We start from the raw sequence: 72089 nt of genomic DNA on the forward strand, positions 1-72089 counted from the left end.
GAGCCCCGAGCTTTCATAAGTTAATTGAGCTCGAGCTCGAGCCTGGTCGAGCTCGAGTTCGGCTCGGCTCATTTGCACCCCTAATACTATCCAGTCACATTAAATATTTTTAGAAAATTTAGAAATCACTCATAAAAACAATTATCATCGTTATGCTTTATTTTTTAATATTTTAACCAACATAACTTTGAACTTGCTGAAACTTTTAAGTAAAAAATATATGTTTATCTAAAAAAAAATAATAACTGATTTCATATTAAATTCATTTGATTAATGATATAATAATTATCTTTAATTAAAAATACGTACCCATAATTAAGTAGGAGGGACAGACAGAAAAATGGCTTGAATAGATGACATGTATCCCTAATATTCTCTTTTATTATATAGTATATATATAGATGCTAATTGTATATAAAATTATAATAAAAATAATTAGTATATAAAAAATTATAATTATAAAAATAATAAAATGAGCCAAGCTTAAGCTTCAGAAATAGAGGTCTAAACAAGTCGAGTTCGAGCCTAGACGAGTCCAGGCTCGACTTGTTTTTTTTTTTTTTTTTTTTTTAACAATAATTTGGATCATTGACGGACCACTGAATTGTTATCATGCCGCCAACAAAGAAACGTTGTGCGGTGAAGGAGGTGTGCAAGGAAGAGTTGACGCATGCAAGGAAGATGAGGGAGAGGGTGTAATGGTGGGGCTCACTATCTTTCAACCAATCATGCCTTGTTTTAAAGGAAAATTGAAAATAAATAATCTCACCTAACTCAATTTGGCCAATAATCCCAAGTCAGTTATTGGTTGATAATAATCCGAACTGGTCAAATTTTTTTTGTAAAATACTCCCACCGACAAGAACTTATCTGCGTCCGTGCGGGCACGCGCGAGCGCAACGATCGAATCCAATCGGTCAAGCGATGAGAAGACTTACGTTGTGTATGAAAAGGGGTGTTACACATAGCGATGCGGCTTAGCACCGCATCCTATGAACATTTTCGTCACGACAAGGGATCTAGGTAACAATAACAGTTACCACATGCGGCGATGCGGCCTAGCACCGCATCCCGTACATATCTTGGCTAAAGCAAGGACGCGGAAACAATTGCAGTTACCGTAAGCAGCGATGCGGCCTGGCACTGCATCCTGCCCACAAAGCAAGTGGGACTGACACCTGAACAGCAAGTGGCGCCAATGACAGTTACCGGTCAGCCCACACGTAAGCAACAGACTGACAACAGCAGTGGGACGTGGCATCACCTCCTTGATCAACGAGCCTGACACACCTGCCAGGGGCTGCGCGCTGTCAGTCTAGCCACTCAAATACCCTCCTTCACTCCTCGGCTATAAATACCCACCCCAAATCAGGTTTGAGGTATCGCTTATCAAACTCTCTCGCTTATACTACTATCACACACTTTGCTCTCAAGCAAATTACCGATTCTCACACCAGAGAGTGGTAACAAGGAGCACCACCCACCCCATCCTCCTTGTTACGAGTCACGGTGTGTTTTCCTTGTGCAGGAGACAGATCAGCGGATGATCCAGCCACCGATCCTTGGAAAGAAGGGATTAACCCTACTTGACGAAACCAGTGAATTAACATCTCTTGGATAACCATTGTTTCATCACTTACATAAACTAGTTAAATAAGCTAACCGTACGCGCATAGGCGTTATCGGGTGATCGGATGAGCTATAAAAAAGTTCAATATGCCAAAATACTTTGATTATGATATGAAATCAATAGGTTATCAACTTTTTTGATCATATTGGTTTAAAACCAAAATATGCACCATAAGGGCATTTTAGTCCCAATGTGACATAATCTAAAAACTTGCATGAAAACCTATGTTATGAACAAGTTTCTTCTGTTAAAACAAGTTAATTATATTGCCATATCAGTAGGTAATCAATTTCATATGTTCATCATTGATTAAAACAATGTTTCGCACAAAAAGGGCATTTTGGTCATTCTTAGGCACATTATAAGAACTTGTGTAAAAACTCAGAATCTGATTATGATCAAGTAGTATAACCACATAGGGTTATTCTACACTATAATATGATCATAATGCAACTACTAATCAGTAGTTAAAGTTGCTAAATCGGGCTAGAATCGAAAGTCAAAGCAGATGTCAAACTGCTTGACTTTCGGTTACGAACCGACACATAAACTAGAAATGACAGACTGAACATGTTTAGACATGTTCTAATATTAGTTACCAACTGATATGATGTTAAAAACATGAGGTATAACATTTACAAGTTCATTTTATAAAGTTTCCAAAAATCTAACCTTTGACTTTTTATTTAACTTAACTTTGACCCGTCATTTAACCAACTTAACGTGATTTCCAGGAGGTGCCCTTTTGAGGGATTAACACCTACCTTATTACGATCATGTAGCCATGTTCGATTCGAACAACGACTGGACCATAATGGTCTAAACCGAAAGTCAAGGCAAAAGTCAATTTACTTGACTTTCGGCTAGAAAAAGCCTATAAAGTGAAAGAACAAGGATGGAGCACTTACAAGTGGTCCAAGAGAACAATTAGAACTTAAAGGATGCTCCCTTAATGATCAGGAACTTCCAATATAGCAGAGAGAAGAGTATGAACAAATGGTGCAGGTTGTGAATGATCCTAAGGGTTCTATTTATAGTTGTGGAGGATGTTAAGGATCAATCCAGGTGTCTAGAACTGATGTAGGATCATTCCAAGTGTTCTTAAACGTGTAATGAACTGAGGATGTGTGACATAATTCGAGCTAAGTGGCAGCAATGCAGAATACTTGGGTGCAAACAAAGAAACTGCCAGCTCTGGTCCTTACGGACTGTATGAGCTCAAAGCTTATGGTCCGTAAGCTAGCAAAAGCGCCCATGGTTTTGAATCCTTACGGACCTTAAGGTAAAAGATCTTGCAGTCCGTATACGATGCCTAGCAACAACATTTATACATGCTTAGGGTCCGTAAGCACAAGGGCTTCCGGTCCGTAAAGGGTCACTCAGAGGCAATAATTTGGCATGTTGTCACCTTTAGTCCCTCAACATTCAAGGTTTCATAATTTGACAAAATTAGTATCTCTCGTTCAATTCCGACACGAATTTATGAGGTGTTGCAGTTATGCATGTCATAAAGTGCTTAAACGGGTTAAACATGTTTAGACACTTTTTTAATCATGACATTCGCATTTATGACTCAAGACAAACTTACCCAAACATGAGCATGTTTAACTTCGTGTTGAATTATATCTTAACTAGGTTAGAACCCCGTGTATTACACGGGTTGAATAAATGTAATGCTATATATTAAATAATAAAAAGTCTTATCTTTATAAACCCTGTATATTGTACGGGTTAAATAAATGTAATTTTATATATCAAATAATAAAAAAGTTATATCTTTAAAAACCATATGTATTACACAGATTAAATAAATGTAATTTCGTATACTAAATACTAAAAACGTCATATCTTTAAAATACCCGTGTATAATCGGGTTGAATAAATCTACCAAATAATAAAAAATTACATTCTTAAAAACCTCGTATATTACACGTGTTGAATAGATCTAAAAAAGAATTATATCTTTAAAAATCATGTGATTACACAGATTAAATAAATGTAATTTTGTATATTAAATACTAAAAACGTCGTATCTTTAAAAAACCCGTATATAGCCGGGTTGAAAAATCTACTAAATAATAAAAAAAATTATTTTCTAAATAAATGTAATTTTGTATATAAATACTAAAAACGTCGTATCTTTAAAAAAAACCCGTGTATAGTCGTGTTGAAAAATCTACCAAATAATAAAAAAATTATATCCTTAAAAACTCCGCGTTTTACATGAGTTGAATAAATATAATTTTGTATACCAAATAATAAAAAAAGTTATATTATTAATAAATTAGAATAAAATTTAGTATTAATTTATTATTTATATATTTAATATAAGATAAGTAGATAAGAGGTATATTTGTTTTAAAAATACATTAAATTAACAATTTAGATTTGAGGATAATATTTTATTAAAGTATGATAAGATTTAATATTAATTTATTATTTATTTAGTTAATATAAGATAAATATAAATTTGAGAATGTTATCAATGAATGACATGTGTCCAAAAGTTGGTTTCTTTTATTATAGTGGTTAGATATTGGGTCGGGTCATAAATTATCTACCCGAACTTACGGTTAATAAGCAAGTACATCAACATTTTTAAATACAAATATTTAACATATTAAAATAAAAAAAGATGAAGGCCAATTTTGACACCATGATAAAATAAGGTATTTCTTAGATGCCAAAGGATATGAGATAAAAAAGAACGAGAAAAGTAAAAATATAGGTAGATGGGGTCTCTTTTTCCTCCATGTAAAGAAAATTTATCTTAAAGAAAACGGTAAAAGGTTGCTTCAAAATGAAGATTGCCTCCTCATTGGCTTTTATTTTTATATTTTCTTTATTTTGCTTTTAATTTTTATTAAAAGAACTCGGGTCCTTTCTATTTTCTTATGCGTAGCGTAGATTATACCACATTATATATATAGAGAGAGAGAGAGAGACACTCTATATAAAGGTTCAATTAAGAAACAAAAATACCAAAAAGAAATTACAGAACTACGTGTTTATTCAAGTATAATTGCCTTGTTTATATATGGTATTGATGAGAAAATTTGAGAACCCAAAAGAGAAGGTTGGAAAATCATAATTTTATTTGTGAATCTACATCATACTTTACATGTAAATTAAAATACTACGTTCCAGCTTTTAAAGAATTTTTTTTTTTCATAAGGTTAACTCAAATTTGAATGTTCATACATAAAGGTATGTTTGGCAAAATTAGCTGGTGGCTGGTGGCCGAAAGCTGGTAGTTGATGGCTGTAATTTTTTAGATATATTTAAGTGTTTGACAGAGTAACTGAAGCTTTTAATAAAATGTATAAAATAACCAAAATGAACATGACTAAAAAACATAACTAAAAGGTTCATTATCTTTAGAAGTTAAAATAGACATTTTTTCCCTAAAAACTTATAGCTCTTTCTAAACGTTACTAGTAGGAGCGTTCAACCAAAAGCTTTAAGCTCCTAACCTAAAAGCCTCAAGCTTCTTTAACCAAACAAGGCTTTTTATTGAGTATGAGTTTTTTATTTTTTATTTTTTTTATTTTTTATTATTTTTTTTTATTAAAAGTTTAAAGCTAAAAGCTTCTAAAAGCTCTTAAAAGCTTCATGCCAAACATACCCAAAGTAATGCTCTCTCACTAATTTATCTAATTCACAAGTTATTTGTTTTTGTTGCTCCGTACTTAGACCGTGGGGTATGGTGAGGCTTGGGTTAGGGCATTGGTTGACACATGGATGTTGAATATTAACAAACCCATAGCCAAGTTTTAAGGGGTATGGTGGGGCTTGGGTTGGGCGTGGCTGGGCTGGTGTGGCCAAGCCACATCAACATTTTTTTTAATATATATATATATATATATATATATATATATATATATATATATATATATATATATATATATTTATATTTATAACTACATAAATAATAAACATACATAGTTTTTTTTAAAAAACTACATAAACATATATAATTATTATCAAAATAAAAAACAATCATTCTTCGTCGTCTTCGTCGGTTTCGAACCCAGGAATCGTTGAAACATGATCCACCAAATATCAAAGGTTGTGATGTATATCCCTTGACTTGATCAAAAATACCTTTGTCGCTTTATCTTGGTCTGTTACGTTACCTGGTTGGGGGTCATCGTCATCATAGTAGGTAACGACCGCTCTACCTTCATCCTCCAAAATCATGTTGTGAAGAATGATACATGTGTACATCACGTTTCCAATCTGATCCTTGTCCCATAGTTGACAAGGCATTGCCAATATTCGCCACCTTTTCTTCAAAACACCGAATGCTCGCTCGACGTCTTTACGTGCAGCCATCTGGACCCTATTAAACTTTAATCTCTTTGGATCTGTGATACCGTGTTTTGTGAACGATTTTACGAAAACCCCCAACTCTGGGTAAATCCCATCAACTAGGTAGTACCCATACACGTACTCAACCCCGTTTACAAAGAAAGTTCCTTTGGGTCCTATACCATTTATCCGATCATTGAAAAGGGGCGAGTGGTTTATGATGGTAATATCATTATGTGAACCTGGCATACCGAAGAACGCATGCCATATCCAAAGATCTTGGGACGCAACCGCTTCAAGCATGATGGCTGGCATCCCATGAAATCCACTTGTATGAGCGCCTTGCCATTGGGTAGGACAAAGTTCCCAAGCCCATTTCATACAATCTAAACTACCTAGCATCCCGGGTAGCCCATGATAATCTGCGTGATGTTCCAATAATTGTTGCATGTCACTGAGCGAGGGCTTTCTCAAATACCTTTTCCTATAAAGTTCTAGAATACACGAACAAAAGTTGTGAAGACTTTCTCTAGCTACACGTGCAGACATTTTTAAACAGTCATCCATAATGTCCGAACTATTGCCGTACGCTAACTGCCTAAGTGCGGTCGTGACCTTTTGCCACGTACTAAATCATAATTGTCCGACTACATCGGGTTTTTGTTGGAAATAAACATACTTCTCCTCAAGATCTCTAGATATCCTTAAAAATAAGTTTCTACTCATAGAAAACGACGCCTAAACATTTTTTCATCATACTTAGGTTCCGCTGAGAAGTAATCGCTTACCAACAAATCGTTAGCGGTGTACTGTTCACGAGCGATGTACCTTCTCCTGCGTTTAGGTTGTTGAGTCTCTTCCTCCTCCTTTTCGTTTTCCACGATAGCTTTCACCACCGTCGCGATCGTTTGTAGAAATATTTCCGCACAATCGTCAGATGATGATGACGATTCAGTATAACTTGAAGAACTCATGGCAAGATTGTGTTTTATGTGTTTGATATTGTCTGAGAAAAATGATAAATATGGTAAGGTATTTATAAAGGAATTTTTTTTTTTTAAATAGCCCCCAAAGGCTATGCCAACGGCTAGTTTGGTTTGGCCATTCACAGCCCACCATGTCAGCTTCCTAGACCCGCCCCACGTCCGGCTTGAAACCCAAGCCCCAAGGGCCACGCCCCAACCCAAGCCCACCCATGGTGGCTTGGGCGTTTTCCCCCAACCCACGCCTAAACCCCCACCCCATACCCCATAGTCTTAGCAAAACATTTTTATTTTGGTGTTATATTTTTTTCTTGTGTTTTTCCTTAAGGAACTTAGAGCATCCACAATAAGAGAAAATATTGATGTTTTTAGGGAGAGAGAAAGTGATGTGAAGGAGAGAGAGTGTAAGGTGGAGGAGAGAGGATGGGTGTGAAGATGTTGGTGAGGAAAGAAAAAATGGATGGGTGTAAATTATGTGAGTGTAGAGAGGAGAAAGGAGAAAGGAGAGAGAAGAGAGAGAAAAAATATGTTTATGAGAAGGGCAAGTGAGAGAAATGCTCTCATTGATTGGGCAGATGCCACATTAACACTAAAAAATACCATCTAAAAACACTTCAATTGGTGATGGTCTTACCATTCAAAATGTAGTTGATGTATACAACTATACATTATTGTAATTATTTTTTTCTTTGGTTTTTTGTTTGATAAAATGAATATGAAGCCAAATTATAGGTTTCAACTTAAAATCACATTTATTTTTTTCTTAGTTGTCTTTGACTCTTTTAAACCATTAGTTTTTGTTGCTGACTGGAATCAACTTCCTAGATCTTTGAGCGCATTCAAAGTCATTTATCTCTACAACCATACACTTAAATAAGGATCAACCTCTTTTGTATTTCTAATTTAAATATAGAAGAAAAGAAATATTTTAAAGAAATATTGGAGGGATTTAACCCATATACCGAGTGTTATTGAGAATATACAATAGAACTCCCTTTTCTATGTGGTGATGATGTGGCACAATATAACCCCTAGGGACTCCATTCCATACCTTGCAGCCTAAGACCATGTGTAGTGGAAAGTTGGTATAATGCCCCCACCATGGGGCATTATCCGACACATGGCATCCTAGTTAGTGTTGGGGCATTATAGCAAAAGTGGCGTAGTGGGGCATTATGCCAATAATGCCCATTCAATCATTTCACAATTATTTTTTTTTAATTTAAAACATAAAAAACTTCATTAATTTAAAAAAAAATTACACTACTTGAAATTAAAAAAAATTGAAAAAAAAACATAAATTAAAAAAACAGAAAAAAAACCCGAAAAAATAAAATAAAGTAAAAAAAAAAGGAACATAATCTAGAGTCCATATTTTTCTCTAATTTTTTGGCGACGCATTTGCGCAAGGATCAACGCATCGCCTTGTAGGTGGTCGATAGGTTTGGACAAAAACTCAATGTCCTTTTCCATTTGCCTCGCCTCTTACATCTCGTTAAACTTTTTGGTTTCGGCCACTCGTTCTTTCATAATCTCATAACGTTGGTGGCCGAGGTCGCGAATGTCTTGGAGACGAGGGTTCATCTACTCGAAATCTTCCTTTAACTCGAGATCGGAAGACGACTCGACCGTTTTTTTCCCGGTTCCCTTTCTTCTACCGGTGGGTCGGACCAACTCTTCTTGAATTGCCTCGTCAACGTCCACCGCCTCATTTAAATCAACATTGCGGGCATCCGATGTCGGAGTTGACGGGTCAACGGAGGATGATGTTTTTGACCTTTTAGCTCGACGTCTACTACTAGACGTCATTGGATTAACTAGCGCCCACTTTGGACTTTTTCGTAGTAGCTCCCAACACTTATAGTACGTGAAAGGGCATTTTGTCCTCTCGAACTCCTCCAAAGTCCTCGTTAAATCCCCGACGTCACTTTCACGGTTCGGACGAGTATCGTAGTTACGTTGGTAAACTTCTTGGAACGCGTGAGACTTGTTGTTAATGTCGGTCCATTTGCTAGAAATGGAATCTTTGTCCCGATGTTCGCCTTGACCCCACGTGCTAAAAAAGAGTGCACGAACCCTATCCCAAAAAACGGGGTCCGTTTGAAAGTTTGCTACAAATTAAAAAAAAATTATAAGTTGTATTAAAAAATAAAGTAATAAAATAAGTAAAATAATATATATATATATATATATATATATATATATATATGGGAGCCGCTAAAATAAGAACCACCCCCAGTTGTAAGAACCGCGAGAACCACTCTCAACCAATCAGATTATGCCACTCAAAAGGGTAGTTTAGTCATTTACCACCATATGTCAATTCACAACCTCTCTCCTCATTTATAATCACAGTGCTCTTTTGTCTCTCTCCAACTTTTCAAAATCCAGATCCATATTTGAAATCCTTTGTCTCTCTCTCCACCTTTTTAAAAACATCACAATTCTTCTATCTCTCATACAAAATCAAGATCCATAGATGGTTCAACGGTGGGTGGTGGACGGCAGTGGTTGTTTGGTGGTGCACAGTGGAGGCTGAATGGCAGTGGTGGGGTGGTCCGACGGTGGTTTTGTGACTGATTGGTAGTGGGGGTGTGGGGTAGAGGTGGGGTCGGCGGTGTTGGTGGTGGTGGCGTTGGGGTTTGGTGGTTTAAGGTTGTTGTAGTTCTTGGTGTTAGCAGCGGTGGCGGAGAAAGGTGTGATGGTTAGGGTTCTGCGCATCAGGAGGCGATGATTTTGATTGAGAGAGAAGATTGTGATGATTTTATGGTGTGTGTGGTGGGTGGTGGTTGTCGGCGGCAGAGACATTCTCCAGCCGCCGGTTAGCAGTGGATTACAGTGGTGACGAGGAAGGTGAGATGAACAGGGTTGAACTTGGAGTTATGTGGTGGTTAACAGTGGTTAAACCGAGTAACGGTGGTGTTCGGGTCCGGTCATGGCGGTAAGTGTATTTGAATACGATGAATCAGGCAGCTGAATGGGCTGCCAATCGGGTTATGAACTCCTGCAGTTGAACTTCTGATCAACCCACAACTATATATGAACTCCTGCAGTTGAATGGGCTGCCAATTGGGTTACTACCCGAAGGTGTGACCGACTTTGAATACGATGAATCGGGCCGGTTCGAGGTGCATTTGGATCAAGCTTGTGATGCTATGTTTGAAGATGAGTTGCATTATGATCAGAATGTTTCTGGGAATATGAGTTATGGGTAAATCGGTGGGTTATTGGGTATTTCGGCTCAGGATTTGTTTTTGTGGTTTCCGGTTAAGGAGATTCGGGTTGATGTACCGAGTTCTAGGTTGATTTACTTTGATGTTGTGTTGTGTCGAAGCAGTTTTCGTTGTCAAGTTTTGAAATACCCAGGGAGTGTTTGGCGTCTGAGGATCAGATTGTTGTTGAGGTAATTTTATCTTGTTTGACATTTTGTTTTGTGAGTTTGTTGTTGGTTTGACCTTTTGTTCTGCTATTGATTTTGATAGATTGACTGTTCATGTGGAACGAAACTGCCGGTCAACAGCCAGTCAACGGTCAAACTGCCGGTTTATTGATAATTGTGTGAGTGGTGGTGTCGTCGGTGTCGGAGGTGGTGGCTGTGTGAGGATAAAAAATATAAAAATTTTACGTAAAACGTAAACTTTTTAACGTAAAGTTAAAACGTAAAACGTAAACTTTTTAACGTAAAACGTAAAAGTTTACGTTTTACTTTTTAACGTAAAACGTAAACTTAAAACGTAAAACGTAAAAATTTTAACGTAATTTTTTTGAGGTTTGTACTGTACTCTTTTGGATCTGTCAATGTAGCTGTGGGGTTTTTTCGTTAGATTTTTTTGAGGTTTCCACTGTACTCTTTTTTATTCCTGCTTTTTCAATCAACATAATTGCAATCTTCAGTTTAGATTTATGTGGATTTGATGTTCTCGTGTTGTGATTGACGGAGATTGAAATCATCGATGAACGAATTAGTTTGATATTTTTTTTTCCAAACACACTATGTTTTGATGTTGCTAATTTTTTATTTTCCCCCATAGTCGAGTCGATGATGATGTCAATATATCTGAGACACCTCCCGAGTTTGCGATTTCTGGTTGCATTCGTTTTTGCGTAAAAATATTTTTGTAAAAAAAAAGCTAAACCGTAAACTTTTTAATGTAAAACGTAAAAAGTTTTACGTAAAACGTAAAACCTAAAAATTTTAACGTAAAACGTAAAAGGTTTTACGTAAAACGTAAAACGTAAAAATTTTAACGTAAAACGTAAAAAGTTTAACGTAAAACTTAAAACGTAAAAAGTTTAAATAGTTTAACGTAAAACGTAAAAAGTGTAATAAAACGGCGCGTTAAAACGATGTGTAAAAAAACGTGTAAAAAACGGCGTGTAAAAAAAACGTGTATAAAACGGCGCGTTAAAAAAAGTGTAAAAAACGACGCTTGAAACGGGACGTAAAAATGGCGTGTAAAAACGGGACGTAAATAACGGGGCAAAAAAACGGCGCGTAAAAACGGGACGTAAAACACGACGCGCTAGAGAACATTTGTGTAAAGCCGGGAATAAAAAACCGTACGTAAAAACCCGGTCGTAAAAACGACGCGTAAAATGGGCCGTATAAACGGCGTGTAAAAACGGGACATAAAGACGGGACGCTAAAACGGGACGTAAAAAATGGGGTGTAAAAACGGCTTGTAAAAACGTGACGTAAAAAACGGCACGACAAAAAACGATGCGTAAAACCGAGCATAAAAAATGGCACTTAAAAACCCGGTCGTAAAAACGACTTGTGAAAAAACGGCGCGTTAAAAAACCCGGTGTGCAAAAACCGGCGCGTAAAAGTTTTTGTCTTGTTCAAAAAATTTGAATTTAAAAATGTTTTTTATAAAAAAATTCTTTTTAAAAAATAAAAAGTAATATAATAAAACAAAAAAGTAATAAAAAAATAATAAAGATAAAAAGACAAAATAGAGTAATTTTACTATACTACCCTTTTGAATTAAAATATTAAACACATAATAAGTTTTACGTGAAACGTAAAACGTAAAAAGTTTACGTAAAACGTAAACCGTAAACTTTTTTATCGTAGAACGTAAACTTTTTTGACGTAAAACGTAAAAAAACGGCGCGTTAAAACGAAAAATTTTAACGTAAAACGTAAAAAAACGGCGCGTTAAAACGTAAAAAATTTAACGTAAAAAACGACGATTTTCTGTTGCGTTCGGTTTTGCATAAAAACGTTTTTGTAAAAAAAAAAAAATTAAACCGTAAACTTGTTAACGTAAACCGTAAACTTTTTATCGTTAAACGTAAAATCGTGAAGCGTAAAAAGTGTTACGTAAATTTTTTCGTAAGTTTTACGTGAAACGTAAAACGTAAAAAGTTTTTCGTAAGTTTTGGGTAAACTTTTTCGTAAGTTTTTCGTAAATTTTTTTCGTAAGTTTTACGTAAACTTTTTCGTAAGTTTTTCGTAAAACGTAAAAAGTTTTACGTAAAACGTAAAACGTAAATTTTTTTTCGTAAAACGTAAAAAGTTTTACGTAAAACGTAAAAAGTTTAACGTAAAACGTAAAAAATTTAAATTTTTAACGCAAAGCGTAAAAAGTGTACAAAAAGGGACGCGTTAAAAAAAGTGAAAAAACGATGCGTTTAAAACGACGTGTAAAAAACGACGCATTAAAAAACGTGTAGAAACGGCGCGTTTTAAAAAAACGACGCTTGAAAAAACGGCGTGTAAAAACGCGTAAAAAAACGGCGCGTTAAAAAACTTCGGAAAATCGGCGCGTTAAAAAACTTCAAAAAAACGGCGCATTAAAAAACTTTGGAAAACGGCGCGTTAAAACGGCGTGTAAAAAGCGTGTAAAAAATTTGGCGCGTTAAAAAACGTGGAAAACGGTGCGCTTAAAAAAACGACGCTTGAAAAAAACGGCGCGTTAAAAAACTTCAGAAAAACGGCGCGTAAAAAACTTGTAAAAAACCGCGCGTTAAAAAAACGCCGACTGAGAAAAACGACGACTTAAAAAAACGGCGCGTAAAAAACGGCGTTAAAAAACGGCGCGTTAATAAAACGCCGATTGAGAAAAACGACGCCTTTAAAAAACGGCGCGTGAAAAACGGCGTTAAGAAACGGCGCGTTAACAAATCGATGCGTTAAAAACGGCGCGTTTAAAAAAACGCCGATTGAGAACGGCGCGTTAAAAAACGGCGCGTTAAAAATGGCGCGTTAGAAACGGCGTGTTAAAAAAACGCCGATTGAGAAAAACGACGCCTTAAAAAAACGGCGCGTAAAAACGGCGCGTAAAAAACGGCGCGTGAAAAACGGCGCGTAAAAAAAACGGCGCGTTACGCTTAAATGCTTTGTGGCCCGTAAAACGGCGCGTTACGCTTAAAAAAACGGCGCGTGAAAAACGGCGCGTAAAAAAAACGGCGCGTTACGCTTAAATGCTTTGTGGCCCTAAAAACGGCGTGTTACGCTTAAAAAAAAACGGCGCGTAAAAAACGGCGCGAAAAAAAAACGGCGCGTTACGTAAAAAAACGGCGCGTAAAAGAAACAGCGCGTTAAAAAACGGCGTTAAAAACGGCGCGTCAAAAAAACGTAAAAAGTTTAACGTAAAACTTAAATTGTAAAAAGTATAAAAATCTTTTAAAAAAAATCTGAATTTAAAAATGTTTTTAATAAAGAAATTATGTTTAAAAAATAAAAGTAATAAAAAGTAATTAATGAATAGGACAAAAAAGGTAATTTAAAATTAATATATATAAAAAGACAAAACAGAGTTATTTTACTTAAATACCCTTTTGGATTATAATATTAAAGACATAATAAGACAAAAAGCTTTTAATATTAATATTAACTACTTTTAATCACATCCATCCATCTAGTTGATCTAAGGGCCATAAAGTGGTTCTCATGGTTTTTACAACTAGAGGTGGTTTTCATTTTAGCGATCCTCTATATATATATATATATAAAATAGTTACTGGTTTCTTCGTCCTCCGAAATGTCGAGCCACGCCCGAGTCAACGTGAATTCCTCTTCCTTCGTCCATTTAATGATATTTTTTGTACGCCGATATTCGTCTTTTTCTTTCTTCTTATGCGACCTTTTGCCGCGTTTCGATTTATCTTGCACCGGTTCGGGTTGCGTCTCCGGCACGACATCGATATCGGGTTCGGATTCGGGTTGTGACGGTTGAGACCCGCCCGCTTGACCATAGCCGAAAGTGGGAGGCACAAACGGAGGGGCGCCACTCAAGTAAGCCGCGTACGTTAAAAAGCTCGGGTCCATGTCTTGAAGGTTATACGGGTTTTGCGGTTGGGTTGTGTTCAGGTTCGTGGGTCTTGCGGGGACACCAAAAGGGGGTCGGTATGGATGCATGATTGTATAAATAATAGGAGGAAGTGGGGTTTTTTTTTTATAAAAATTAGAAGAAAGTGGGAGAGAAAGTGGGTTTTTTTTTATAAAAAATGTGAGAATGTGGGTTGATATATATATAGTGGGTAATATTTCAAATTAAAAAAAAATAATAAATATGACGGTTTGTCAACGGTACAAATCTCGCCCCCCCCCATAAATTTTAAGCGTTTTAATTAAAACGCTTCGAAAATAACGCCCGGTAACGCCGGGTGTAACGGCTACCGGGGCGTCATAGAGCGTTATTTTTGAAAATTAAAAAAAAAAAAAACCGCCCCACTACGGGCGGTCTAAGAGTGAAGTTTTTAGGTTTCAGATTTTTTGGAACAACAGAATTAGAAGGACAAAAAACTTTTGAAACATTCATAATGCATTGAGCATTGTTAGAAAAAAGGCACTAATATTAGAACAATGTTCACAATATGCATCAAAAGAAGGAACATTGTTAGGCCATGTGTAGTCATAAAGCCCTCAAAGGGGCGTTATGCGCCATGTGGCATGCCACGTCACCCCGGGGCTTTATGGGGCTTTATGTCACTAGAGCCCGTAGTCATAAAGCCCCTAACTCATCATAACCAAAGTATAAAATGCAGGGACCAAAGTGTAAAATGCAGGGACCAAAGTGTTTTAATATAGGGACCAAAGTGTAAAATGCAGGGACCAAAGTGGAAAATGGAGAAATCATCACCACCATCTCGCGCCGCTATACACATCGCGCCATTTGTTTTTTTTTGTTCATAGCGCCGGTGGGGGCGGTGTGGGCGGCGCCATAGCGGCGCTATGGCCCTTGGCCGCGCCCCACTACGCAAGACCTTAGGAGCAGAAACATAAAGAAGACAGAGAAAAAAAGCAATCATTTGGAACAACGTCCATGTAGGAATGAGCATTGCTATAAACAGGCAAACGGGCAAGATCATTGTTGGTAATAAGCCGAAATGCAGGTCATTCTTAGGAACAATTAGTCCACCATAGATGGAACAACACTAGATGGTTCTTCATTGTTTTTGGTACATGAACAGGGGCGCAACATAGTGGAGGCGGGAGGGGGCGGCCGACCCCCCGAAATTTTTGGGTATATACGTTTCCGACCCCCTGTTTTATAGAAATTTTTTGGCATATACGTTTTCGACCCCTGGTCGGAAATCTCAAGCTTCGCCACTGTACACAAACAACCAATACCAATGTGCTATACACCAATATGATTGACTAGGCATTTCTTGAAACCAAACTAGTGTAGGAACTAGGTTCACTTTTTATTAAATATATTACAAAATAAATAATAAATAATAACGAGACTCTCGTTATTTATGGGAAATTCGACTAGTACAATACCGGTTACAAGAACTCAATAAACGACCATAAAAATAATACAATTGTACCAATCTTGATTCAAGCCAGCGTCTTTGGAAGAACTTCAACCGCATCGTCTTCTACGAACCTTTGCTACAAGAATGAACAAACTATCGTTGAAGGTATTGGTTGAGGATCGTGTTAGACACGGGGCCCTTAAAACAGATTCCGCGCCTCCTCTCAGACGGTCTGTTTCCAAGATACAACAACCGAAGCAGTAGCTCTACTGCCGGAGATGACACTCGCGCCCGAGATTACACCGGGTATAAATTGGTGTTCATAAAAATAGGAAGATGATGAAGTTGATAAAAGGATAATTTAGAGAGTGCTCCTCTCTAAATTTCCATGGAACAAAAGAACCTTCTTTCTGTGTATATCTCTCATCTATCTTTAGAATGAGTCCTCATTCTTTTATAGTCATACACATAAAGAGCTAATTAAAACCCAATCAATATTGTCATAAGTTAGACAATTAAACAAGATATTAAACCTTGTAATCAATAGGTTTTAATTTCTTATTAATCTTGTACTAAACAAGATATTTAATATTGTAACATACAATATTAAGGTTCAATCAAATGGATTAAAGTGGTCAACTCGAAACGCTTATTTTCATTCATGACAGAATTAAATGAGTTGAGACCATTTAGACATTAACTCACTAGTGGTTGACTAGTTCTCCTGGTCGCGCATGCGCGTAGGCGGACCCGCATCACGGCTACTGTCCAACTAGTACTGCGTGCGCGTCTGAACCGAGTTGGCAGTCCATGCATCACGCTACATGGAGCCGCGCGCCACACATATTACTTATGCGCATACCCGCCACCTGGTCATGCGTCATCTATTCTTGCGCGCCACACGGATGCCATTACGCATACCAGGACGCCACCTGGTCATGCGCCATCCATACTCATGCGCCACCCGGATGTCACTACGCATACCAGGACGCCACCTGGTCATGCGCCATCCATACTCGCGCATAAGTGCGGGTGCGGCGCACCCTTTAGCCCCCACTAGTGTTTACCTTAAGGAAACAATTACAAGGAGTGCTCCTCCTCATAAACCACTTTAAGTTTTGTCATCCCACCTATGTGGGACAAGTTGACAAAACTAATCCATTTATTCATATTTGTTTGTTCCAAACATACAACTTCAAGCTTCGATATCTCATTCATCTTAGCTCTATTTGGACATAGTTTGAACACAAACCATAAATAATTATTTATACAACACATATATAAATATTATTGATGTCTAAAATATTTAGTGAAAACTCATTTTCACTATAATTTTCAACAATCCCCCACATGAATGGAGATCGATTAAAACACACAAAATTCCCCGATGAAAACTCGACAGTCGAGTATTGTAGGATAGGTAGGTGTAGCCTTTGAACCTTCCTTTGTGAAGCATACTTAGCCTACTAGGGTTTTGTAGACGTGATGTCCTTGAACAACCCCCTATTTGTGTAAACGACAATATACATTCACACAATACTTTCCCTAGCCGGGCCATCTCCTCATGTATGTCTCCAATAATGGTCATGGAGCACTTTCCTGGTTCTGCGAGAGCTCTAGGAATTATGCCCTAATTCCATTCGAAGCGACCACACTTCTCTCCAACATAGGTGATTTCCCTTTAAATCATTAAAAGCATTATGGTTCATTATGATTTACACGAATCATTTAACCACATAGTATGCTTAGCCTCACAACAATGTCACTGGATATTATAGGAATGGACTAGGACGTATTTAAACACCCTTTTATAGTTTTAGAGGGATATATGAACATATAAACTAGCTTATATATAAACATATATATTAGCTATGCCCCCACAGTGACTACCACTCGGTTCATGATTAAGTTGGCCTATTGAACCTAGATCTTAGGATCTCCAGTCAACTAGGTTAGGTTTCCCTCATGTCCCTTTTTCCATGGCTTTAGTCCCATTCCACAACCTGATCTCTTATCAACCCACTGGTTGTTGGATCCAAAATTATCTTTGACTTCGCTAAGTCACCAACGACAATTTAAATTGAGATCAGTTGTTCTAACGTGTTTCTTGACTCGCTAGTCACTTTTGCCTTTTAGTCGATTCATAAGACTTATAACTCGTGATCTCAACCTGGATCCAGTTATGTACCTTGTCTTTAGAATGACATGAAACTCAATTCATGGCTAGACACGTTTTCACCATGCCTTTGGTGTGTCATGACTGACATCTTACTAGATTTTGAATCTAACCAATTGGCGTTCGAGTCCAATCTACTCGATTAACTCCATATAACCATTGTGTACTCCACTTGGTCATGTGTTTGCAATGTATGCAAGTCACCCCCCACATTTAAGTGTAATTGGATAGCATCCAAATGGGGCGATGAAAGGTTCTCCCTTTCATTTCGAGTTTGAGAAAACTTCTCAACTACCATTTCCACATTCAAATGCAAGTCACCCCCACATTTAAGTGTAACTGGATAACATCCAAATGGGGTGATGAAAGGTTCTCCCTTTCATTTCGAGTTTGAGAAAGCTTCTCAACTACCATTTCCACATACCCTAAAGGGTTTGTTTCTTAAATGGCCTCCTCCCCCACATTACTTGCATTTTAATGAAGTTATATTTATAGTTTTGTTTAGCACAAAATTCGTTCTTGTGTCATCACATATTTTGAATGTTTAAAGTTAATTTAATCTCCGTCGAGCATATAAATTAACAAGTATTAGTCTAGCATGCTTTAGACCACAATACTCTAGCATCTGAACAGAAGATGCATCATTCTGATTCTTCACAACCTTAAGAGATAACGCACTATCTCTTCCGAACATTCGTTTCTTAGTTTAGACACAATAATGAAATTTTATTTCACCATTCCAAAACCATCAGTTTTTAGGAAGGCCTCAAAACCATAGTTAACTCCATCCATTAGGATCATAACTCGTTTGCCTTTTTATCTCTAATGGTTCACCATTGACTTTCTAAAGACTTAAACGTAAGTCTTAATCCAAGTCACTTTGATGAAAAATCTTTGTATAAAATCACTTAAGTCTTGAGATATAACCAATTAGATTGACTCTCAACAACAAAGCATTCACGTATGCCTATAGTGATATATACATTTACGTTATTGTTTCATTCATACCATGTATTGGGATACTCTCCCAAATTTAGGACCAAACCTCCACATAGTTTAAACAACATTGATGGTAGTAGAAGCATCTACAAGTCCATCACTATTGTAAAATTCTGTTAATAAATTTGCTAAATTTATTAAACTCATTTACAATAATAACATATATTCCTTTCATATGTTAGATTCTTTGAAACTTACATGTGCATTTCCATGTTGATACTCTCAACATTAGATGACATATCTCGTTTTCGTGCATTTCATCTCAAACCATACACCACGTTTCTCACGACCCCGTTATACATTTGATGTTTGATTTGTGACTTATTACATAAGTCATGATCACAACCCGCTCGTTGTGTTTGTGTAAATTACTTTTTACACTTTGTATCAAAATGTGTATCCTTTTGAAAACTTATTAGTAATCCGAAATAACGGATACACCAATGATATCTAAACATCAAAAGCCAAAGTGTTATCATCTTCAACACTTTTTACCGAAATAAACGCAATTATTTCGTTCGGTGTCATGTTTTGAGGTACTCCCTCATCTTGGAACTCTAAACTTGAATAATCACAAGTTGTCCAAAGTATAAAATTGTTTACAATTAACTACTCGCAAGTAGTTAAGCAACTTATTATGTCTAAAACAACATCGAGTTGTTTTTCACAAAATAGTCTCTCCAAGACTATTCTATGGTTCAAGACGTTATACTTCTCGTGGAAGTATACTTCGCAAAGACATGTTTTATTCGTTCAAAACATTTCTCGTTTTTGCAAGTGTTTTAATATTAAACTATATATTTATGTTTTGATTACAAATCAAGACAATAAACCTTATAATAGTTTAATAAATAAAACAATTTCAAACTCGCTCGTTTGAAAATAAAACGAATACATATCGTTTTAATAAATGGTTTATCATATTCAAACCATTTCTAACAGCTGTTTAGATAATAACGATTATCAATCGTTAAAAAGAGTGGTTTGTATGATAACCAATTCTAATATGCTAATTAGAATTTAAATGTTGAATAAACATTCAAAATATTAGGTTTTTATAAAGTAAACCGGTTCTAATGCGCTCGTTAGAAATAAAACGAATACAATTATTCACTTTTATTTTAAATGAACGTTTTCTAACACGCTCGTTAGAACTGAACACAAATATTTTCTAACACGCTCGTTAGAAAATATATAAAACGATTACAAATCATCTTAAATAGTTTATCATAGTTAACCCGGTTCTAACCCGCTCGTTAGAAATTAATGATTGCAAATCGTTAAAATAGTTGGTTACAAGATAAACTAATTCTAATACGCCAATTAGAAAATTAGATGATTATTTATTGCCATAAGCCGTTTTTGGTTTATATAAAATAAACGTTTTCTAACCCGCTTGTTAGAAATAAACAATTGAAAAAGTCGTTAAATCATTTCTAACACGCTCGTTAGAGAATAAACAACTATCAAACTCTTTAAATTGTTTCTAACATGCTCCTTAGAAATAATCAATTACAAAATTTGTTTCGAAGTTTATAAAAAAATATAAACTATTTCTAATACGCTCATTAGAAATAAACAAATAAAATCGTTTAAACGTATGTGGAAAAAATCCGTTTCTAACTCGCTCGTTAGAAATTTAATAGTTTAGACGAAACCGTTACAAGGTTTATTATCCAAAATAATTGTCTCCAACACGCTCGTCGGTAATTATTTGAAATAATAATATTTTCTAACACGCTCGTTAGAAAATCTAAACGTATATTTTCTAGCATGCTCGTTAGAAAATCTAATCGTCTTTTAACAAGTTAGTTTTACACAATCATCGTATCTAATACGCTCATTAGATATAAAAGATGATATTAAAACTTATCATTCTATATAATTCTAACACGCTCGTTAGAGATATAAAAAGTTTTAATGTCGTTATTCTTTCAACAACGTTTCTAACACGCTAGTTAGAAGATATTAAAACTAGTTATTTTATAAAATAATTTCTTTCTAAAATTCTCATTAGAAAATAAATCAATTTCAAGGCTTTTAAAAACCAACATTAATATATCAATTATGGTTCCTAAAAGCTTTTTATTAAGAATTTAAACCTTACAAAAACATTTGTAAGGGGTTACAAAATAAAATTTCCTAATATGCTCATTAGAAAATTTAGTATTTCAAAAACATATTGAAATACATATTATTTTGTATATGGTTCGGTTTAACAAAACACGAACACAAGCCATGAAACTCCAAAACTTGAATCAAAACGATCGTTTTGCAACCCGGTATTCGGATTAAAGATTGTACTCCAATCATAAAATTAATCCGACTCATTGTACTAAATAAAAATTTCCCAAAAAATATTTTCAAGATTTTAACAAAAATATCATTAAATATTTTAACTTTCGTGAACCTAAATCCTCGTAGAGAAGGGATTTAAGATTGTAGCAACAATCTTCACGAAAGTCTGTTTTAAGATTGTAGGAACTAGGTTTACTTTTTATTAAATATATTACAAAATAAATAATAAATAATAACGAGACTATCGTTATTTGTGGGAAATTCGACTAGTACAATACCGGTTACAAGAACTCAATAAACGAACATAAAAATAATACAATTGTACCAATCTTGATTCAAGCCAGCGTCTTTGGAAGAACTTCAACCGCATCGTCTTGTACGAACCTCCGCTGCAAGAATGAACAAACTATCGTTGAAGGTTTTGATGGAGGATCGTGTTAGACATGGGGTCCTTAAAACAGATTCCGCGCCTCCTCTCAGATGGTCTGTTTCCAGGATACAACAACCGAAGCAGTAGCTGTACTGCCGGAGATGACACTCGCGCCTGATATTACACCGGGTATAAATTGGTGTTCATAAAAATAGGAAAATGATGAAGTTGATAAAAGGATAATTTAGAGAGTGCTCCTCTCTAAATTTCCATGGAACAAAAGAACCTTCTTTCTGTGTATATCTCTCATCTATCTTTAGAATGAGTCCTCATTCTTTTATAGTCATACACATAAAGAGCTAATTAAAACCCAATCAATATTGTCATAAGTTAGATAATTAAACAAGATATAAAACCTTGTAATCAATAGGTTTTAGTTTCTTATTAATATTGTACTAAACAAGATATTTAATATTGTAACATACAATATTAAGGTTCAATCAAATGGATTAAAGTTGTCAACTCGAAACGCTCATTTTCATTCATGACAGAATTAAATGAGTTGAGACCATTTAGACATTAACTCACTAGTGGTTGACTAGTTCTCCTGGTCGCGCATGCGCGTAGGCGGACCCGCATCACGGCTACTGTCCAACTAGTACTACGTGCGCGTCTGAACCGAGTTGGCAGTCCATGCATCACGCTACATGGAGCCGCGCGCCACACATATTACTTATGCGCATACCAGGACGCCACCTGGTCATGCGTCATCTATTCTTGCGCGCCACACGGATGCCATTACGCATACCAGGACGCCACCTGGTCATGCGCCATCCATACTCATGCGCCACCCGGATGCCACTACGCATACCAGGACGTCACCTGGTCATGTGCCATCCATACTCGCGCATAAGTGCGGGTGCGGCGCACCCTTTGGTCCCCACTAGTGTTTGTCTTAAGGAAACAATTACAAGGAGTGCTCCTCCTCATAAACCACTTTAAGTTTTGTTATCCCACCTATGTGGGACAAGTTGACAAAACTAATCCATTTTATTCATCTTTGTTTGTTCCAAACATACAACTTCAAGCTTCGATATCTCATTCATCTTAGCTCTATTTGGACATAGTTTGAACACAAACCATAAATAATTATTTATACAACACATATATAAATATTATTGATGTCCAAAATATTTAGTGAAAAACTCATTTTCACTAAAATTTCTAACAATTAGTTCATCATTTCTTGTAAATTATTAGGATAGCCTCTGAAAATATGGAGACCAGGGTTCGAAGAACATCTCTTTGCAAAATTATTTCGAAATTTTAATATGGTTTATATCTTAACGCAAAAGGACAAACTATTTATATGACGTTTGAGATATATACTTAAATACTCCATTATGCATCTACAATGCAACGACTCCTCTAACTAGGACAATCTTCACATTCACACGCTTAGATTCCATTTTCGTTGAAAAATAGCATGAATATGAATATTTCAAGAGTATAAAAGGTAAGAACATATTAAGTGAATTTTAATACCATATGTGAATATAGTCGGCATATATATATATATCTTACCTTGAAATAAAGGTCAATAAAATAAAAGAGATACTTAAGGATAAGATTAAGATATTCGTGTGTGCTAGGCATGTGTACTATTATCAAAAGTTTTGACTATACATGACAGAATTTGATACCCAATATTAAAGTTACGTTAGAACTATTTTTGTGGTGACTTTATTTACGACATTAGCATAGCTCATATAATTTGAACATCCAAAATTTTTATTTTGACACCCTATGTACGAGTCCTATAGATATATGACTTGTATAGGGTAATTACAAATCCCAAAGTCAGACAAAGTCTATCACATTTGTCACATGTTAACCCTATACGAGTTGTATAGAGCTATATGACTTGTATATGGTATGAGATAGTACGAGGTCAGTCGATAGTGACAAAAGTTAATGGATGTGATGAATATGTCGGCCCTATATGACTCGTATAGAGCTATACGAGTCGTATAGAGCAAAAACGAATGATTGGTTTTGACATTCTTTCTCCCTTTTAAACGATGAAGAAACAACAATTCATTTCATCGTTTCATTCTTTCGTCAAACAACTCAACAATTAATCCTTTCAATTTCCAACATGAGAACTTTAGTGATGTCTTGGTTTGACAGCAACTATGTTTTTGGCGAATTATAATGCAACACGAGCACGTTTGTTTCGGAAAACAATCTGTTATACTATTTATTCACTTGTTTTGTTGTTTTGTTTACGAAATACTTACCACACTGTTGTTTTAGGGAGGGGTCTGACATCCCCGATTCTTACGAGGGAAGAGTGAATGATGATCACGCAGAGAAGGTCGTGTCTGGCATTCGTTCTTATCCCAAGGAACCGTTCAAGGCCGGCCAAAAGCATGTGCAGAGTGGGCCTGCGATCCGGGCCCAAATCAGAATAGGGCCCGAAAAAATTTTAAGTTATATATATATATATATATATATAGGGTAGGGATCCTAAGAGAAGTCCACCCTATTTAAGAAACTTGAGAAGCATTCTGGACCACACATTTCATAAGCTCTTCGTAATATACGCATATGTATAGTTTAAACTTGACTATATACATATATGTATATGACTTATACACATATGTATATAGTCAATTTTAAACTATACATATATGTATATTACGAAAAGCTTTGAAAAAATGTGTGGTCCAGAATTCTTCTCAACTTTCTCAATTAGCCTAGTGCTTCTCACATGATCCTAACCCTATATATATATATATATATATATATATATATATATATATATATATATATATATATATATATATATATATATATATATATATATATATATATATAACTTGGTTAGAACCCCGTGTATTACACGGGTTGAATAAATGTAATTTTATATATTAAATAATAAAAAGTTATATCTTTATGAAACTCGTATATTGTACGGGTTAAACAAATGTAATTTTATATATCAAATAATAAAAAAGTTATATCTTTAAAAACCATGTGCATTACACAGATTAAATAAATGTAATTTTGTATACTAAATACTAAAAACGTCGTATCTTTAAAAAACCCGTGTATAATCGGGTTGAATAAATCTACCAAATGATAAAAAAAATTACATCCTTAAAAACCCCGTATATTACATGTGTTGAATAGATCTAAAAAAAGTTATATCTTTAAAAACCATGTGTATTACACAGATTAAATAAATGTAATTTGTATATTAAATACTAAAAACGTCGTATCTTTAAAAAACTCGTGTATAGTCGGGTTGAAAAATCTATCAAATAATATAAAAAAAGTTATATTTTTAAAAACTTCGTGTATTACATGGTTTATATAAATGTAACTTTGTATAGTATATAATAAAAAAAAGTTAATTAAAAACCCCGCGTTTTACACGAGTTGAATAAATATAAGTTTGTATACCAAATAATAAAAAACGTTATATTTTTATTAAATTAGGATAACATTTAATATTGATTTATTATTTATTTATTTAATATAAGATAAGTAGGAAAGAGAGGTATTTGTTTTATGAATATATTAACAATTTAGATTTGAGGATAATATTTTATTAAAGTATGATAAGATTTAATATTAATTTATTAATTATTTAGTTAATATAAGATAAGTATAAATTTGAGGAAACATTCAATGAATGACACGTGTCCAAAAATTGGTTTCTTTTATTATAGTAGATTAGTGGTAAGACTCGTGTGCAAACACGGGTCGTTTCTTAGAAAACCATGCATAACAAATATAAACGATGAGTATAGTTATATTTATATAGACTTATAAATAAATTAAATAAATAAGTCAGTCGATAAATATTTAAAGTTTAGAGTATAAAAACTTAAAGTTTAGATTGTGCTGAGTCTTGTTTTTCTTCCATAAATGTCTAAAGAACCATTTTGATGATGTATTCTTCTTGAGCCTTGTCTTCTTTTGTTAATTCATCCATCTGCTTTTCTTTCCTTCTTTGATAAAGGATGCTAGCATGCGGAGCAGTGGGTCTCCTGATTGGCAATTTTTGTTGTTTGACTGGAACCACTGCTTCCGGATAATCAGGCTTTTTAGGAGCAGTGTGATCTCTCTTCCTTAACTCTTGCAACTTTTTGTAGGTAGCTAACACCTTTTCTTCTCTCCACCTTGTAACGTGGTTCCTTGACCCATAATCAGCAGTTATCAGCTCTTCTTTCATTCTTTTCAGTTTCAAGGTCCTTTCTGGTACATTTTTCTTGTAATTTGCCCAAACTGAAGGAGTTTGCTTTACCTTGTCTTGAATCATCTTTTGAATTATGGCTGTCTCCTCTTGCAGTTCACTAATGGTCCATTCTTTGTATTGATACTTTCTGCCCTGTACTTCTTGTATGCCATTATGTATTCAAGATAGTCATTTCTCATGTTTTCATCATCTTTTTCTGATAATTTCTGACAATGGACTTTTGAGAACTGCTCTAAAGTTCTAACTTTGGTGAGCAGGTATTGATAATTTATTTGAATCTCTTTGTTAGACTTTCCATCTGTATCTCTTTTAGATATATCCTCTGCTTTTGGGGCCTTTATTTTGAGATATTCTTCTATATTTCTTGGCAAAGGATAACCTTGAACAAATGGGAGTTTCCTCTTTCCAGGATCATATTAAGAGTAGAAGGATTTGATTTCCTCCTTGACTTCTGGAAGATCTAGATGATATTGTACTCCTGCAGGGTCAATGGCAGTGTTTTGATTGAAGGGTTGAACTGAAGATATTATAACAGGGTTTGGAATGGTGACAAGGGACAGTGTAAGATCATTGATTTCAAAAACCTCTGAAATGGTTTGAGGTGTGATGACCACTGGAATTCCCCTTATTGATGAAGTAATAGCTAAGGTCTTTTTGTCCTTAGTTTCAAGCTTTGCATTTTTCCAGAACTCTCGTTGGGTATCTAGGTAGATGGTTTCATTGCAGGTCAACAAAGCTTTGTACTTTGAAGATGAAAGTGCATCAATCATGGAATGAAAACCTGTGTTTTGACTTATTTTTGGAAGTGTACACACGTAGTTATGACGGGTTTTAAATGGAAGATCCATGATAAATCAAAGGTAGTTAAGAACAAAGGAAGAAGATGAGTGATTTGAGAGAATTTGGTGAAAACTGCTTTTGAAAGGAATTTTGAATTCGACTCGACAGTCAAAACTCTGTTTGGGGTTTTGATCAGGGTTTTATAGGTGGAAAAAGTGAATGCTGACGTGGCAGCGGTTACAAAAGATCCGACGGCTAATTACTGTCCACGTGACAACCTCTGATGAATAATGGATGACAGTTGTTAGGAAACCACTGATGAATCAATATCAGTAGTTTACAGTGATGAAAATGAAAACAGTAGCTGACTATAACTATCAGTGGATAGCCTATCAGTGGGTTAAAACACTGAGCTTTAACAACAGTCATTATATAAACAGTAGTTCAAGCATGTTCCTTCACCAAAAAAAACTATATTTTGACCCAACAGTCGTTTCAATCCCCTTCAACCTCCACAAAACACTATTTTAACCCAACAGTGGTTTTAAACCACCATTTTAACCAAATAGCGGTTTCAACCACAATTTTCTTAACAGTAGTTCCAAACATCTGTTTTCATCCATCTGTTGACCAAAGTCAACAGATGTATCAACCACTGTTTTATTTTCAAACATCTGTTCCTAATAATAGAGCTTTGATCATTTAAACATACCTTTACCAATATTACAAGCTTTTACACTCTCAAACCTAAATATTTATTTACTTAATTTAAATAACAAACATGGTTAATAATTTTAACACAACTAATTATATAAAAACTACAAGTGTCAAACAGAGGTAAGTATATAATAAACAAAGTTCAAAACAGCAAACAGCAAACAACAATCAATAGAATACAGCATCCTAATTCCAAATCAATGGGCGAAACAGCATACAAAGTTCATCCATCTGTTGACCCAAGTCAACAGATGTATCAACCACTGTTTTATTTTGAAACATCTGTTCCCAATAACAGAGCTTTGATCATTTAAACAGACCTTTGCCAATATTACAAGCTTTTACACTCTCAAACATAAATATTCATTTACGTAATTTAAATAACAAACATGATTAATAATTTTTACACAACTAATTATATAAAAAATACAACTGCCAAAACAGCAAATAGCATTCAATAAAATACAGGATCCTATTTCCTAATCAATTGGTGAAACAGTAGTCTCGATAAGTAAAGCTCCTTTCGGACCATTGTAGTTGTCAACATGTTGGAGGTATTTCAGAAGTTCATTGCTTAGATCAACTTCAATCATATCTCCCCAGATGCTTGTTATCAGCCACTTGTTGTCTTCAATTATATTAGTCCTTTGGCGCCTATCTACATAATCAACTACACGAGGATTATTGAAAACAAACACCTTCATCCAGCCTTCTTCTTCATATCTGAGCAAATCAGCAGTTAGCTCAGCAGACTTTCCAATAACAATCAAATGCAACCTCTTTGCGATGGTCAAAAAATGCCCTTGGCAAGAATTGACTACAATACTCTCTGGAAACAAAGCATTCTGAAAGTCTCACTCAGAACATCAAAAGCAACGATGTTCCTCTCACCTAGTGGATACCAATAATTTGAAACCATAAAATATATGGTTTTATCAGCATAAACTCCTGTAGACCATGAATAACCACTTGAACCATAATTGTTTACGCTACCGAAATTTTCCATGACTCACGACGTCGTGAGTAAACACGAGCAGCAGTTACATTACGGTAACATCTGATGTTCAACACTTTCAGATCATTGAACTGATCAAAATAAATGCCACCAGTATCAGAGTTTCGATCATGATTGTAATTGAAGCAGACATCACACAAAACCTTATAGCGCCTGGTAGTTGGATTCCAAAGAATCAGCTGACAGCAAATCCCTTCATTGCAAACTAACAACAAACCATTAAATGACGATAGAATACGTAAGAAGCTAGGGTGGACATTGTTAGGAAAACTTAAGGTTTTGCTTCTAACAACATCCAAATTACCAGCAACTACGTCGTCAACGACAATTGACGTGTCTTTAAAGGAGAGTAGTTTCTTTTGTATTGAATCTTCACTTCGGAGAGCATGCATCATCTGAAATACATGACTTGACAATTCCCTATAAAAATTCTTGGAAAGACATTTGAAACGGCCAATATCTTCTGCAGAGAGTCTTGTGAAAATCTCGTCAACAATCACTTTAAACCCAATTTTTTCCATTTTGTAGTGAAGCAATGCGTCTTTGAAAGTAAAAGAAATTGTAATGATATTGATAAACAAAAAACTTTTGAAGATGAGTGAGTAGATGGATGAAAACGGTAATGATCAAAACCTCTGCCCAATGTATTTTATATACCCAATGAAGACGGTTATGACTAAATACATCGTCAGACGAAAGAATATGATGCGACAGTCGTTAGGCTTTTAATACATTTCCATGGGAAAAATATAAAATTAAACACGTTATTATAATTACAATTAACCTATTCATTTACCTATAAGACGCCTTTACCATAAGACAGAAGTGATTGAGTGACGTGCATTAATTGCAAACTACATAACCCCAGGCATTTTGAATTTGAAATTACCGGCAATTTCAAAACCACTGCTATGGTATATGTTTGCCAAAGGAAACATCTGCTAAGCTATACTTTCTTGGCTATGGGCAGTAGTTTGCACTCTTGAATGTGGGCCAGACCTTTGACCTTTAAATATAGAGCAGTAGTTTGAAATTAAATGTATTTTAACTCAGATAAAAAATTGACACATCAGCAATCATCATTTAGTCAAAACTCAGATAAAAAATCTATTCATTTGGAATACAAAGATATTGCGAACATCTGTTAAAGCCTCTCCTATTCGCAACAGTAGCAAGTCAAACAGGTGTTGGCAACAACAGATGTTTAGCAATTGAGAGGAGGAAGTTCTTCGAAAAGCTCTATTAGGCAACAACAGATGTTGGCACCAGTAGCAAGTCAAACAGCCGTTAGATCAGCAGATGATGATTTAGAGCAGATATTCTCTTTTGGCAAACTTTAACTTTGACAGATCTATACACTAATAGAAATTGATACAACATCAACATAATCTAATTAAACTCAGATACAATTTCACTTCTACATCAAAAGTATCGATATGCAATAATCAGATGATATTAAAAATTACATAATAATACTTATTCAGCTTAAAATTACAACGAAACTTTAAAATCTAACAACACCACCAAGAAATTTACGAACCTAACAGTTCAAATTTAGTGCTTTTAGCTTTAAACTCCATCAATGTATATCTTCAACAATCGCCATGAACTCCACGGAAGTACTCAATGCATCCAAATCAGGTTTCTAGAAACCTGGTCTCTAGTGAACAGACCAAGATGCAGTACATGAAAACACTTCTTCAGCTGTTGAAGAGTAGCCCTGTCCTCACATACTCAATCCTTAACTTTGTTCATAAAGAGCTGCTTTAAACCAAACTTTATGCTTCTTTTAATACAAAAAAGGCAGGAAAGACCATTACTCTAGTAAGATAAAATCTTATCTTACAGCAGTAGCAGATCCTTTCTTGCGTTTAGTAGGAACTACTGCGGGTTCTACATCATCATCATCTGCACAAAATCATATATAATCATCATTTAGTCATAAGAAAAAATTATTTTAAATGTACATTTAATAATCTTTCTTTGTGTTTAATTTAACTTTATGCTTCTTTTAATACAAACCTATAATAACCCGCAGCAGATTGTATGAATTTCAAACAATTGTTATTAGACTGAAATATAAAGCGAGAATTAGAGTATATTACTTCAAAATTAAAAATTCAAAATTTCAAAACTGGAGTAGCAAAAAACACATACTTTAAATGATGTTGAAACAATGACACTGGAAACAACCGTAGAACAATCATCATCATCATCATCTACAGCAGATCATTCACAATCATCATTTAGTCATAACTCAGCTAACAAAACTTTAGTAAAAATCAAAATCAAAAACAAAAACAAACATAATCATATATATCACATTACCATGATCAAGGCAAACCACATATCCCCAAATTTTTTTTCTGAAAGTGGGACAAAGAGAGCTTCAGTTTTCTGTTATCCTTTATGAACAAATGCCGAGTATTGAGAAGAAGGGAGTTGAGGGAGAGATACATTAGAAATGTGGTTTGAAAATACAAAAGTAGAGAACACATTTATATAAGAAGATGATTGACAGAATTGAGTGAGTGACATGCATTAATTGAAAATTACATATCCCCATACATTATGAATTTCAAATTACCCGCAATTTCAAAATATCTGCTGCTAGGTATACGTTTGCCAATGGAAGCATCTGCTACTTTCTTATAGAAGGGCAGTGGTTTACCCTTTGGAATGTGGGCCAGACCTTTAACATTTGAATACACAAGGCAGTGGTTTGAAATCAAATTAAATCTATTTTAAAGTGATTTATATATTAGGCTTTATGATGTAATAATGACATAAGAAAAGCCTTGTTGGACAGCCTCTCCTGCTGACACATCAGCTTTTCTTATGTCATTGGGATTTCTCCTTTTATAGAAAGTATAGATAGATCTGGATGTTTTTATAAATAAGGGGCTTTGTATAACAAGTTTAAAACCCAATTAAAAGTTTTATAAATAAGGGCATGCTTAAAAGGCCCAATGGTCAATCTTAAAAAGTTTGGATGTTTTTATAAATAAGGGCTTGTTTATAAGAATTTTAAAACCCAATTAAAAGTTTTATAAATAAGGGCCTGCTTAAAAGACCCAAAGTTTTATAACCCCAATTAACAAGCCTAGCCCCAAGACCCAAGTGACTAATAAACAAAAGTTTTTCAAAATTATAACCCAAAAGTTTTCAAAATTATAGTTTTTTCAAAATTATAACCTAAATGCTAATGTTTAGTAACTTTGTTTGATGTTTAATACTTTAGATATATTATGTATGTTTAGACTTCGTGTGATTGAATGAATGTTTTTGTTTAATATTTAGAAAATATGCCCCCCGTTCCTAAATACAAACACCTATCCGGCCATATCTATTGAAAGTGAAATATTAGATACTATGGATTACAATGAGTTGATCGAGAGCTTTGCTTCAAAAAACGCTAGGAGAACCACACTGTTCGCTTAGTAAGTAGGTTCGATACTTGATCATTTTTGCTACACTATTTTTGTTAATTTGTTTTATTAATTTCATAACAATTATCGTTGTATTTATATATTTGATTGAATGATTGATGAGTTTATATTATATGAAGATTTGCGAACAGGGCCCAAATTTTTATCTCGAACAGGGCCAATTTTTTTTTTTGTGATTTTCGGAGACGGCCCTAGAACCGTTATTGCCAGACCTAAACGAGGTAAGCATTTATTTACTATATGAATTAGGCGTCAGATTTACCATCACCTTTAACCATTGACGTGTATCAGTTTGTTGCACCTGACGGTGAATACTATTACGAGTATCCGAGTTACGAATACAGGTATGAAGCCTTGTACGGATAACAAACCTATAGCCAAGGGCGAAGGATCATGGGTGCTCGGGGGTGCACCCGCCCACCCCAATGTTTCGGTTAGAAGTGTATATGGTCTGATTTTTCGTCCGAAAATTTTAAAATTATATAGGATCGCCCACCCGATTATTTTTCCTAAATGATGGGTAGTTTGGTAAATATATTTTAACTCTTATTTTTATTTGTTTAACCCTAGATTACCCACCATACAATAAACTTAATACCCAAATTATTAACTATCAAATATAATTATCTTGAATTCTTGATCCAGCCGTCATTGTTTCTGCGATTCTTCTCTGCACCATAGACTTTTGGGGCCAATTTTTGGTGAGTGTGCAATACTTATCCTTATTACTTTTCATGTTTTCCAATTCAAAATTTCTCGATTCTTGATCCAGCAGCCGACATTGTTTCTTTATTTTTTTATTGTTATTAAGAATGCATTGGGTAACAATTCTCTATTCTTTTATTGTTATTAGGAATGCATTAATGTTTATCTTTATTCATGAATAAGAATCATAATTACATAAATGATAGATCTAAAATACTTAATAGATAAATAGGATTTGATACGTTGATGATGAATGAATGAATGTATTATTAGTACTTTTTGTTAGGAATTCATGGGAAAGACGAAAATTATTGATTCTTTTTTCAAAAGAAAGGATGATGAACAAGAGAGTAAACGTCAAAAAACTCCAACTAGTGAGCCTGAAGAGCATGAAGCGTTGCCACCACCACCACAATCAAACACATTTCTAAACGAAGCTCCACCACCACAACCATACTCAAATGAAGCTCCACAACCACAATCAGACACTAATGAAGTGGATGTTAATCTTTTAGAAAGAGATCCCGGTAAACGAAAACCAATGTGGGAGCATCCGGTTAATTTAAGAGAACAAGTAAGGCGTGCTTATCTTTCTTTTGGACCTTACCAAATAGAACTTACAGAATATAAAGTTAATGGTACAAAGAAGCAAGCTCGTAGATTCTGATATCCTTGGTTCAAACTTTACCCTAATTGGTTAGAGTATTCTCCAACAACACATTCGGCTTATTGCTTTCTATGTTATCTTTTTTGTGACAAACCAAATATGAGCCATGGTCATGATACATTTACAGTTAAAGGGTTTGATAATTGGAATAAAGTTTGTGGGAAACAATGTGCATTCATGAAGCACATTAAAACTTCACATCATAGAGACGCCCTTTTATTCAGTCAAAACGTATTGAACCAAGAAGCACACGTTGATAATTCTATATCGAAGCCAAATAAGGAGATAATTATGAAGAACCGTTTACGATTAAAGACTACTGTTGATGTAGTTCGTTGGTTGACATACCAAGCTTGTGCTTTACGAGGACATGATGAATCTGCTAGTTCTAAAAATCGAGGTAATTTTCTGGAATTTCTAACACTTCTTGCTTCTTATAATGATGAAGTTTCAAAGGTTATACTAGAAAATGCTCCTTATAATGCAAAGTATACTTCTGGAGATATTCAAAAAGAAATTCTTAGTATTATTGCAAATAAAATTCGAAAGCATATTCGTAGTGAAGTGGGGGATTCAGCCTTTTGTGTCATGGTTGATGAGTCACGAGATGAGTCAAAGAAAGAGCAAATGGCCATAGTTGTGAGATTTGTTGATGAAGAAGGGATGATACAAGAAAGGTTCTTGGATTTGGTTCATGTTAGGGATACTTTATCAGCAACCCTAATAACAAGTTTGTGGAAACAACTTTTGCATTATCAATTTGATGTTAGTAAAATTCGTGGGCAAGGTTATGACGGTGCTAGCAATATGAGAGGTAAATGGAACGGATTACAAGCACTTGTTCTTGAAGAATGTCCTTATGCGTATTACGTTCATTGCTTTGCTCACAAGTTAGTTACTTGGTTATTTTTTTCTTTCATTATTCAGTTTGACTAAAATACTTTTATGCTTATTACGGTTTTGCTTTTTGCTAACAGGTGACAACTTGCCTTGGTTTGTGCTTCAAGGGAAGTTATTCCAGTACACCAATTCTTTACATACTTAGTTGACATAGTTAATGTGGTTTGTGCTTCTAGTAAGCGGCATGATGAATTACAAAAGGCAAAGGCAAGCGGGTTGAAAAGTTATTGGAACTGGGTGAAATCAAATCGGGGAAAGGACAGAATCAACTTGGGACATTAAGAAGAGCTGGTGATACTCGTTGGGGGTCTCACTATAACTCCGTTTGTAGTTTGATTAAGATGTTTGATGCCACTCGTGTTGTTCTCGCAGGAATAATCGATGACGTAGCTCATACTACTTTTGCTCAACGTGGAGATGCTGAAGGAGCTTGGCGTAACATGAAATCATTTGAGTTTGTCTTTATTCTTCACTTGATAGAGAAGGTAATGGGAAAAACCGAAATCGGAGATCTCAAAAAACAAAAGAAAACGGCAGAGGATCATTCCCCACTGATGCCCAAATCTTTGAATTTTGATACTCCGATGATTACTTCTCAGCCATCAGAGGTCCCAGACGTTCGACACATGTGTGGATCAAGAGGAGTGCATTTCGGCCCAGCAGTAGTGACTCAGGCATCAGGATCATATTTCCAACCGGCAGGATCCTATACTCAGCATATGGGATCCTTCATGAACTCAGGATCCTCCTTTGTTCCAGGATTATCCCAGGTTCAAGGATCCTCCTTCGTTCCAGGATTATCCCAGGTTCAAGGATCCTCCTTCGTTCCAGGATCATCCCAGGTTCAAGGATCCTCCTTCGTTCCAGGATTATCCCAGGTTCAAGGATCCTCCTTCGCTCCAGGATTATCCCAGGTTCAAGGATCCTCCTTAGTTCCAGGATCATCCCATATTCAGGGATCCCTTCAGATGCCAGGATCCTTGAAGAATTTGCAAACAGGAAGTCCAGATGTCCATCAAGGAGATTTTATTCCGATGCAGTCCATTGCTTCCACTGGTCCATCAATCATCCCAGAATCCCAGCAATATGGATTCACATCCAATGTTCCTAACTTGAACCCGATGGGAGGTAACACTTTTAATAATTCTCTTACCACTAACCATGGATTCATGCAGGATACAGGTATCAATCATGCTATGGCCAGAGAACTACAAAAACTGAAGGCTATGATATCAAGTGTTCCAGGGGTAGTCAAACCTATCCCGGAGATTGCAGATGGAAGCCATAAGGTATCTCGTTTTGCACCACCAATTTGTGATGCTGAGATACCCAAAAGATTCCATATCCCTACTATGAAGCTGTATGATGGTACAACGAATCCTGAGGAACACATAGCACAATACAGGGAGAGGATGGAGATCAATCCTATTCCAGAAAGGTTAAAGGAAGCATGCCTGTGCAAGGGATTTGGATCCACTCTTACTGGATCAGCTCTTAAATGGCTACTAAGTCTTCCCCCTTACTCTATTACTTCGTTTGCTAATTTAGTTAACTTATTCAATAATCAATTTTCTTGTAGCAGAAAATTTGAACGATTGACTAGTGATTTATATAGGATAACACAGGGTCATAATGAATCATTAAGGGATTATATAACCAAGTTTAGTAAAGAATCCTTGGACATTCCTAACTTGGATATGGCCACAGCTGTTGAGGCCTTCAAGATGGGATTGCTTAAGGATTCATTGTTCTATGATGATCTTGTTATGACACCGTGCAGGAACCTAGACGAAGTAAGAACTCGGGCACTCAGGTTCATCCGGCTAGAGGATGACAAGAGGATCCAGGAGAGACCAGTAGGATCCTCAAAACAGGAAAAGCAAGGATCCTCTTTCAAAAGCAACAAATTCAAATCCTACAATAGGAATGACAACCAGAATGTGCATGCCGTTGACCAAGAAGAGGATGATGAGGATTATCCTCCGATTTCTGAATATTGTTTTTCCGTTGATAATCATGAACTAATCCTTGCAATGCAGAATCTAGGAGAAAAAGCCAGATGGCCTAGAAAAAACGACAAACCAACTGGAACTAAAGACAAATCGAAGTGGTGTGCATACCACGAGGATTTCGGGCATTTAACCGAAGAACGCATCGCGTTAAGAAAGGAAATTAGATATCTGCTAAGCAAGGGGCATCTAAAAGAGTTGTTGGGAAGAAAAAAGCAAAGGACTCAGGATCCTGAGAGGATCCCTGAAAAAGCTCCAGCCCCTCCGGCAAATGCACAAGTGATCAACTTTATTTCTGGAGGATCAGAGATCTGTGGTACATCCTTTTCAGCGGCTAAAAGGCATGCAAAGGAAGCTAAAATGGATAACGGAGAAAGGCCCATTCGAACATCAAGTATCTCGGAAGGAAAAGCGATAACCTTCGATGAGGATGATCGCATTAACATTCAGGATCCTCATCACGATAGTCTAGTCATCACTCTCTTTATCTCTAACCATTTTGTCCGCAGGATCCTTATTGACGGAGGAAGCTCAGTAAACATTATCCAACTTGATGTTCTGAAGAAGATGGGTATCCCTGAATCAGATATCACTCCAAGATCCTCCGTGCTTGTGGGATTTAGTGGCGAAACTAAGAAAACTCTGGGGGACATCAAACTCCCAATCTATGTGGAAGGATTACACAATTATCAAAAATTTTGTGTTATTGACTGTTTGTCTTGTTGTAATGTTATCCTTGGCAGGCCCTGGATACATGATATGAAAGCAGTCCCATCCACCTACCATCAGTGTGTGAAGCTTCCTAGCCCATGGGGAATAATCAAGATCGATAGTGATCAACAGGAGGCTAAGGATTGTTACACCTCATCAATGAAACCAGCCTCGAAATCAAGGGAGCAATAGCAATTAAAGTATCCTCCAAGGGGTGTCTTGGAGGCAAGAGAGCAGGATGTGGACGAAATCCTCTTGGATCCTGATGATCCTGAATCCAAGATCTACATCGGATCAGGGATCCTTGATAAAATGAAAGAAGACATAGTATCCTTCCTCAAAAGAAGAAAATCTACCTTTGCATGGAAACATGAGGATATGACAGGTATATATAAGGATATTATCACTCATAAACTTGGCATTGACAGGTCAGTTAAACCGATCCATCAAAAAAGGAGGAAGTTTGCACCAGAAAGAAATGCCATTATCCAGGAAGAGGTAGAAATATTACTACGAGCAGGTATGATCAGAGAAGTGAAGTATCCAAAATGGCTGGCCAATGTGGTTGTTGTTCAAAAGAAAAATGGAAAGTGGAGGGTATGTGTCGATTTCACTGATTTTAATAAGGCATGTCCCAAGGATCCTTTCCCATTACCCCACATTGACTCCATGGTGGATGCAACGGCGGGTCATGAAATGTTAACCTTTATGGATGCATCATCTGGATTCCAACAAATTCAGATGGAACCATCTGACCAAGAGGATACGGCTTTTATGACCCCAACCGGTTTATATTATTATATTGCTATGCCTTTTGGATTAAGAAATGCAGGTGCAACATATCAAAGGCTGATGAATATGATGTTCAAAGATCAAATTGGACAAACTATGGAAGTGTACATAGACGATATGGTATTGAGAAAAGCATTCCAAAATACCACCAATCCTGCTGATGGGAAATTGGCACCAAAATGGGAAGGCCCTTATTTGATCGAAGCCGAAGCTGGAAAGGGGGCATATAGATTGCTTACCATGGAAGGTAATCTGTTACCAAGAGCCTGGAATGCTGTCCACTTGAAAAAATATTTCATGTAAGCAGGATCCTTCTGGCATGAGTGATCCTTACATTGGAAGTATCCTTCAGGGATCCCTGAAGCATCAATGATCCTTACTATGGTAATGTCCTAAGCTTGAACTCTTATTTACATATCTTCTTATTTAAGGATAAGGATCATGTATCCTTCATCCTTCTCTCACGAGATTTTGAGTTCTGATAAGTACAGGTATCCTTAGCATAATGTTGACAATCTTCAGAAGCAACTCAGATCCTTGGGCTTGTCCCCAGTTATCCTTCGGGCTTGTCCCCAGTTTTCGCCTGTAGCGCACGATGATCATGGTATAGTTCACGTCTTTGGGACCAGTACTCGCTTTAGGGGCTGATAACCTCATCGCACTGGCTATACCTAGGATCCTACGTATAATGGTAGACGTACCATACATCCGTTCCTAAGGTTTCTAACGTTTTCACATTAGCTAAGGTTTTGGCATTTTCATGCCACTAAGTTTGGATAGTCGCCAGTGAGGGCCATACTCCAGTTTACATACGATCCTTGGGCTTGTCCCCAGTTATCCTTCGGGCTTGTCCCCAGTGATCCTTTGGGCTTGTCCCCAGTTATCCTTTGGGCATGTCCCCAGTTACTAACTTATCTTTTATATTGGCTTAGTCCCAAGTTATGTCCTATTTTTCAGGTTTTCAAAGTTAAACAATTAAGGATCCTTAGTCCTTATTATCCATTAAAGTTTCACTTATGTTTATCCTGATTAAAGGTTAGGATCCTAACTTGGATCCTCAGGTATAATCCTTAACTATTTTCAACTTCATTCATTATTTGTTTGAATAACCCTTAGACTTTGACAACTGAACCTATGATCCTTAAAATAAACTACTTTGAAAATTTTCGATTATAGGATATTTGATCCAGGATCATATCCTAAATTTCTTAAACATAATTTGCTTAACTTTTCTTACTCAAACAAATATGTATCAAAACAATTGGAAATTAAAAGGATAACAATACGAGATAAGCCAAAAAGATTAGAGTTATTTTATTAACAAAGGTTTAAAACCCACGTTTCTACCAGCAAAACGTGGCCCGTCCACATGGGTTGGCAAAGGGTGTCCATTGTTTGTGCGGTCATAGCATGCAGGAAATTAAAAGGCGGCTGGATCACAATGGCTTCATCCCCCAAACAGAGGATCCCTCCACCATCTGTAATCCTACCTATTGTTCACAGGATCCTGGATCCTCAACCCTAAACTATTGTTCAAATACAGACCATAATTGTTTTAAAACATCACAACCACCAAACAAAAAAATTGGGCTCCGGCTATGTCTAGAAGTTTCCTTCATCGCCCAATCCTGCAGCTCAATCCTTCGCTGCACCATCACCACCAGCTCCACTTGCCTCACCAGCATGATCCTTGCCAGCCTCTCCACCCTTAAGCATCGGGATCTCCTCAGCCTCTTCATTATCCTCAAGCTCTGCTAGCCTCGCCTTCCAACCCTCTACATCCCATGTGCTTTTGTCGAAGGCAGGATCCTGAGCCTCCATAGCCATCTGCAGCTGGATCTTATACATGGTTATTGCAGCAGAGACCTTGGCATCCTGGGTGATCTCATGCTTCTCATAATCAAAATTGATCAGCATCCTGGCAGTATTATCCTTGGTGGCCCGGAGCTCCTTCTCAAGATCAGCAATCTTGAGATCCTTCAGCACACCCATCTGTTGGAGGTCAGCAATTTGGCGATCTTGATCCTCGACGTGGCCAACATAAGTCTCTATTTCAGCAAATTTCTGCAAGGAAAACAAGGCATAACGTCAGAAACAAGTGATCCTCAAAACTGTCAGGATAACAAACAAAGCAGTGATCCTTACCTCGTTGAAGTAGTCCAGAAACTGTTGGCGGAGCAGGGGCAGGCCTTGTAAATCCTCTGAGGCCTTTCTCTTCTTTCCTTTACCCCTAATAGGTGCTTTAGGGGCTGAAGCAGTTGGGCTAGCTGCAGGAGTCTTCTTCCTTGCAGATTTGACATTAGCAAGATCATCAATGCCAAACTTTGAGGCAGACTTAGAAGATTTTCCAGCACCTACACAACCAAAATAAGATAAGTATTCTAATTAAACTTGAAAATCCTACATAGAATTACTTTCTAAATGAGGATACTTACTTGACATTGTGACAGAGGCAGAGGATACTTCTTGGGAATCTTGGGTAGCAACCTGGAAAGTTCTTGTCTCCGGATCAAGCTTCTTGAAGGCCAAAAGTCTCTCTTTTGCAGCAGGTGTCAACTTCAGACGAGAGATGGAGATAGCTGCACAATAAACAAAAAAAATATCAGTGATCCTCATCCTAAGGAACAGGTCTTATGATGATCCTTCCAGGATCCTCTATCCTACCATGAGTAGCCCACTCTTTGGGCAGATCCTCCCCATCAGGGACGGTATCTCTCCTAACAAAAAAGAACCGTCGCTTCCAGTTCGTGTCATTCTTGGTAACTTTGAAGACAGGGTGATCCTCCCCAGTTTTTCGCTTAAACAAATAGCGATGGGATCCGAAAGTGGTAAGATCATACATCTCAGCCAGCTCCGCCATACCAAGGTCTATCCCCTCTTGTTCAATGATCCTCTCAAGGGTATATAACACCCTCCAGATCATGGGCATGGCTTGGATATAGCAGATGCCGGTGAGAGAGAAGAAGGATTGAGTGAACTGTGGGAAAGGATACGAATATCCTATCAAGAACGGAGTAACAGGAAAAGCTACCCAAGTATCAGAAATGAAATCACTCAAAGCAGTAGGAGTGAAAGATTTGAAAAGGGTGTTCGCCGGAAAGCAATGACGAATTTTGTCGATCTGAGAGTCGGTAAAACAACACCTCTCAGTGGGAGAATCCTTGATGATCCCCTGACCCTTCAAGGGACTGTTCTTCTTAGGATCCTTGTGCGGGGAGTTCCGGAGCAACATCTTTGCAGAATGATGGAAAGAGATAGAAAAACAGAGTAAGAGAAGGAAGAAAGAAGAAAAGAGATACCCGATTGATCTTCGGACGAGAATATAAAGGGAGTCTCTCTTGAATTTAAATGCAAATTGATCCTATCTCTAACTCCTATTTATAATGATGATTTGCAGGGCTGTCACTTCTGTGACGTAAGGTTTGCAACGGCTAGTCCGTCTCCAACGGCTAGTTATCCGTTACTTTGTTGTGGATAAGATCAACAAAATACAACTCGTTTATTTACAATATTACTCCTTATATTTTGGGGGCAATTGTTAGGGCTGGATTTTTATGACTTATGATCCTTACATGTGATCCTAACCAGTGATCCTTGATTCTTTGGCAGATAGTGATCCTCAGAAGAGTTCCAGGATCAGGATCACGGACCGTCCTAGGGATCCTCATACTAACAGTTGTACTCCTTGGATTTAATGTTATCTTGCAGGAATTTCGAGTAGGATCCGCTCTTAGCAACGTAAACAAGGAACTCGTCTTTACAACTTTGGCATATGCATAATCAAAGATGGACGTTGTGGACGATATGGAAACTCAGCATAATTTAAGGGCGATAATTTAGGCTAGATTTACTTCTATTCCTAAAGGGGTAACGAGCTAATAGTTAGTTTATTTACCTAAAATACGACCACTCACACTTGTATAAATAGCACTCTTCCACATTCGGAAGACACAACACACTTCTCACACGCATTGACACACGATACTATAGTGATCCTTGTACTTAGCTCGTTACCATCCGAAGTTGTATACATATTGTTATTTATATTGAAGATTGGTGATCGGTAGTTGCCATCACCCGAGGTTTTTTATGCCGGAGATCATTCATTGATCAAGGGCTTTTTCCTCGTATAAATCCTTGTGTCATTCGCATATTTTACATTAAAGTGATCCGTTACTTTGTTCAACAAACCAAGCATCATTCCCCGTTTACATAAGAGTTTGGTTGCATTATCCTTGTGTGATTTTTGACCAAAACATTCTAGTTGAGAAGTTTTATCCTGAAGATTTTACGGACCAAGAGATCACTAGGTTACGAAGACAGTTAGAGCTTTTTAATGTTGAATTGTCAAAGAATATCAGGCTAAGTAGTGTATCAACTCTTTCTGATCTATGCAAAACTCTTGTGAAAACTAACAAACGAGAGGAGTACGCTTTGGTTGATAGAGTGGTTCGGCTAATCTTGACACTTCCAGTTTCAACTACAACAACAGAGCGGGGATTTTCAGCAATGAAAATATTCAAGAATCGCCTTCGCAATAAAATGGCAGATGAATATCTCACAAATAGCTTGGTGATTTACATAGAAAAAGAAATTGCTGATAAGTTTGATTCGGAAGACATAATTGATGAATTCAAAAATCTTAAAGGTCGTCGGGCTGAGTTGTAATTCTTCGTCCAGGTTCCATTTATCTCATATATATATATATATATACATATATATAGAGTATATAGAGTAGGGTTCCTACGGAAAGTGTGTTTTTCCTAGAAAGTCTAGGAAGCGATCTTGTCCATCCGATTGGTGTGTTTAAGGGTTGAGATCAAATCAATGGCAATCTTGTAATAATTTACTATATTTAATAGATTGTTTTAAATGAGGAGGGGCAATTTCGTCCTTATGTGTGTTTTAAATCAATAAAAAATAACCGTCAGAGATATCACATCTCCTTAATACACGCCATTTTCCCTCTCTCTCTTTCTCTCTCTAAAATCATACCAAAAATACAACGAAAACCCTCTAAAATCATACCAAAAATACATAAAATCATGGATCAAGATAAGAGATTTACCAACTTCTATATACGTAAGATCTTCCCAACATTGTGTTCTGTGTTTTAGTAGGCGATTAGGGTTCAATCGTGTTCTACATTGAAGTAATTGATGTTTGAAGGGAAGAGATTCAAAGAACAGAGGGATTTGAACAAGATGGATGGAAGCAGAGATGAGGTCGCCGGAAGAAAAGTTGAAGTTGCTGGAAGCACAGTTTAAGTCGCAAGAACCCTAGGTGTGTGTTTAAAATAACAAATGTTTGTAGGTATTCCGTTTGTTGTGGATGACTCTGCTTGCTGGGGCGAAATCTGCTGATGTAAAACACATTTGTATGAATCTGCTTGCTGTTAAAACACAGCTGTATGAATCTGAATTGCTGTTAAAACACAGCTGTATGAATCTGAATGATAAAACACATTTGTATGAATCTGCTTGCTGTTAAAACACAGCTGTATGAATCTGAATTGCTGTTAAAACATAGTTGTATGAATCTGCTTGCTGTTAAAACACAGCTGTATGAATCTGAATGATAAAACACATTTGTATGAATCTGCTTGCTGTTAAAACACAGCTGTATGAATCTGAATGATAAAACACATTTGTATGAATCTGCTTGCTGTTAAAACACAGCTGTATGAATCTGAATTGCTGTTAAAACACAGTTGTATGAATCTGAATGATAAAACACATTTGTATGAATCTGCTTGCTGTTAAAACACACCTGTATGAATCTGAATGCTAAAACACAACTGTATGAATCTGCTTGCTGTTAAAACACAACTGTATGAATCTGAATGCTAAAACACAACTGTATGCATCTGCTTGCTGTTAAAACACAACTGTTTGAATCTGAATGCTAAAACACAACTGTATGAATCTGCTTGCAGTTAAAACACAGCTGTATGAATCTGAATGTTAAAACACAGTACCAAGAACATGCTGATAGATTCCAACAAGAAAACGAAGGAAAGATTGATATTAAGTGAGATAAAAAATCGAAAACAAAAAATTCCGAATTTATGGATATTTAGTTATTGAAAATAATTTCCTAAAATAAAAATAGATTGTGAAAGTACATAAATGCCCTTTTAGATAAAATCCTTCAATGCCACATGTCGCGTTCTTATTGCTTCCTAGACTTTCTAGGAAAAACACACTTTCCACCCAACTCCTACTCCATATATATATATATATATATATATAAGTCTTTTGTTTGTTATACAATATTTAGTTTTTCTATGTGCAAGAATGGGTCCTTTAAATGAGTGATTTTTTTTAGTTTTACTTGGAACTATTATTATTTGACCCGACTTGAATCGAATAGCCGACCTGACCCGACCCGAAACATAACGATAGGAAAATTTTTTTTGAGTCCCATCACTTTACGCCCACTCGAAACTTTTGGTCAAGCTCCGCCACTGCCTATAGCAACAACGAATACGAAGGTGAACCTTCTTACACCCAGGAGTCATTAGTTAACGAATGAGCAACCCCCTTACCCGCAAGTTTCGTATGAAACTAAGCAGGTATGACAATTCTTCATTTTTGTCTTTTTAGACAAGTATAACATTAACCGTGGCATTGTTTAGGATTTTATGTCCTGCGGGGAGTTGGAAGAGTGGGTAAAAAACGGACTTGATAACAGTTACGTCATTGTTACTAGACGGTCGAAGAAACATGGTGATAAGGACATGAGGACATGACTTCATTGCAGCCGTAGCGACGAGCATAAGAGTACGGCCACACTTAGTGTAACGTCCCAAAAAATACTAAATTCGGTTAACATGTTTAATATGATGTATTGTAACTAGGAAGGTTTAACCAAGTTAAAAATTAGTTACTTACTAATGTACTAAGTGGGTTTTTTAACCAAATAGCATAACTAGTAAAGATACAAGAACAAAATTTGGACTTGTGGCAAACTTGTTTGATTAAAACAATTCGTCCACCATAGAATTGTCTGTGTGTGTGTGTGTGTCGACTAGAGAGAAGAAAAGGGGAAAACCCCACCCAAAAACCTAATTGATAAATTCAGCAAATTCAAGAATGGATTGATGACAAATCCTGTGTATGAGTCTTGATTCTTTATCATCTACACTTAACAATATTAAGGTAAGTTGAAAGTTGTTATTTGGTGAAGTATAGTATGAAGAGGGTACTTGAATGTGCTAATTTGATAGAGTTTGTTGATTGTATGATGAAATTGATGTATGAAATCGGTTTTAAACCTTGAATTAAAAGGAATTACATGTAGAATTATTACGTGTGATTATCCTAGGTTAAAACTCTCATAGAAGAAAAAGTGGGTTTTGACATGTTTATGGAACTTGAGGCTTTTTAGGTGAATTTGTATATAGTAGCCATATGATGCAAGCTTTTTATGATCTAATGTTGTAGAAAAGCTTGAAATGTGATTTCTTGTAGATTCATGGTAAAATTTTAAGATTTCGACATCTTAGAGGAGAACTAAAAATTTGTGCCCACCAAGTGTTCGATAAAATGCCAACATGAGTTTATGATTGTTACTTAGATTTGAAACTTGACAAAGTGCTATGTGTTTTGGTCAAAAATCACACAAGGATAATGCAACCAAACTTTATGTAAACGGGGTATGATGCTTGGTTTATTGAAAAAGTAAAGGATCACTTCAGTATGAAATATGCAAAGACACAATGATTTATACGAGGAAAAAGCCCTTGATCAATGTATGATCTCCGGCATAAAAAACCTCGGGTGATGGCAACTACCGATCACCAAACTTCAATATAAGAAAAATGGTTACAACTTCGGATGATAATGAGCTGAGTACAAGGATCACTATAGTTTCGAGTGTCTAAGCGTGTGGGAATTGTGTTGTGTGTTCTTCCGAATGGGGAAGAGTGTTATATATACAAGTGTAGGTGACCTATTTTAGGTAAAAAGACTAATAATCAGCTCATTACCCCTTTAGAAATAAAAGTAAATCTAGCCTAAATTGTCGCCCTTAAATCATGCCAGGTTTCCATATCCTTTGCAACGTTCGTCTTCGATTAAGCACATGCTATAATTGTAAATACGCGTCCTTTGATCGTGATACTAAGAGCGGATCCTGCTAGACATTCCTGCAAAATAACATTAAGTTCAACGAAAGCAACTGTTAGCATGAGGATCCTATGATGGTCCGTGATCCTGATCCTGGAACTCTGCTGAGGATCACTATCTGCCAAAGAAACAAGGATCACTGGTTAGGATCACACGTGAGGATCATGTATTGTAAAAATCCAGCCCTAACAATTGCCCCCAAAATATAAGGAGTGATTTTGTAAATAAATGAGTTATATTTTGCTTTGATCTTATCTGCAACGAACAACTCGGATAACTAGCCGTTAATCTCGAACTAGCCGTTGCAATCCTTACGTCACTGAGGTGACATCCCTGCAAATCATGATTATAAATAGGAGATAGGGTAAGGATCAATCTGCATTTAAATTCAAGATATACTCCCTTTATAATCTCTACCGAAGATCGATCAGGTATTCTCTTCTTTTCTTTCTTCCTTCTCTTGCTCTGTTTTTCTGCTCCTCTGTTTTCATTCTGCTGTAAGTATGTTGCTCCGAAATTCTCCTCACAAGGATCACAAGAAGAGCAGTCCCCTAAAAAGCCAAGGGATCGTCAAAGACTCTCCTACGGAGAGGTGCTGCTTCACTGATGCTCATGTTGATAGGATCCGTCACTGTTTTCCGGCGGATGCTATCTTCAAGTCATTCACTTCCACCGCTCTAAGTGATTTTGTTTCCGACACCTGGGTGGCCTTTCCTGCAACTCTGTTTACCATAGGATATTCGTATCCTTTTCCAGCCTTCACCCAATCCTTCTTTTCCCTGACCGGCATGTCTTATATCCAAACCATGCCGATGATCTGGAGGGTTCTGTATACCCTTGAGAGGATCATCGAGCAGGAGGGGATTGACTTAGGGATGTCGGAGCTGGCTGAGCTATATGATCTTACCACATTTGGTTCCTGCCGGTACTTGTTGAAACGGAAAGCTGGGGAGGATCACCCTGTTCTTAAGGTCACCAAGAATGATACAAATTGGAAGCGGTGATTTTTCTTTGTTAGGAGGGATGCCATCCCTGATGGGAAGGATCTACCCAAGGAGTGGGCCACTCATGGTAGGATAGAGGATCCTGGAAGGATCACCATCAGACTTGTCTCTTATGATGAGGATCACTAATGTTTTCTTTGTCTTTTGTGCAGCCATATCTGTTGCTCATCTCAAGTTAACTCCTGCTGCGAGAGAGAGAGTTTTAGCTTTCAAAAAGCTTGATCCTGAGACCAGAAGTTTTCAAGTCACCGTCCAAGATTCACAAGAAGTATCCTCCGCATCTGCCACTATGTCAAGTAAGTATCCTCATTAAAAAGTAAGTTATATGTAAGACTGTTTAGTTAGTAAGGGAACTTATCTTGTTTTGATTGTGTAGGCGCTGGGAAATCTGCTAAGTCTGCCAAGTCTGCCTCCAAGTTCGGGATTGATGAACTTGCCAATGTCAAGTCTTCAAGAAAGAAGACTTCTGTTGCCAGTCCCTCTGCTTCGGCCCCTAAAGCATCTGTTAGGGGTAAGGGGAAGAAGAGAAAGACTTCTGAGGATCTCCAAGGATTTCCCCTGCTCCGCCAGCAGCTCCTTGACTATGTCAATGAGGTAAGGATCATTGCCCCTGTTGGTTATCCTTCTTGAATATCCTGCTTGTGTATTTTGCCTGTATATCCTGCTTCTTTGAGGATCACCTGGTCCTGAACTTACCTTTTTTCTCTTCTGCAGAAACTTGCTGAGATTGAGACCTACCTTGGCCATGTCGAGGATCTGGAAAGCCAAATCGCCGACCTCCAACAAATGGGCGTGTTAAAGGATCTCAAGATAGCCGATCTTGAGAAGGAACTCCGGGCTACTAAGGATGAGGCTGCTCAAATGCTGATCAACATGGATGGCGAGAAACAGGAGATCACCCAGGACGCCAAGGTCTCTGCCGCAATTGCTATGTACAAGATACAACTACAGATGGCTGCGGAGGCTCAGGATCCTGCCTTTGACAAAAGCTCATGGGACGTGGAGGGTTGGAAGGCGAGATTGGCAGAGCTGGAGGATGAGGACGAAGCTGAGGAGATCCCAATGCTGGAGGGCGGTGATGCTGACAAGGATCAGGGTGGAGAAGCTGGTGGTGATGGAGCAGCAAAGGTGTGAGCTGCTGGATTGGGCGATGATGGATATTCGTGACTAGGCCGGAGCCCAATTTTTTAGGTTTGGTAGTGGTTTTTGTGGTTGTTGATGTTTGAAACAATTTATGGTCTGTACTTAAACAATAGTTTTTAGGGTTAAGGATCCTGGATCCTTTGGACAATAGGTAGGATCGCAAATGGTGGAGGGATCCTCTGTTTGGGGGATGAAGCCTTTGTGATCCTGCCGCCTTTAATTTCCTGCACCTGCTAAGACCGCATAGACAATGGACACCCTTTGCCAACCCATGTGGACGGGCCACGTTTTGCTGGTAGAAATGTGGGTTGGCAATTTTGACAACTTTTTTGAAAGGGTTTAAGATCCTTTTGTTAATAATATAACTTTAATCTTTCTGGCTTATCTCGTGTTGTTATCCTTTATTTATCCTCTTATTTTCCAGTTGTTTTTAGAAATATATTTGTTAGAGTAACAAGAGTTTAGTAAACCATGTTTAGTAAATTTAGGATATGATCCCAGATCAAATATCCTGACACTGAAGATTTTTGAAGTAATCAATTTCAAGGATCATAGGTTTAGTTGTCAAAGTGTAAGGGTTGTTCAGTATAATCAGAATAGTCAAGGACCATACCTGAGGATCCAAGTTAGGATCCTAACCTTTAATCAAGATAACCAAAAGTGAAATTTCAACGGATAATAAGGATTAAGGATCCTTATTTGTTTAACTTCGAGAACCTGAAAAACGGAACATAACTTGGGGCTAAGCCAATGTAAAAGATAAATTAATAACTGGGGACATGCCCAAAAGATAACTGGGGATGATCCCAAAGGATCACTGGGGACAAGCCCAAAGGATAACTGGGGACAAGCCCAAAGGATAACTGGGGACAAGCCCAAAGGATAACTGGGGACAAGCCTAAAGGATCGTATGTAAACTGGAGTATGGCCCTTACTGGCGACTATCCAAACTTAGTGACATGAAAATGTCAAAACCTTAGCTAACGTGAAAACGTTAGAAACCTTAGGAACGGATGTATGGTACGTCTACCATTATACGTAGGATCCTGGGTATAGCCAGTACGATGAGGTTGTCAGCCCCGGAAGTGGGTACTGGTCCCAAAGACGTGAACTATATCAGGATCATCGTGCGCTGCTGGCGGAAACTGGGGATAATCCCAAGGATATCTGGGGTTGAACCCAAGGATCTGCGTTGCTTTTGAAGATCTTTGACGATATGCTGTAGATACCTGAACTATCATAACTCAAATGGTTCGTGAGAAGAGGATGAAGGATACAGGATCCTTATCCTTTGGTAAAAAGTAAGGAGATGTAATAGTTTTAAGATAAGGATATTACCAGAGTAAGGATCACTGACATCACCGGGATCCTTCGAGGATACTTCAATGTAAGGATCACATGCTTGAAGGATCATGTTCACATAAAGTACTTCTTTAAGTGAACAGCATTCCAGGCTCTTGGTAACAAATTTCCTTCCATGGTTAGCAATCTGTATGCCCCCTTTCCTGCTTCAGCTTCAATCAAGTAAGGACCTTCCCACTTTGGTGCTAACTTCCCGTCAGCAGGATTGATAGTGTTTTGGAAAGCTTTTCTCAACACCATATCTCCGACTTGGAACTTCCTTATCCTAACATTTTTGTTGTAAGCACCAGCCATTCTTTGTTGGTAGCTTGCCATCCTTATCCTAGCCAGATCCCAGATCTCCTCAATAGTATCCAAATCCTGAGCCAGGATTGTAGCATTCTCTTCAGGATCACGAGCACTTGTTCTAGCAGTTGGGATCACCATCTCTGTTGGGATCACTGCTTCTGCCCCAAATACTAAAGAGAAATGTGTTTGACCAGTGGCATTCTTGGGAGTTGTCCTATCAGCCCATAGCACATAAGGTAACTCCTCTGCCCATTTCCCCTTCTTGGATCCTAGCTTCTTCTTCAGATTGTTGATGATGATCTTGTTGGATGATTCTGCTTGACCATTGGCTTGTGGATGAACTGGTGTTGATGTTATCATCTTAATTCCCCAACTGTCACAAAAGTTAGTAGTTCTGCTTCCAATGAATTGGGAACCACTATCACATACAATTTCAGAGGGAATGCCAAATCTAGTTATAATGTTTCTTTTGATAAAGGATATAACTTCCTTTTCTCTGACTTGAGCAAAAGCTTCAGCTTCTATCCACTTAGAGAAGTAGTCGGTCATGGCGAGCATAAACACTTTTCCACCAGGTGCTTTAGGAAGCTTGCCAACTATATCCATTCCCCATCTCATGAATGGCCAAGAGGATGGTATTGGGTGTAGAAATTCAGCTGGCTGATGGAGGATATTGTTGTGTCTTTGACAAGGGTCACACTTCTTAGCATATTCTACAGCATCCCTTTTCATAGTTGGCCAGTAGTATCCTGTTCTAAGGATCCTTGAGAATAATGCTCTGCCCCCAGTGTGGTTTCCACAATCTCCTTCATGGAAGTCTCTCAATACTTCTTGAATTTCAGGATCCTCGATACATCTTAAATATGGTCCTGCAAGAGATCGTTTATATAATACATTTTTCAAAATTGTGAATTGAGATACCTTAATCCTGAAAGCTCTAGGATTTTCTCCCATCGGAATCTCCCCGTATTGCAAGTATCTCATGATTGGAGAGATCCATGATCCTGAATAAGATTGAGCTTCTTCACTAGGGATCACTGCAGTATCCTCTTCTATTTCCATGGCCACCTGATTTTCAATAGCAGGAGCCAGGATATGGATGATAGGGATACTTATATCTTCTGGAATCTTTAAGGATGATCCTAGGTTGGCCAATGCATCAGCTTCCGTGTTATCCTCCCTTGGTACCTGTGTTAAGCTGAAAGAGACAAAAGAGAGTGCCAATTCCTTGACTATCTCTAAATATTTGGTTAGTTTTTCTCCTTTAACAGCATAGGATCCATTAAAGTGATTGGTGATCAATAATGAGTCCACATATACTTTAAGATATTTCACCCCCATATCCTTAGCAATTTGCAAGCCAGCAATTAAGGCTTCATATTCAGCCTCATTGTTAGTTGCTTGGAACTCACAGGCTATGGAGTGGGGTATTATGTCCCCCTGTGGCGATTTTAGTAGTATCCCGAGCCCTGTGCCCTTGACATTTGAGGATCCATCAGTGTGGAGTATCCAAGGATCCTTGGTCTCATCCAGCTGCTGGACTTCCAATTATGCTTCCTTTTGTAGATCACTACTGAAATCAGCCACAAAGTCAGCTAGTGCTTGGGATTTGATGGCTGTTCTTGGCTCATATCTTATATCATGGGCACTAAGCTTTACTGCCCACTTAGCCATTCTTCCTGACATCTCTGGTTTCCTGAGGACATTCTTAATTGGAAAGTTAGTTCTAACAACAATAGTATGGGTTTCAAAATAATGCCTTAACTTAGTTGATGCCATGATTAATGCAAGAATAAGTTTTTCGAGGTGTGAGTACCTGGATTCGGCATCAAGTAAACTCTTACTTACATAGTAGATAGGATATTGTGTACCTTCGTGATCCTTAACAAGGACAACACTTACAGCGGTTGAGGATACCGCCAGATATAAGGATAACACATCTCCTTTTTCGGGTTTTGTTAATGCTGGTGCTGAGGACATATATTCTTTAAGGGCTTGTAAAGCATTCTCATGTTTCTCAGTCCATTCAAACTTCTTGTTCTTCCTTAGGATATCGTAAAATTCTTTACATTTTTCTGAGGATTTTGATATGAACCTGTTCAGAGCTGCTATCCTGCCTGTTAGCCTTTGCACATCCTTAGCATTGGCAGGGAACTTGATGTTCACTAGTGCTTTAATTTGCTACGGACTTGCTTCAATGCCCCTCTGAGTTACCATATATCCTAGGAATTTACCTGCCTTAACACCAAAGTGGCATTTTGAAGGATTAAGCTTCATGTTATAGTTATCAAGGATATCAAATGCTTCTTCCAAATCCCTTAGGTGATCCTCAGCTTTCTTTGATTTGACTACCATATCATCTATGTATACTTCCATAGTTTGTCCAATTTGATCTTTGAACATCATATTCACCAGCCTTTGATATGTTGCACCTGCATTTCTTAATCCAAAAGGCATGGCAATATAACAATACAAACCGGTTGGGGTCATAAAGGCTGTATCCTCTTGGTTAGATGGTTCCATCTGAATTTGTTGGAATCCAGATGATGCATCCATAAAGGTCAACAGTTCATGCCCCGCTGTTGCATCCACCATGGAGTCAATGTGGGGTAATGGGAAAGGATCCTTGGGACATGCCTTATTCAGATCAGTGAAATCGACACATACCCTCCACTTTCCGTTTTTCTTTTGGACAACGACCACATTGGCTAACCATTTTGGATATTTTACCTCTCTGATCATACCTGCTCGAAGTAGTCTCTCTACTTCTTCTTGGATAATGGCATTCCTTTCTGGTGCAAACTTCCTTCTTTTTTGATGGATTGGTTTGATAGACCTGTCAATGCCAAGTTTATGAGTTATGATATCCTTAGATATACCTGTCATATCTTCGTGCTTCCATGCAAAGGTAGACTTTCTTCTTTTGAGGAAGGATATCATGTCTTCTTTCATCTTGCCAAGGATCCCTGATCCGATATAGATTTTTGATTCAGGATCACTAGGATCCAAGAGGATTTCGTCCACATCTTGTTCCCTTGCCTCCAAGACATTCCTCGGAGGATACTGTAATTGATATTGCTCCCTTGGTTTCGAGGTTGGCTTCATGGATGAGGTATAACAATCCTTAGCCTCCTGCTGATCACTGTCGATCTTGATTATCCCCCATGGGCTAGGGAGTTTCACACATTGATGATAGGTGGATGGGACTGCTTTCATATCGTGTATCCAGGGCCTGCCAAGGATAACATTGCAACAAGATAAACAGTCAATAACACAAAATTTTTGATAATTATGTAATCCTTCCACGTAGATTGGGAGTTTGATGTCCCCCAGAGTTTTCTTCGTTTCTCCACTGAATCCTACAAGCACGGAGGATCTTGGTGTGATGTCTGATTCTGGGATACCCATTTTCTTCAGAACATCAAGCTGGATAATGTTCACTGAGCTTCCTCCGTCGATAAGGATCCTGCGGACAAAATGGTTAGAGATAAAGAGAGTAATAACTAAACTATCATGATGAGGATCCTGGATGTTAATGCGATCATTCTCATCAAACGTTATCGTCTTTCCTTCCGAGACACTTGATGTTCGAATAGGTCTCTCTCCATTATCCATTTTTGCTTCCTTTGCATGCCTTTTGGCCGCCGAGAAGGATGTACCACAGATGTCTGATCCTCCGGAAATAAAGTTGATCACTTGTGCATTCGCCGGAGGGGCTGGAGCCTTTTCAGGGATCCTCTCAGGATCCTGAGTCCTTTGCTTTTTTCTTCCCAACAATTCTTTTAGATGCCCCTTGCTTAACAGATATCCAATTTCTTTTCTTAAAGCTATGCATTCTTCAGTTAGATGCCCGAAATCCTCATGGTATGCACACCATTTTGACTTGTCTTTAGTCCCGGATGGTTTATCATTCTTCCTGGGCCACCTAGCTTTTTCACCTAGATTCTGCATTGCAAGGATTAGTTCATGATTATCAACAGAAAAACAATATTCTGAGATTGGAGGATAATCTTCATCATCCTCTTCTTGGTCAACAGCATGCACATTCTGGTTGTCATTTCTATGGTAGGATTTGAATTTGTTGTTCTTGAAGGAGGATCCTTGCTTCTCCTGCTTTGAGGATCCTACTTGTCTCTCCTGGATCCTCTTGTCATCCTCTAGCCGGATGAACCTGAGTGCCCGAGCTCTTACTTCATCTTGATTCCTGCATGGTGTCATAACAAGATCATCATAGAATAATGAATCCTTAAGCAGTCCCATTTTGAAGGCTTCAACAGCCGTAGCCATATCCAAGTTGGGAATGTCCAAGGATTCTTTACTAAATTTAGTTATATAATCCCTTAATGATTCATTATGACTTTGAGTTACCCTATATAAATCACTAGTTAATCTTTCAAATTTTCTACTACAAGAGAATTGGTTATTGAATAAATTAACTAAATTAGCAAATGAAGTAATAGATTAAGGGGGAAGACTTAGCAGCCATTTAAGAGCTGATCCGGTAAGAGTGGATCCAAATCCTTTACATAGGCATGCTTCCTTTAGCTTTTCCGGGATTGGATTGATCTCTATCCTCTCCCTGTATTGTGCTATGTGCTCCTCAGGATCCGTTGTACCATCATACAGCTTCATAGTAGGGATATGGAACCTTTTGGGTACCTCTGCATCACAAATTGGTGGTGCAAAGCGAGATACCTTATGGCTTCCATCTACAATCTCTGGGATAGGCTTGACTACCCCTGGAACACTTGAGATCATTTCTTTTAGCTTCTGCAACTCCCTGGCCATAGCATGATTGATACCTGTATCCTGCATGAATCCATGGTTAGTGGTAAGATAATTATTTAAAGTGTTACCTCCCATTGAGTTCAAGTTAGGAACATTGGGTGTGAATCCATATTGCTGGGATTCTGGGATAACGGAGGGACCAGTGGAAGCAATGGTCTGCATTGGAATGAAGTCCCCTTGATGGACATCTAGACTTCCTGTTTGCAAACTTTTTAGGGATCCTGGCATCTGGAAGGATCCTGGTATCTGGGATGATCCTGGAACGAAGGAGGATCCTTGAACCTGGGACGATCCTGGAACAAAGAAGGATCCTTGAACCTGGAATGATCCTGGAACAAAGGAGGATCCTTGACCCTGGGATGATCCTGGAACAAAGTAGGATCCTTGAAACTGCTGTGCTCCCGGATAGGCTCCTGAATTCATGAAGGATCCCATATGCTGGGGATAGGATCCTGCCGGCTGAAAGTGTGAGCCTGATGCCTGAGTCATTGCTGCCGATCCGAGGTGCAATCCTCTTGATTCTCCCATAAGTTGCACGTCTGGGACTCCCGATGGCTGAGAAGTGATCATTGGAGTATCAAAGCTTAAGGATTTGGGCATCAGTGGGGAATGATCCTCTGCCGCTTTCTTTTGTCTTTTGAGATCTCCAATTTCCCTGAGGATCCTTTCATTAGTTTCATCCTGCCGCTGCATACGATCTTTCATCTGCAAAATCAAAGTAAATACGTCACTAGTATTGGGAATATAAGAATTCATAGCAGAAGAAGATGGAGGTTTAGAGTTAGTAGGAGTTGGTCTCTTCTCGGCATTCTTCTGGGATCCTGCCGGTGGAGGAGGCAGAGTGTTCTGAGACGAGGTGACTGCAGACATCGCCGTGGATGTGTTTTTCAATGATGAAGCCATGTAATTCTTTGAAATGATTTTGAACAGAAAGTTTTCTTATGAATGAAGCACCAATTGCCCCACGGTGGGCGCCAAACTGTGTTGGTCAAAAATCACACAAGGATAATGCAACCAAACTTTATGTAAACGGGGTATGATGCTTGGTTTATTGAAAAAGTAAAGGATCACTTCAGTATGAAATATGCAAAGACACAATGATTTATACGAGGAAAAAGCCCTTGATCAATGTATGATCTCCGGCATAAAAAACCTCGGGTGATGGCAACTACCGATCACCAAACTTCAATATAAGAAAAATGGTTACAACTTCGGATGATAATGAGCTGAGTACAAGGATCACTATAGTTTCGAGTGTCTAAGCGTGTGGGAATTGTGTTGTGTGTTCTTCCGAATGGGGAAGAGTGTTATATATACAAGTGTAGGTGACCTATTTTAGGTAAAAAGACTAATAATCAGCTCATTACCCCTTTAGAAATAAAAGTAAATCTAGCCTAAATTGTCGCCCTTAAATCATGCCAGGTTTCCATATCCTTTGCAACGTTCGTCTTCGATTAAGCACATGCTATAATTGTAAATACGCGTCCTTTGATCGTGATACTAAGAGCGGATCCTGCTAGACATTCCTGCAAAATGACATTAAGTTCAACGAAAGCAACTGTTAGCATGAGGATCCTATGATGGTCCGTGATCAACTCTGCTGAGGATCACTATCTGCCAAAGAAACAAGGATCACTGGTTAGGATCACACGTGAGGATCATGTATTGTAAAAATCCAGCCCTAACACTATGAATGAATGATAGTGATTCCTTCAATAGAGAAGGCATGAATAATGTGTTTGCTACTGATCACTTGTGTCACACCCCGACCGTGTAAAACAACAACCGCGGCGGAAACGTCGGGGAGTGTCGTAACATAATCATTGTTTCACAACACATGGTAATTGAAGTTTTGTTTTATTGACTTAAAATGTTTACATTGTCTAGGAAAATACAGAAGCACAACATGAATTAAACTGTCTTTCATAGTTTTAAGTCACTAAGGCTTCGTCCGATCCTATGTTTGCATCATGATCATCTTTTTAACCAGACCACCCAAGGGGTCTCTTTTAACTTTGGAATAGTACTTTATAATCCAAGGGTCTTAACTATTACATAGAAGCCCATTAAAGATCTTAAGGTAGTACCTTTAGATATCCTTCTATGAATCCCTCATATGAGGATATGGGAGATTCTATGAGGATTTGGATAACGCATATTCGGATTACAATAAAACACATAAACATATAAACACATAAACACATAATTGCTTAACTTGGTTTTCAATTTGTTATCAACTTGTTATTAATTTGTTTGTCAACTCGTTATTGATTTGTATACGTGTATTTAAATTGCACCAGGAATTCAACCCATGGACTTCAATTAGTACTTTAAACATCCTCAAGAATCTAACTATGAAGATAGAAAGATCTTAATAAGAATTCAGATTTGTCCTTATTAAATCCTAATATACGTATTAAAGCACCCAAAGAATTCAATTAGGGATTCTGATTTTGCGCTTTAAACAGCCATAAAGATCAAATTATGAAGATAGGAAGATCCTATAAGGATTTTGAAATTCGTATTGCGGGAGATGCTTCGAAATCTTGTACTAGACATGCTTAAGTCAAAACATGAGGTAAAATGTTCATGAAGTTGAGGTGCTAGATATGTCAAGGCGACATATGAAGCAGAATTTGGAGGTCGTGTACTACGTACTTTAAGTCAATCATACGAGCAGAATGTTTTTGAAAACTATGCATGGGGTTCTTTAGAAATGTGTTTATTGTTTTTGAAACCTTCTGTCACACGCCGACCGCGTAAAACAACAACCACGGCGGAAACGTCGGAGAGTGTCGTAACAGAATCATTGTTTCACAACACATGGTAATTGAAGTTTTGTTTTATTGACTTAAAATGTTTACGTTGTCTAGGAAAATACAGAAGCACAACATGAATTAAACTGTCTTTCATAGTTTTAAGTCACTAACGCCTCGTCCGATCCTATGTTTGCATCATGATTGTTTTGGTCAAAAATTACCGAAGTAATTAAGTGATCAAATTAGTTAAGTGAGGTAGTGTGCTAAAAATATGTGTGAAAAATATGTTAACCAAGTTAATTACAAAAATAGTTTCAGGATACGGCTCAGGATATAGAGTTGTATCTATGATCAAACAATGAGCAAAAAAGTAAAGGTTGACACGTGATGTACGAGGAAAGCCCTTGATCAATCTAGATCGCCGGCACAAAACCTCGGGAGCTGACAATCGCAGCTGCCTTGTTCTTCTATTGCTTCAAATATCAGGATACAGTGCAGGATGTGGTGCGGATCAACTAGGTGTTACAAGGTAATTCGAGTACAAGTGATTGTGTATAGTGTTTGCAGTGAGCTAAAGAGCAAAAGTGTTAGAGAGTGTGTGTGTAAAAATTGCGTGCCTTAATCTGATCCGCCCCCATCTATTTATAGTAAAATAAATGCAACAAACTATCCTAAATAACCGGGATCCGGCGAATATTCCCCACTCAAACGTTGTAGACCTGGTCTTCCGGGTCCAACGTCTCTTAAACAACTGATTTACCCAAGTCTTTAGGAAAAGAAGTCCATCTGACCGTTAGTGACTTGTAGCCTCTTACCTGCACGTGAATTATTAAGTTAACACAAGGATATCGCCCGGGATGTTACCAATATCCCGATTCAGTATCCTGATCACAAACAAACAGTCAAAAGCAAGATATTAGTCAGGATATGTACACTCAGAAAATGACCCACAACGATTGTCCCCAAATATATCTGTTGGTATACCAATCCAACGGATATATTTCAAAAACTTTTTCTCGTAAATCAAGGCAATTAAATCGAGACGATGGTCAAGATCACATCATAACTTCCAACGCGCTTTTAACTCGATGGAGATCTACAATGCTCCTATATCTTCTCTCTTTTTGTTTGAAAAGCAGATATCTCCATCGAAGTCTCCAGGTAATTCCTTACTTCTCATTCATCTTCTATCAATCTTTCCTTACCAGAACTTGTTCCCAAACCGGTGAATCATCCGAGATCTTCATTCAGCAGAATCTTCTCAAAAATCCCGAGAAGGAAGTCTGTGCTTTTGACAACGCAGACATTGCGGCTTTGAGAGCCTCCGGTGCTTTCCCTGATAAAACGGTCTTTAGACCGTTCGATCGATCAATTCGATCGGATGCTTCTTCTATTGATTGGGTCTGTTTCCCAGCATACCCTTTCTCGCTAGGTCTTCGATACCCTTTTCCCGAATTTATGATGCAATTCTTCCGAACCACCGGTATCTCCTTTGCTAGACTATGCCCATGGTCTGGAAGGTATTAATCGTACTCAACCAAATCAAAAATCTTCACTGTCCCGACCTTTGTATCGAAGATTTGCCAATCGCTTACCGTCTTCGATCCCATGGTTCTAGCCGGTTTTTGCTTTTTTCGACTTCCAACAAACCCCTTATTCTTAAAGCCACAAAAAACGGAGACAGATGGTAATGCAAGTTCTTCTTCGTCAAACGAGACTCCATCGATGAGGGTGCTAGCCTTCCGGTGGAGTGGTTAACCACCGGTAGGACCATGAATGTTCCCATGTACGTTTAGACTTCCGTCTTTTGCTAATATCCTCCTTCTTGATCCTTTTTGCAGTAAATTTCAAGGAAGTAGCTCTCCCTACTGCAGAATCGGAAAAGAGAATTGAAAAAGTTTATCAACTACCTGCAAGTGACAGAAGTTTTACCGCACATCTCCCGAGTTCCAGTCAATCCTCATATTCCGAAATGTCTGGTAAGGACCACTTTTGAAAGAATTAATTAGCGCAATATTACATAATAAAATGAAGGATAACAAAGATATGAAATTTTTTCCCTTTATGCAGCACCAGCCAAGATCCCTGAAGTCATCGACCTTGATGAGCTGGATAGTTATTCCGATCAGGTCCAGATCAAGAAGGAACCTAGTCCCAAGGCCACTGCTTCATCCAAGCCCAATAATTCCAAGGCTATCATTCTTTCCAAACCTTCACCAGCCACCAAGCCCCGAAGCTCAAGCTCTCGAAAAAGGAAGGAGCCCGATTCCCCTATTATCTCTGATACATTCCCCTACGAGAAGCACGGGTTCATCGAAGTAAGCGGATATATGACTTCTTTTCTCAACCAGGTTAGTATCCTTGAATCATATTCTGCAGCTTATACCACTTATAAGTATTTACCAATACCTGTCCTCCTATTTTTGCAGGGTCTTGAACGTCTGGTCCATCTATATCAAGAGTCCTGTGGGCTCAACAAGACGCTCGAGTCCAAATTAAAGAAAGCGCGAGGTTACTATCTCTGATCAGGGCATGATTGCAGCCGCCAAGTCTCGGCACTATGAGGAGAAGTTCAAGACTATCTCTCAAGAACACCAAACCGCTCTCCACAAAGCCGCTCTCCAGGCTCAAGCCGATCTTGATGCTGCTCATGCTCAACATAAACAGGATATGGTCAGCTACCGGGAAAGCCTCAAAAGTTCCGTCGTCATTTCTCTCCTCCAGGCCAGGCTAAAGATGGCCTACGAAGCCAAAACACTAGGCTTCGAATGCCCTTCTTGGGACATCAGTGCTTGGGAAACAAAGCTAAAGAACCTTGGCGGCACTTTTACCAAACCTGCTGCTGAAGAATCTTCAAAAGCAGTTGAAAAAACAACCGGTGCTGAGAAGGATGCTGAGGCGGATCCCGAGACGGATGCTGCTGAAACTATCATGAACAAAGGAGGCGCTGCTTCCTAAAACTTATTTTCTTTAAATTTGAGTATTATGCTTTCGTTTGAATAATTTTATTTCTTATCAGTTTCTATTTCGGTATTAAGACAATGTGATAGCCGGAGGTGGATGGGTCCTAGGTTTTAGGATGAAACCTTCGGTTATCAATTGGTATTGCTTATCTCCAATAAATTCGTCTTTCAATTGACTTGTTATTGTTTTCTGTATTCCTCAGTATAGATTTTAGCTTTGCAAAATTTTGTATAACTATCGTTTAAAAATATCCTGATCAGTATACTTAGTGAAATTTTTTTATTGAATTTCTAAAAACTCAATCAACTTTAGAGAAAACTTCTAAAAGATAGTCCATTTTCCAAAACCTGTTTTGACAATACTAGTTTGATCAGGGTTTTAATGTCAAACTAGCATTACTTCCAAGTATTTTAATCAAATATCCTGAAACATATTTTGAAAATACATTTCGATAATATATCCCGAAAATTTATTCTAATCAGGATGCTTAAGCTTTTGTCAAACATAGTTTCAAAAACTCAAATGATTTAAATAACGTCTACAAAGGAAAGATCATACCAGGAATAGAGTGTAACCCTATTCTCAAACTTCAATCCTTTTGCAACTTTTCCCACTAAGATGTCCCCAGTCCGAGACACTTAGCCCAACCTTGATCTTTTGAGCCTCACATAATTGCTTTAGAAGGAATGTCCCCTGTGCATGAAGTCTTTAAACACTTAGAATAATTCAGAACATTAGTTCCAACTGTATAGACAATTCTTGTATTACGGGGGTAAAACCCAAAGATATACTGGGGATAAATCCTTGGTATCCTGGGGAAAATCCCAAATTTTCATGCGCTACAGGCGGGAGTGTATAAACTCCAAGACTTAGAAAGGTGAAAACCTTTAAACCTTAGAGAGTATGAAAATACCCTTTCGCGAGAGAGGGTGATCAATCCTCATATACCTTAAGGATCCAGGGCATAGCTAACAGTAACGAAATTGTCAGCCACTTTTACATGAACTGGTCCCGCCACCTTGAACTATCCCTGGATAACTTGCGCTCCAGGCGGGGTGTTTAAACCCAATTCATGAGAAAGGTGAATACCTTTAAACCTGTGAAGGGATCAGGATCCCTTAAACGTGAGAGAGGGGGCCAATCCTCTAATCTTCCGAAGTATCCTGAGTGTGTATCCTGATGCTATATCCCGAATCATATTCTGCAAAACAACCTTAAACTAAGGTGGGTGTTAGCTTGGCTAACACCCCTCCGATGCTTAAGTCAGTATTGGGTTCAAATAAAATAAATTATATTTGAAAGAGACAAAATTCATACCATCCTGAGTTAGAAATTAAATTCTAAACTCACTTGAAATAGGCTTTGAGATGTATAGCATTCCAGGATCTTGGTAGCATATCTCCCTCCATATTCTTAAGTCGGTATGCTCCTTTCCCTGATTCTGATTCAATCTCGTAGGGTCCTTCCCATTTTGGAGCTAATTTTCCATCAGCAGGATTGGTAGTATTCTGAAAAGCTTTTCTCAATACCCAATCTCCGACTTGAAATCTCCTAGTCCTTATATTCTTGTTGTATGCTCTGGATATCCTTTGTTGATATGCTGCCATCCTCAGCCTTGCTGCATCTCTTGTCTCATCAACAGTATCCAATTCCTGGCATAGGACTTCAGGATTCTGCTCAGGATCCCGTAGGTTAGATCTCGCTGTAGGTATCACCATTTCAGTCGGGATCACCGCTTCTGCTCCGAACACCAAGGAAAACGGAGTTTGGCCAGTTGCATTCTTCACCGTTGTTCTATCAGCCCACAAAACAAAGGGTAGTTCTTCTGCCCATCTTCCTTTTTTAGCCCCTAGTCTCTTTTTCAAGTTGTTAACAATTATCTTGTTCGATGATTCTGCCTGCCCATTTGCTTGGGGATGTACCGGAGTAGACGTAATCATTTTGATTCCCCAACTCTTGCAGAAGTCAGTAGTCCTTTTACTTATAAATTGAGATCCGTTGTCACAGATTATCTCAGCTGGTACTCCAAACCTAGTCAGGATATTCCTCTTTATAAAGGACACTACTTCCTGGTCTCTGACTTGAACAAATGCTTCAGCTTCCACCCACTTAGAGAAATAATCAGTCATTGCCAACATAAAGACTTTTCCTCCTGGAGCTTTTGGTAATTTCCCTACTATGTCCATCCCCCATTTCATAAATGGCCAAGGGGAAACTATAGGATACAATGGTTCAGCTGGTTGGTGCAGAATGTTGCTATGCCTCTGACATGCGTCACATCTTCGAGCATATTCCGCGGCGTCTTTCTTCATCGTCGGCCAATAGTATCCTGTCCTCAATACTTTCGAAAATAATGACCTGCCCCCAGTATGGTTTCCACAATCCCCGTCATGTATATCCTGGAGTACATCTCTGGTCTCGGGATCCTCCAGGCATCTCAGATACGGACCTGCAAGAGATTTCTTGTACAAAACGTTATTTATAATAGTAAATCGTGAAACCTTCATCCTAAAGGCCTTAGGATTCTCATCTTCGGGGATATGTCCATCCTTGAGATATCTTGTGATTGGAGCCGTCCAGGACTTAGGATCCTTGTCGGGATACTTGTTTTCAGGATCCTGAATATTTATTACTTCCTTATCCTGAGGATTCGTCGCAGGATACAGGATATGCAACATTGGTATTCGGGTTCCTTCCGGTATCCTGAGCGATGATCCCAGATTTGCCAAGGCATTAGCTTCAGCATTATCCTCTTTTGGTACCTGTTCAAGTGTAAAAATATCGAAATATCCTGCTAATTTTTTGAGAATGTCAAGATATTCAATTAATTTCTCACCTTAACTGCATAAGATCCATTAAAATGATTAGTGATTAACAAAGAATCAACATAAACTTGCAAATTCTTAATATCCATATTTTTAGCCAGATCTAATGCTGCAATTAAAGCCTCATATTCTGCCTCATTATTAGTAGCAGGAAATTCAAACCTAATAGCCTGGGGTAATTGGTCCCCCTGTGGCGATTTTAGTAGTATCCCTAGACCTACACCTCTTACATTAGATGCACCATCAGTATACAATGTCCAGCATTATAAGTTTTCTCCTAGCTGCTGTACTTCTAAATCTACTTCATTTTGAATGTCACTACTGAAATCAGCCACAAAGTCAGCTAAAGCCTGAGACTGTATGGCATTTCTAGGCTCATATACTAAGTCATAAGCACTCAGTTTTACCGACCACTTAGCCATCCTACCCGACATCTCAGGTTTCCTAAGCACGTTTTTAACAGGATAATTTGTTCTAACATGAATCCTATGTGTCTCAAAATAATGTCCAAGTTTTGTTGATGCCATAACTAATGCTAATATCAACTTTTCTAAATGAGAATATCTAGTTTCAGCATCTAATAAACTTTTACTAACGTAATAGACAGGATATTGCTGACCTTCATGGTCCTTTATAAGAACGGCACTTACAGCATTTTCAGGCTTCATCAATAGAGGTGCAGTTGAGAGATATCTCTTCAAATCCTGCAAGGCTGCTTCATGCTTTGCTCCCCATTCGAACTTCTTATTCTTTTTGAGGATATCATAAAACTCTTTGCATTTTTCTAAGGATCTTGAGATAAATCTATTCAATGCTGCTACTCGGCCTGTCAATCGTTGAACATCCTTCATATTTGAAGGTGATTTGATATCCAAGATGGCTTTAATCTGCTCCGAGCTTGCCTCTATTCCTCTTTTGGTTACCATATATCCTAGAAACTTTCTTGCCCCCACTCCGAAATGGCACTTTGCAGGATTCAGCTTCATGTTATACTGGTCCAGGATATCAAATGCTCCCTTAATATCCTGGAGGTGATCCTCAGCTTTTTTAGATTTCACCACCATATCATCGATGTATACCTCCATTGTGTCCCCCAGCTTATCTTTAAACATCATGTTCACCAATCTCTGTTATATGTTGCACCTGCATTTTTCAAACCGAAAGGCATAGCAGTATAGCAATAAATACCTGTTGGTGTCATGAAGGCAGTATCCTCCTGGTCCGAAGGCTCCATTTGAATCTGCTGAAATCCTGAGGATGCGTCCATGAATGTTAACATCTCATGTCCGGCAGTGGCATCCACCATTGCATCAATATGAGGAAGAGGAAATGGGTCTTTAGGACAAGCCTTGTTCAAGTCCGTGTAATCTACACAGACTCTCCATTTCCCATTTTTCTTCTGTACCACGACTACATTTGCCAGCCATCTTGGGAATTTGACTTCTCTGATCATTTTAGACTTCAACAATCTTTCAACCTCCTCTTGTATGATTGTATTTCGTTCAGGAGCAAACTTCCTTCTTTTTTGCTGAATAGGCTTGAACGACCTGTCAACTCCAAGCTTGTGAGTAATAATATATCTGGATATGCCTGTCATATCCTCATGCTTCCATGCAAATGTTGACATCCTGCATTTCAAATAGTTAGCTAATTGTTCTTCAATATCCTGAGGGATATAGGTTCCTATGAGAACCGAGATATCCGGATTATCCTGATCCAGGATAACTTTCTTCACATCCTGCTCCGAAGCCTCCGCGATATCCTGGGCCCGTATCTTTAATTGCTATGCTGGATTATGCTTGGTAGAGGATTTCATGGAGGATGAGTAACACTCCTTTGCTTCCTGCTGGTCACTGTCTACTTTGACAACCCCCTAAGGTGTAGGGATTTTAATGCACTGATGATAAGTTGATGGCACAGCTTTCATATCATGGATCCATGGCCTGCCCAATATAATCTTATAGCAGGATAGGGAGTCCATCACACAGAAGCGTTGTATTGAATTGACCCCTTCAACATATACTGGTAACTTTATTTCTCCTACGGTATTCCTTGCTTCTCCACTGAAACCAACGAGCACAGTGGACTTTGAAGTAAAATCCATCGGAGATATATTCATCCTTTTCAATGTTTCCAGCTGAACTTTGTTGACAGAGCTACCATTGTCCACCAATATCCTGTATACAAAATGGTTAGCAACATATAATGTTATTACAAGAGCGTCGTGGTGAGGATCCTAGACAGTATCCCTGTCATCACTATCAAAAGTGATCACTTTATCGGTTGTAAGGGTAGTCATCCTAGCTGGTTTGTCCCCCCTTTCAGTCTTAGCTTCCTTTGCATGTCTCTTGGCCGCAGAATACGAAGTCCCACAAATGTCGGATCCCCCTGAAATAAAGTTGATTATCTTGGCATCCGCAGGGGGTGGTGCTGCACGTTCAGGATCCTTCTCAGTATCCTGACCCTTGTTTTTCTTTCTTCCCAGGAGATCCTTCAGATAACCTTTGCTCAGGAGATAGCTTATTTCCTTCCTCAGAGCAATGCAATCCTCCGTAACATGTCCAAAATCTTCATGGAAGGTGTTAGGGCAGGATTTTTAATGACCTATGATCCTTACCTAATATCCTAATAATGATCCTTGTTTCTGTGGCAGATAGTGATCCTCAGAAGAACTTCAGGATCAAGATAATGGATCATCCTAAGGATCCTCATACTAACGATTGCTGTCTTTGAATTTAATGTTGTTTTGCAGGAATTACGAGTTGGACCTGGTCTTGGCAGCGTTATTAAGGAATCTTTCACGCTAATTTCGCACATGCATAACCAGAAATAGACGTTGTGGAGAATATGGAAACTTAGCACAAATTACGGGCAATTAGTTAGGCTAAATTTACTTCTGTTTCTAAAGGGGTAACGAGCTAGTAGTTAGGTGACTTACCTAAATTCAACCACACACACTTATATAAAGGGCACTCACAAGCATTCGGAAGGGACAACACACATTTCTTACACACTCTAGCATACTACACCATAGTGATCCTTGTACCTAGCTCGTTACTATCCGAAGTTGTAAACATTGTTTATTATATTGAAGTTTGGTGATCGGTAGTTTCCATCACCCGAGGTTTTTTATGCCGTTAACAGAGAGTTTGGTTACATTATCCTTGTGTGGTTTTTGACCAAAACAGTTTGGCGCCCACCGTGGGGCAATTGGTGCTTCATTCATAACAAAGTTTCCCGTTGGTGATCATTCCGGATCGTTGCATACATGGCTTCATCGTTGAAGAATACCTCTACAGCGATGTCTGCAGTCAATTCATCTCAGGGCATTCCACCTTTGCCTCCACCACCTTCTGGATCTCAGAAAAATGCTGAGAAGAGACCAACTTCCATTTTCTCTAAACCTCCATCTTCTTCTGCTCCAACTTCTTCTGCTCCTACTACTAGTGATATGTTTACTTTGATTTTGCAGATGAGGGATCGTATTCAGCGGCAGGATGAAACTAATGACAGGATACTCAAAGAAATCGGAGATCTCAAGAGACAAAAGAAAACGGCAGAGGATCATTCTCTGTTGGTGCCCAAATCTTTGAATTTTGATACTCCGATGATTACTTCTCAGCCATCAGAGGTCCCAGACGGTCAACATGTGGGTGGATCAAGTGGAGTGCACTTCGGCTCAGCAATAGTGACTCAGGCATCAGGTTCATATTTCCAGCCAGCAGGATCCTATCCTTAGCATATGGGATCCTTCATGAATTCAGGAGCCTACTCAGGAGCACAGCAGGTTCAAGGATCCTCCTTTGTTCCAGGATCATCCCAGGTTCAAGGATCCTCCTTTGTTCCAGGATCATCCCAGGTTCAAGGATCCTCCTTCGTTCCAGGATCATCCCAGTTTCAGGGATCCCTCCAGATGCTAGGATCCTTGAAGAATTTGCAGACAGGAAGTTCAGATGTCCATCAAGGAGATTTTATTCCAATGCAGACCATTGCTTCCACTGGTCCCTCCATCATCCCAGAGTCCCAGCAATATGGATTCACATCCAGTATTCCTAACTTGAACCCAATGGGAGGTAACACTTTTAATAATTCTCTTACCACTAACCATGGATTCATGCAGGATGCAGGTATCAACCATGCTATGGCTAAAGAACTGCAGAAACTGAAGGATATGATATCAAGTGTTCCAGGGGTGGTCAAACCTATCCCGGAGATTGCAGATGGAAGCCATAAGGTATCTCGTTTTGCACCACCAATTTGTGATGCTGAGATACCCAAAAGATTCCATATTCCAACTATGAAGCTGTATGATGGTTCAACGGATCCTGAGGAACACATAGCACAATACAGGGAAAGGATGGAGATCAATCCAATTCCAGAAAGGTTAAAGGAAGCGTGCCTATGCAAGGGATTTGGATCCACTCTTACTGGATCAGCTCTCAAATGGCTGCTAAGTCTTCCCCCTTATTCTATTACTTCATTTGCTAATTTAGTTAACTTATTCAATAATCAATTTTCTTGTAGCAGAAAATTTGAACGATTGACTAGTGATTTATATAGGATAACCCAGGGTCATAATGAATCATTAAGGGATTACATAACCAAATTTAGTAAAGAATCCTTGGACATTCCCAACTTGGATGTAGCCACAGCTGTTGAGGCCTTCAAAATGGGATTGCTTAGGGATTCATTGTTCTATGATGATCTTGTTATGACACCATGCAGGAACCTAGACGAAGTAAGGACTCGGGCACTCAGGTTCATCCGGCTAGAGGATGACAAGAGGATCCAGGAGAGACAAGCAGGATCCTCAAAACAAGAAAAGCAAGGACCCTCTTTCAAGAACAACAAATTCAAATCCTATAACAGAATTGACAACCAGAACGTGCATGCTGTTGACCAAGAAGAGGATGATGAGGATTATCCTCCGATTTCTGAATACTGTTTTTCCGTTGATAACCATGAACTAATCCTTGCGATGCAGAATCTAGGAGAAAAAGCCAGATGGCCCAGAAAAAATGACAAACCAGCTGCAACTAAAAACAAATCAAAGTGGTGTGCATACCATGAGGATTTTGGGCATTTAACAGAGGAATGCATCGCATTAAGAAAGGAAATTGGATATCTGCTGAGCAAGGGGCATTTAAAAGAGTTGTTGGGAAGAAAAAAAGCCAAGGACTCAGGATCCTGAAAGGATCCCTGAAAAAGCTCCAGCTCCTCCGGCAGATGCACAAATGATAAACTTTATTTCTGGTGGGTCAGACATCTGTGGTACATCCTTTTCAGCAGCTAAAAGGCATGCAAAGGAAGCTAAAATGGATAATGGAGAAAGACCTATTCGAAAATCAAGTGTCTCGGAAGGAAAAGTGATAACCTTCGATGAGAATGATCGCGTTGACATCCAGGATCCTCATCATGATAGTTTAGTTATTACTCTCTTTATTTCTAACCATTTTGTCCGCAGGATCCTTATTGACGGAGGAAGCTCAGTAAACATTATCCAGCTTGATGTTCTGAAGAAAATGGGTATCCCTGAATCAGATATCACACCAAGATCCTCCGTGCTTGTGGGATTTAGTGGAGAAACTAAGAGAACACTGGGGGACATCAAACTCCCAATTTATGTGGAAGGATTAAATAATTATCAAAAATTTTGTGTTATTGATTGTTTATCTTGTTGTAATGTTATCCTTGGCAGGCCCTGGATACACGATATGAAGGCAGTCCCATCCACCTACCATCAATGTGTGAAGCTCCCTAGCCCTTGGGGAATAGTCAAGATCGATAGTGATCAGCAGGAGGCTAAGGATTGTTACACCTCATCAATGAAACCAGCCTCGAAATCAAGGGAGCAATAGCAATTAAAGTATCCTCCAAGGGATGTCTTGGAGGCAAGAGAGCAGGATGTGGACGAAATCCTCATGGATCCTGATGATCCTGAGTCCAAAATCTATATCGGATCAGGGATCCTTGGCAAGATGAAAGAAGACCTCGTATCCTTCCTCAAAAGAAGAAAATCTACCTTTGCATGGAAACATGAGGATATGACAGGTATATCTAAGGATATTATCACTCATAAACTTGGCATTGACAGGTCATTCAAACCAATCCATCAAAAAAGGAGGAAGTTTGCACCAGAAAGAAACGCCATTATCCAGGAAGAGGTAGAGAGATTGCTACGAGCAGGTATGATTAAAGAAGTCAAGTATCCAAGATGGCTGGCCAATGTGGTTGTTGTTCAAAAGAAAAATGGAAAGTGGAGGGTATGTGTCGATTTCACTGATTTAAATAAGGCATGTCCCAAGGATCCTTTCCCATTACCCCACATTGACTCCATGGTGGATGCAACGGCGGGTCATGAACTGTTAACCTTTATGGATGCTTCATCTGGATTCCAACAAATTCAGATGGAACCATCTGACCAAGAGGATACGGCTTTTATGACCCCAACCGGTTTATATTGTTATATTGCTATGCGATTTGGATTAAGGAATGCAGGTGCAACATATCAAAGACTGGTGAATATGATGTTCAAGCATCAGATTGGACAGACTATGGAGGTGTACATAGATGATATGGTGGTAAAATCCATAAAAGCTGAGAATCACCTAAGAGACTTGGAGGAAGCATTTGATATCCTTGACAGATATAACATGAAGCTTAATCCTTCAAAATGTCACTTTGGTGTAAAGGCAGGTAAATTCTTAGGATATATGGTAACCAAGAGGGGCATTGAAGCAAGCCCGGAACAAATCAAAGCATTAGTGAATATTAAATCTCCTGCCAACGCTAAGGATGTGCAAAGGCTAACAGGCAGGATAGCAGCTTTAAACAGATTTATATCCAAATCCTCAGAAAAGTGTAGAGAATTCTATGATATCCTAAGAAAGAACAAGAAATTCGAATGGACTGAGAAGCATGAGAGTGCTTTACAAGCCCTCAAAGAATACATGTCCTCAGCTCCAGCGTTGATGAAACCAGAAAAAGGAGATGTGTTATCCTTATATCTTGTGGTATCCTCAAAAGCAGTAAGTGCAGTCCTTGTTAAGGATCATGAAGGTACACAATATCCTGTCTATTATGTAAGTAAGAGTTTACTTGATGCTGAATCCAGGTATTCACACCTTGAAAAACTTATTCTTGCACTAATTATGGCATCTACTAAACTAAGACATTATTTTGAAACCCATGTTATTGTTGTTAGAACTAATTTTCCATTTAAGAATGTCCTCAGGAAACCAGAGATGTCCGGAAGGATGGCTAAGTGGGCAGTAAAGCTTAGTGCCCATGATATAAGATATGAACCTAGAACAACCATCAAATCTCAAGCATTAGCAGACTTTGTGGCTGATTTCAGTAGTGATTTACAAAAGGAAGCCGAATTGGAAGTCCAGCAGTTGGATGAGACCAAGGATCCTTGGATACTATATACTGATGGATCCTCAAATATTAAAGGCACGGGGCTTGGTATACTACTAAAATCGCCACAGGGGGACATAATACCCCACTCCATAGCTTGTGAGTTCCAAGCCACTAACAATGAGGCTGAATATGAAGCCTTGATTGCTGGTTTGCAAATTGCTAAGCATATGGGGATCAGGTATCTTGAGGTATACGTGGATTCATTGTTAATCACTAATCACTTTAATGGATCCTATGCTGTTAAAGGTGAAAAACTAACCAAATATTTAGAGATAGTCAAAGAATTGGCACTCTCCTTTGTTTTCTTTAGTCTGACACAGGTACCATGGGAAGAAAATACAGAAGCTGATGCATTGGCTAATCTTGGATCAGCCTTGAAGATCCCAGAGGATATAAGTATCCCCATCATCCATATCCTGACCCCTGCTATTGAAAATCAAGTGACCATGGAAATAGAAGAGGATTCTGCAATGATCCCTAGTGAGGATACTCAATCCTGTTCAGGATCATGGATCTCACCAATCATGAGATACTTACAACACGGGGAGATTCCTATGGGAGAAAACCCTAGGGCTTTCAGAATTAAGGTATCTCAATTCACAATCTTAAATAATATGTTGTATAAGCGATCTCTTGCAGGACCATATTTGAGATGTATCGAGGATCCTGAAGTTCAAGAAGTTTTAAAAGACTTCCACGAAGGAGATTGCGGAAACCACACTGGGGGCAGGGCATTGTTCTCAAGGATCTTAAGGACAGGATACTACTGGCCAACTATGAAAAGGGATGCTGTGGAGTATGCTAAGAAGTGTGATCCTTGTCAAAGACACAGCAATATCCTTCACCAGCCGGCTAAATTTCTACATCCTATACCCTCCTCTTGGCCATATATGAGATGGGAGATGGATATAGTTGGCAAGCTCCCTAAGGCACCTGGTGGAAAAGTGTTCATGCTGGCTGTTTTGGTCAAAAATTACGCAAGGATAATGTAACCAAACTATATGAAAACGGGGTATGATGCTTGGTTAATTATGAAAGTAAAGGATCACTTCTGTGATGAAGATGCAAAGACACGATGATTTATACGAGGAAAAAGCCCTTGATCAATGTATGATCTCCGGCATAAAAAACCTCGGGTGATGGTAACTACCGATCACCAACTTCAATATAATAAAAATGTAGTTACAACTTCGGATAGTAATGAGCTGAGTACAAGGATCACTGAGTGTCTAAGTGTTTGAGAATTGTGTCGTATGTCGTGTGTGTTCTTCCGAATGAGGAAGAGTGGTATTTATACATGTGTAGGTGATCTATTTTAGGTAAAATGACTAATTATCAGCTCATTACCCCTTTAGAAATAAAGACAATCTAGCCTAAATTGCTGCCCATAAATCAAGCCTAGTTTCCATATCCTGTGCAACGTCTTTCTTTGATTAAGCTCTTGCCATATTTGTGAAGACGCGTTCCTGGATCATGATGTCTAGAGCATATCCTGCTAGATGTTCCTGCAAAACAATATTGTAGTAAGCGAAGGTGACCGTTAGTATAAGGATCACCATAACGTCCCATGATCCTGATCCTGAAGTCCGGCTGAGGATCACTGCCTGCCAATGAAACAAGGATCACTGGTTAGGATCACGTATAAGGATCACTTATAGTAAAAATCCAGCCCTAACAATTGCCCCCAAAATATAAGGAGTTAATTGTAAATAGACGAGTTATATTTTGTTTCGATCTTATCTCTAACGGGCGATTCCGAATAACTAGCCGTTACACATGGACTAGCCGTTGTGATCATTACGTCATAGGTGTGATAATCCCTGCAAATCATCATTATAAATAGGAGATAGGGTTAGGATCATTTTGCATTTAAATTCGAGATATCTTCCCTTTATAACCGCTACCGAAGACTGATCA

General features: G+C 38.0%; 1 pseudogene; it reads left to right on the forward strand.

The window, feature by feature from the left end:
* The first annotated feature begins 9859 nt into the window (after positions 1-9859).
* LOC110876285 lies at positions 9860-42156 on the forward strand (annotated as a pseudogene).
* Positions 42157-72089: the final 29933 nt, after the last annotated feature.

Source organism: Helianthus annuus, chromosome 9 (assembly GCF_002127325.2).
Source record: "Helianthus annuus cultivar XRQ/B chromosome 9, HanXRQr2.0-SUNRISE, whole genome shotgun sequence".
Taxonomy (NCBI): domain Eukaryota; kingdom Viridiplantae; phylum Streptophyta; class Magnoliopsida; order Asterales; family Asteraceae; genus Helianthus; species Helianthus annuus.